General features: G+C 36.3%; 3 protein-coding genes and 1 pseudogene across 3 annotated transcripts; 2 read left to right on the top strand and 2 right to left on the bottom strand.

Moving 5' to 3' along the window:
• Positions 1–1720: 1720 nt before the first annotated feature.
• Positions 1721–3388, bottom strand: LOC132182980 (senescence-specific cysteine protease SAG39-like; annotated as a pseudogene).
• A 15063-nt stretch (positions 3389–18451) lies between these two features.
• Positions 18452–19920, bottom strand: LOC132182529 (senescence-specific cysteine protease SAG39-like). The gene is made up of 2 exons (XM_059595799.1): positions 19497–19920; positions 18452–19014 (listed from the first exon to the last, which is right to left on the bottom strand). Exons 1-2 carry the CDS (start codon positions 19918–19920, stop codon positions 18452–18454), a joined length of 987 nt encoding a protein of 328 aa, XP_059451782.1.
• A 2048-nt stretch (positions 19921–21968) lies between these two features.
• On the top strand, positions 21969–24752 carry LOC132182530 (proline-rich receptor-like protein kinase PERK12). Its single transcript, XM_059595801.1, has 3 exons — positions 21969–22082; positions 22349–23053; positions 24565–24752. Exons 1-3 carry the CDS (start codon positions 22007–22009, stop codon positions 24597–24599), a joined length of 816 nt encoding a protein of 271 aa, XP_059451784.1. The 5' UTR covers positions 21969–22006; the 3' UTR covers positions 24600–24752.
• A 9704-nt stretch (positions 24753–34456) lies between these two features.
• Positions 34457–35280, top strand: LOC132182897 (36.4 kDa proline-rich protein-like). Its single transcript, XM_059596264.1, has one exon. The coding sequence runs from the start codon at positions 34509–34511 to the stop codon at positions 35124–35126; it is 618 nt and encodes a 205-aa protein (XP_059452247.1). The 5' UTR covers positions 34457–34508; the 3' UTR covers positions 35127–35280.
• Positions 35281–51999: the final 16719 nt, after the last annotated feature.

Here is a 51999-nt window from a genome sequence, read left to right as displayed (position 1 = left end):
AATATTTTTCTGACGCTCCAACATCTAAAACGTCAGAATTTTCTGACGTGTCTGAACAGACACGTCAGAAAATTCTGACGTGTTACTATTCACACGTCAGGAAAAATTTTTCTGACGTTTTATATATAACACGACAGAAAATTGCTGAGGTGGCAAAAAAATTACACTGTAGCACACGTCAGAAAACCCCTTTTTTTTTTTGTAGTGCATGCTTATTTTTTAGCTATAAAATTATTCTATATTTTATTTTTAAAATTGAAATGAATATTATTTGAGAATAGGGTTGATGAATGATGAGTATGCTCTTATTTTTTAGCTATAAAATTATTCTATGTTTGATTTTTAAAATTGAAATGAAGATTACTTGAGAATGGGAAGAAAATTTGAAGATGGAAGAAGATAAGGAAGTGACCCCAGCAAAGTAAAAGGTGAATGGTTGGAAGCAAGAGATGAGGAGAGTTGTGAAGATGAGATGGAGAAGGAAGAGGAGAAGGATAAAGGACTATGACGGAAATGACAAGCATCACAGCCAACATATATCATCCAAGGCCTAAAAAAGCACGATAGGTCATGTAATCATCACATCCAAACCTCTGCATATCACATATTTGTGAGAGGAATGCTTTTTATTTATTTATTTATTTTATTATTATTTTCTATTCTGTGAGAGGAATGTTGGATATAACAGTTTCATAATATAATTTGTGTACTTGTAGATCTAGTAAAGATGATTCCTTATTATCTATCTATCTATTTATTTATTTATTTTTTTCTTGAGGGTGCCAAGCCAGTTTATTATCATTAGTAAATTGCTTTTGATCAACATAAGATATCAAGCATATGTTAGATTGAGCCTTTGATAATTTCATCTGAAAATTAATTGGTGTATAGTGAAAAAAGTTCAAATCTTTTATAATATTTGAAATCGAACCCTATAAAACATGTTCTAATTAGAGCCATTCACCTGCGAAGAGCGACACTATTACACATCAACCGCATCTATTAAGAAGAATAGAGCATTCAAACTTGAAATAGAATATCGATTACAAAGGTAAAAGGTACAAATAGCTCCATTAACTAGTGCATTGCTAGAAGTAAAATGTGCAAATAACTCCAAATAATCCTCTTCTCTAATAGAAGTTTCACACTTTAATACTAGCTGCATGTAGATTGTGTCAGTGTTTTAAGTGGGTGTCACAATCTCCAGGTCGTCAAACTTTAATTTTAAATTAAAAAACTAAATTGAAAAAGGCAATGTTCTAAACTCAGTTGTCAGTGCAGCCCACCTGTGTCGGATGTTTATTTTTCTTCACTTGAAACTGAGGCACGTGGGATGATCGTGGCCACATGTCAATTTGAACCACAAGATATGGGACTATATATATATATATAATAATAATAATAAAGAAGGCAATAAAGAAATTTGTTGGAGTACATTTAAGCCAAGGAAGCATATGGATCTACGCCCTCTCAAGGTATATAAAAGTGAGAGACTATGTATGAGGTATTCAAATACTGCTATTTTCCATTGTTTTTGTATGTAATGAGTTTCTTACAAGTCATGCAACTCGGATATAAACATGACTAATTTTACGTTCTCAATATTTCTAGTATGAGAAATACACAAGTTCCTTTCGATGATTAGGATCTCATATCAATCAAGACAGAAAAGGAAGGAACATGATAAACAGGCAAACATATAATATTATATTTATGAACTTCATGCAGTGGGGTAAGAGGCTTCCATAGCTATCCCACATATGCCTTCCTTTGCATCAACATCTCTTTGCATCCGTATATACCCATCTTCTCCCCATTGTATGCCCCATGAGTTCTTCACCAGCCAGTATTTAGTCCCATCGGCATTAGTCCCATACCCAACAGCGGTAACACCATGGTCCAACTCAATGCCACAAGCACCCGTAAAGGCACCGCCTGAATAGAATTGAAAGTCTGATTGAAAGCATCAATGGCAACAGAGACTGGCTGGTGTGCAACATCCTTGAGAAGAGCATCTTCACTGTTGGTAGGCACATCTTCAAACCCGTTTATCTTGGCCACATGGCTAGCTTCTTTGTTCGTGTTGCAGGTTCCGTCAATACCATTGTAGGGGTAGCTAGCTTCTGATGCGAGGCCGTGGTTTTGTTGGATGAATTTGAAGGCGTCGTCCATCAAGCCTCCTTCACACCCTTGGTCCACGTTGCTAGTGTCACAATCAACTAGCTCTTGCTCGGATAAAGAGATTAATTCACCGGTTGTTAGCATGGTAATACCTTCCGTTGCTGCTACTACTGAAAATGCCCAGCAACAACCTATAGTTTGACCAATAAGAGTTAGAAGACACCTCGGTTCTATATTGGAAAAATGAGTAGCACATATTGATGGTGAACTGTTCATTAAAACATGAATATTAAGTACCACATTACTTACTTAGTATGTGGAATTAGGCTTTGTAAGAGTAGTAGTAGCAACTTCCTTAGAACATATTCTCTTTCCTAAATATAGGGATTTTTTTTTTTTTTTTAAAAAAAATACACAAAATGTCACATGTGGCATCTTCTCTATTATTTCTTTAAACTTTGGGAAAGCTACAGTGCTACCTAATGCATTGTGAAGCACTTTAGCTTGCCTATCAATTATTTTAACACAAAATATTTTTCTCTCCTATTTTGCCATTCATTAGGGATTGTGTTGGAATTTTATAAAAAATGTGAGGGTAGATAGAGAACTTGTATTTTATAAAAAAATAATATTTTATTGGTATAGAGGACTATTGTGAAGTGTATTTGGATAGGAAAACAAGAAGTAATTTTGTTTCCTAAATTTAAGAAAAATCATAAGGTAGTGCTCAGTGATTTTAAAGAAATTCTAAATTGACCAATCATTTTATAGTGATAGCGCAAATATGGTAGTGTTTCTTCCTACATGGTTACAACGTTTGTCTAGCCAGTAGTGTTTGATAAAAGAATTTGATACTTAACCACATTGTCCTTGGTCCTTGACGGGTGTCATGGCTCCTTTCTTTCTCCAGTCCACAGTAGATGGCACTGCGGTGGCATTTTCATATTTGAAAGAGAAAATGGGCCTTGAATCTATTCCAAGAGGCTTTGAACTCTTCATTTGTGAGATCTGCAAATTGGTTAATACTTAGCTTGTAAGCTTTGTTTGCATCTCTGTCGAAAGATTCAATGAATGCCACATTTTCCTCAAATATCTTGTAGCGTTGCTGGTTCTCGTTGATGTCCTTGTACACACGTCCGTAGCGAGGCATCCATTCCTCATGGCTCTCACGCATTGATGCATCTTGGAGGGTGCGAGCTGCTGCTTGAGAGGCCAAAGCTACCAATATTGTGACGATCAGAACCAAACAAAAGTTAGGGAACCCCATGGAAAGGTAGTGGCTAAATTGATCAGCTACTATTTGATAAATTGAGTGAATGAGTAGCACTCCAGCTCCACATATCTTTTATAGGGGGAATTAATCCTCCTGGAATTGGACATCATCTTGCCTGAGAAAATGATCTGATTTGGACCCATAAAATAATTTAGTTTGATTACTATTATGGGTTTTTGAGTTTCTTCTATATATGTGCATTTTGGTCAACATTTACATGTGTGAAATCTTAGATTTGGTTCGTGTCTTTTTGTATTTGGGGCTATCACATCAAACCAAACCAAAATGGTCTCACCGTAACGTTTGTTTCATTAATTCATTCATCTGCGGAAAAAGATGTGTTAATTAAGATCATGCAACGTTGCGTAAACGAAGTTTGATTCTCCAAAAGCATGAAGTATTAACGTTTGTTTCATTCATCTATGATTTTCGCTATTTATTTTGTCTGTTTTTCTTTCTTTTGGTTTGTCGAAGTATTTTTGGTTTAATCCATTCTCGGCCTCATCCGATCGAAGATTGGATTTTATAGATTCTTGAACTTCACATGTGATGTGCGGTCCAAATCTTGTTGGGCTAGTTCGTTTATTCTCCTTTATTGGGCCTGCAAATTGAGATGAATAAACACAAGATAAATCTCATATTGGTCGAAGCAGGACTACCCACTATGGTACACTCGAAGCTGTCCGAATCTTTGTTGTATTTTGATTAGAGAATAACTTATATAGGGAAGCTGTACAAAAGTGAGTTTTGTGCAACCAATTAAAAGGTGACACTTAAAGCTTTTTTATTTTTTATTTTTTTATTTTTTATTTTAAAAAAAGCCTAATTACACCCGAGTATAAATAAAAATTAACTGTTTTTTCTTAAAAAAAAAAAACAAAAAAACAAAATTGAAGGGGTGGCTGGCTAGCCACCCCTCCCTCACTTGGGGTGGCCGGCCGCCAACCCCATAGCCTGGGGGTGGCGGCGAGCGGCCACCCCTTCAATTTTGTTTTTTTTTTTTCAAAAAAAAAAAAAAAATTATTTTATTAGAGTATAATCTGGTGTGATTGAGTTTTTGTTTCAAGTATAAATTTGAAAAAAATTGGCTGATGTGTCAGCTTCTTATTGGTGGCATAAAAGGTGATTTTTGTACAACAGGTGCACCCAAGTCGCTCTTTTCTGATTACTCTATCAATATGAAATACTCGATTAATGGTTTTTCATCCTTTTTCCCTCAATTTCTTGTAAGAATCTTAGTTTGAGAAAAGTTATAATTCTATTGTTGTTTGTTTTGGCAAACTTACTATGCCATCAAGCATCAGTTGGCGGTATCTACAGAGAAAGTTATTTCAACCGCGCTACACTTTTACTCAGAATTATTGATGAACGATAAGATGTGAAATTTAAAAGAGTATCATTCACATTATTGTTGTCATCATTGAAATAGTGGGAAGTGCACCTAGAACTAAGAGGAAGTTACTTTATTATTATATTTTGGCCTAAAAAAGGGAGAAAACACAGGACGGTACCAAAATTGTAATGGAGTGCAACCGATATAGAGTGGTTCATCATCATGTTTGCTAAGCTGAGTGCAACTAAAAGTTAATCAATATGCCAAAATCAGGTCCACAACAATGGATAATGCCATAAGCCTAAAGGTTGGATCGAACAACCCTAGCTAACATATATACAAGGTGTAATAGTATGCATGGAAAGAAAGTTTTCTTAAATTCAATTTTACAAAGATGAATTTTAAAAGTTTCCTTCCAATGTCAAGTAAAAGTTTTCATGAAAACGTTTGAATGAAAAATTGCTTTCAACCAACCGATTTTAAATTAGTTGGAGAATATTGAGTACTGAAATTTTTTGCTTATTTGTTTTGTTTCTATATATTTTTCAGGTTCAGGAGGAACGCAGTAGGAGGCCGAAAAACAAGTTAAATGGGGGGAATAAGTTAGGGCCTGCCAAGTTTTAAGTTTAAGGAAAATTGTGTCTAGCTTAAGCACTTGCAAGAATTTAGGATATTCATGTACAGATAAAACCGTCAAACACGAGTATGGAGATTTTAGGACACCACCTACACAGATTTTTTTTTTTTTTTTTAATTGAATAAGAAAAGCATTACTGGGAAGGATCTTCCTACTTTTGATCCGAACGGAACAAGAAGTAAGTGATCGTTAAAACAAAAATGGGGTGGGCTCTCTAACAACAGACCAAAATAAAAAAAAAACTAAAACAGCGCATAAATAAATACAATAATTAGGAAATGAGTCAAACAAGTGTCCTGATCTTCTCAATGGGCCGCATAAGGCAGTTACAGAAGCAAAAGGGCCATAGATTAAGGCAAGCCTATCTGAACCACCATTCGGTTACAAAAGTCCCCGCTAGAGGATCAAAACACCAAAGACCAAGGAGACATCAACCCACAAAATCAACATGAAGCAAAAAAGAACAAAAAGAGCTGCAAAATACATGGAAAATAAAAAAAGTAGGAAAAAAAACCCATTGAACGGCAGTTGGAACAGAGGACAAGGCGGATGGAGGCTGACGGGAGAGCTTCTGGCAGTAGCTCAAAGAACACGTAGCGGCACGTGTGATTCACGCGCAGGCGTGTGTGATCCATGCTCAGACGTGTGAGATACATGCACAGGCGCGTGATGACCATGCGGCTGCGTGTGGTGGCTAGAACAGGGTGATGAAGACTTCGACATGAAGATGGGAGGATGGGGAAGACCTTGGTGGGACGCGTCGGAGCATTGGAGGAATGAAGGCTGATAGATCTGGCTAGGAGAATTCCAGAGCTGAGAACCACCATAGAACTGACAACGGTGAGACTGCAGCGGGTGGAACGCAGCCAAAGGGGGCCAACTAGGCAGCGTGGAGTGGACCAAAGAAGGTAGAACAGCAACACCACTGCTCAAGGGAAAAAAAAAAAAAAAAAAAAAAAGGAAGAAAAAAAGAAGAACCGACGATAGAGGGGGAGAGGGAAATGACTGCTCTAGGCAGAGGGGAAGAGGGGAGGAAGCATAAAGCAAAGTCTCTCTCTTGTCCCCCGGAAAGAACTGCACAGAGGAGGAGGGAATGTCTAACTGAGGAGGTGGAAAATGCAAAAAAGGAAAGAGAACTATTAGGAGAGTGAGAAGAGAGCATTTTTGGTGCTTATGTTGGCATACCACTTACACAGATTGAAAGACAACTACTACCAAGAAACCTCCTAAAGCCATAAGAAACACACACATAAACAACACCATAAAAAACAATATTGTTAACATTACGAGTAATACTAGGGACCATCTTTTTATCCTCCCAAATTGATGTAGCTTTTTAAATTATCATTGGATTTGTGATGGATTACTATTCAATTTTGATTCAATGGTGCTTTTAAAAGCCACATCAACTTTGAGTTGAAAAAGAGATGGTTCCTAACATTATCCTAAAATTAATATGACCCGTATAAATAGAATTCCCATATGAGATCAAATGTCCAAGTTGAATCGTTTGAAAGACAAACTCATAGATGATCTTACCCACAATGTGTTCTACAAATACTAAATAGCTTCGTTCTTTCAATCTCTTCTCTCTCTAAATTTCTCTCTACTAAATTAATTTGAGCATGATCTATTTTGCCCCTACTTTAAACTATAACTCCTTCAGGTTAAAAGACGTAACCATTAACCGCACTAACTGTTAACCTCCTTTGAAGGCATTAAGAAAACCCACTAACTGCTAGGCAATTACGGTTAGCGATTTCAAGTTTTGAAAAAACCGATAATCACTAACCGTCTATATATATATATATATATATATATATATATATATACATGGAAAGACGTTGTTTTTGTGCTTAAATATATATAAAAATGTATAAAAATCTAGAAATGATATCGTATGTAACAGGGTGAAACGACGTTGTTTTTGTTTCTATTTTTAATTTTTTTTTTCTTTTCAAAAGCGGTTAGCGGTTATTATGGTTATTAACCACCAATTAACCACCTAGCTAGGCGGTTAGTGAAATCTATTAACCGCCTAGGCGGTTGCAATTAATGGTTTTAGCCAATGATCGCTAATTATAACCGCATTTTCACCCCTAATAACTCCGGTCTCCTATTGTTGAGGTATCTCTTCTGTTGGCTTTGGAGGTGGCCAAACCATGCCTTTGGCTTTAGAGCTCTCCACCACCCATTTTGCCAAAGGGGGTGGCCGATTTGATTCTCTCATTTTTCGGCTTTTTTTTTTTTTTTTTGTTTAAAAATATAGAATTTTATCTTTATTTTATTAATGGTATTTTCATTGTTATAGAGAAATTGACAATTTTTTAGTAGGTTGGAAGGACATTATCCCAATTGAAAGTTTGAGAAAAAGATTGTGGATTAGGTGACAGTGTGAACTTTAGCTATTCTTTTTACTTTCTTGTTTTGGTTTTCACTTTAGCTATTCTTTTTTCTTTTTTCTTTTTCTTTTTTTAATTAATCTCTCGGGGGTGTGATACATAGTGTTCGATGGCCAACAAAGACAAGGAAGAAAACAAAGCAAGAACACCAACAAGCTTCAACCATGTAGACACAGGACTTAAGTCTAGCTAGATTTCTTTGTCAATCAATTGCGTTTGTACCTTTATTCCATTTACACCTTTGTTTGATTTTCTCGTTATTTCCAAATCCCTGATTATTGCACTTCGCCAATTTATTGTTTAAAAATTGTTCTCTTTCAAATTTGTTAGGTTAAGTTTTGGCACATTCGGTTTGCATGTAAGTTGTTGAAAATGAAGCATCTCAGCATGTCCAGAAAGTTGATTCTAGAAGGCCCTGTTCGGACCGCTAGAAGCCAGGTCGGACACAATATCCAGAAAACTCAATTTGAAAGGCCTGTCCAGACCGTCAGAAGCCGGGTCTGGACACAAAATCCAGCAAGCTTATTTTGATGTGCAGGTCCAGGCTGCCAGAAGCTGGGTTCGAACCCCATTTCCAGCAAACTAATTTTGAAAGGTAGGTCCGGATCGCCAGAAGCTGGGTCCTGACCCAAGTTCCAGAAAGCTGCATTTGAGAGTCAGGTCCGGACCGTCAGAAGCTGGGTCCGGACCTAATTTCCAGCAAGTCCATTTGATATGGCTTGTCCAGACATAATACTTGGATGTTCAGACACCACGAGGTTACGCATATGTAACCCTAGCCATGTCCGGACACCCACTTATCCCTGTCCGGACATGGCTGCTGAATTGTTATTTTATTCTCTATTTAAACAAATTGTTTTGCCCATGATATGTACGTATTTTGGAGAGCAAAATTAGAGAGCTTAGAGAGAGAGATATTGTTCTAGTTTATTTGAGAAAATATTAAATACGTGAAGCCAATCGGAGTTCCAGTGAAAGGAAATCTTTTAGAAGAATTGTGCTAGATGTTCTGGAAATGGCTACTGAGGTAGAAGTCAAATGGGTCACTTGTCGTGTGCAAGGAAGAGTCAAAGGTTTTGTAACTCTTCTTGTATTCCTTATTCTTCTTATAGTAGATTGATTTCCTGGGTTTGGCTACCCCGGAGAAGTTTTATATTTAGAGAGTTTTCTAAATGGTTTCTTCTTCATAACCAAATATCTGTATTCTTGAATGTTCATTTCATATTTGTATTTTGTTGAATATTATTTGTTAGGTTAGATCAGACATAATCTTTGTGAAACACCTATACATTTGAATAGGTGTCATTTGGAGTCATGTTTAGAATTTTGAATTTGTATCAGAGCAAGTTTACTCTGTGAAGGAATTTTTTCCTGAGTGTGATCCGAGACTCCATATTAAATGTCTCTTACTGTTGCTCCTAATTCCCTTCCCGTTTTTGACGAAACAAATTATACACTTTGGAAAATTCGTATGAGAGCATACTTTAAATCCATTAATGTTTGGCATATTGTTGAATCTGGATGGACACGTCCAGACAAAGCAATAGCTGAATGGACAACAGAGGAAAAGAATAATGCTACTGCAAATGACAAAGCTATAAATGCTATTTACATCTCTGTTTCAAATGAGAAATTTTCAAGAATTTCTAGATGTGAGATAGCTAAGGAAGCTTGGGAAACTTTAGAAATCACATATGAAGGAACTAAGGTTGTTAAAACTTCAAAAATTCAAATGTTGGTTTCTCAGTTTGAGGAGATTAGAATGCAGGAAGATGAAACTTTTGATGAATTCGATTCAAAGCTTAGTGCCATTAGAACCTCTACCATTAATTTGGGAAAGAAAATGGATGATGCTAAAGTGGTGAAAAAAATCTTAAGATCTTTACCTGAGAGGTTTATACCCCAAATTGCAGCTATACAACAGAGCAAGGACTTAGATACTATGAGAGTCGAAGAACCTGTAGGTTCCCTTCAGACTTTTGAGCTAATTCTACCCAAAGTCAAAAAAACTAAAAACATTGCTCTTAAAGCAAAAAATGTTAAAGTCAATTCTTGTGGTTCGTCTGATGAGGATTTTAGGGATGATGAAGAATTTGCCCTGTTTGCTAAAAAATTTAGAAAATTCTTTAGACCCGTGAATGGAAAGTTTAAAAATCAAGACTCAAAGGTTCCTGTGAAACCTAGAGGTGAAGTTAGAAGTAATCCACGAGAAAACTTAGAGACTGATAAGAAGGATAAGTTTACTAGTGGACGCAAATGTCATGAATGTGGGGGTCGGGGTCATATTCGAATTGAATGTGCTAATCTGAAAAAATCCAAAGGTAAAGCTTTTAATGTCACTCAGAGTGATGAGTCGGATGATGAGAAATCCGAAGAAGAAGGTGAAGGAGGAGTGAATTATTTAGCTTTTACTACTTCTGATGATAATGATTATAAGACTATTAACTCACCTCATATGCTAAACAAATCTGAAATTGAATCTGATGATGAGGTGGATTTACAAACTGCTTATAATAATTTGTTTGTGGAATGTGATAAATTGAAACAAGCTGAATAGGAGAAATCTAAAAAATCTGAAAGTTTAAATGAAAGAGAGGTTAATGAAATCTATGGATGAATGTTTAGCTATTCGAAATACCTTGACTTCTGAAGACCTCATGCTGATTGCTAAAGTTAAATCTCTGGAAAAGGACTTGAATGATTTAAATGATGACTTAAAGAAATTTTCTAGTGATAAATTGAATCAAATGTTAGGAAATCAGAAACATTATAGGACTGGATTGGGTTTTAATAAACATGTTGATTCATCTTCTTCAAATGTTGCTACCACTTCTAAGATCATGTTTGTGAAACCTAAAATGAAAGATGAGGTAATTGAGAACTCATGTTTTCCTAAAGAAAGCTCAGAAGATGTGACCAAAAAGAATAAAAAATTCAAGGTTTTGGTAAGGACTAACTTCAATTCTAAGTTTATCCCTACTTGTTTTCACTGTGGTGTCAAAGGTCATACTCGACCAAATTGTTTTCAAATTAGGGCTAAACAACCATGGTCTCAGCAGAATATCCCTAGACTAGATGAACCTGGAATTGGGAATCAACTAAAAGTTTTAACTGCTCAAGTGAATCTTATTAGTGAGAAGTTAGCAGCTTTGTCTAATTCTGTTGATATGAAAGATATGTCTAATTTGAGTGACAATCATGAGAAAACACCTTTTCAAAAGGAACAGGTCTGGGTTAAAAAGAAAGATCATCTATGCTTAGTTGCCCACACTGCCTTAAGTGTGCTGAACTCATGTTTGTGGTTTCTGGATAGTGGTTGTTCCAAACATATGACAGGTGATAAGTCTTTATTCAAAGAGCTTAAAGAAGGCAAAGGAGGTGGAAGCATCACTTATGGAGATGGTAGCAAATCGAAGGTGATTGGTCAAGGAATTGTGGAAATTTTCGATGCTCCTACTCCACAGGAAGTGCTGTATGTTGAAGGACTCCAGGCAAATTTATTAAGCATCAGTTAGTTTTGTGATTATGATCTAGTGGTCCAGTTTTCTAAGAAAGAATACAGCATCTTTGATTCTCAAAGGAAATGGTTGATGGGAGGAGAGCGCACTGTTGACAACTGCTATTGTCTCTCTTCAACTTCTCAGATAAAATGCAATAAGGCAACCCTCTACACTGGAGAATTGTGGCATCAACGGCTGGGACATCTAAATTTTCATGATCTGGTTAGAGTCTCAAAAACAGAAGCCATAGCTGATTTACCCAAGATTCATCAGGCTGATAAAGGAAAGTGTGGGCCATGTCAATTGGGAAAACAAACTAGAACTTCACACAAAAAGACTTCAGGTATTTCTACCTCTAGAAACTTAGAGCTTCTTCACATGGATCTCATGGGACCTACACGGACAGCGAGCATGGGAGGCAAGAAATACATTATGGTGGTGGTAGATGACTTCTCTCGTTATACATGGGTAATTCTGTTAAGAGAGAAATCTGAAGCTTTTGAACAAGCTCAGATCTTGTTCAATAAGATGCAAAATGAACAAAACTGTCTCATCAAGCGAATCCATAGTGATCATGGCAGAGAATTCGAAAATTCCAGATTTGAAGATTTTTGTGCTCAATAAGGGATCAAACAAGAATTTTCATCTCCCATAACTCCTCAACAAAATGGGGTAGTCGAACTGAAAAATAGAGTCATACAGGAAATGGCTAGAGTCATGATACATGCTAAAAATTTGGCACAACATTTTTGGAGAGAAGCAGTCCATACGGCATATCATATTGTAAATCGAGTTTTTCTCAGACTAACAACTTCCAAGACACCGTATGAGCTATGGCGAGGCAAGAAGCCCATTGTCAAATATTTTTGAATGTTCAGAAGTACGTGCTACATTCTTCGTGACAGGGAGAACTTGGGGAAGTTTGATGCCAAGAGTGACGAAGGAATTTTTCTTGGGTATTTCACTACAAGTCGAGCTGGTCGAGTGTATAACACAAGGACCAAGTCAGTAATGGAATCAGTCAATGTTGTCATCGATGATGAAACTACCAAGGATCACCTTGCAAAAGAAGAACCGCAGGTTAAGGGGGAGCAAATTGATATCTCTGATATGACTCATGAACCTCCTAGTCTGAATGTTTCACCAGTCCATACATCAATATCTTCAGCTATAGAAGACATGACTCCCTCACTAGTTCCAAACATGGTTTCTCATGTACCATCCTCCAGAGTCAAACTTAATCACCTTAGAGAAAATTTGCTGGGAAATGTTAATGAAGGTTTACGACTGCTATGCACGATGAACTCAATCAGTTTGTTCGGAATGATGTATGGAATTTGGTCCCACGACCAAAAGATCAAAATATCATTGGCACTAAATGGATATTCAAGAATAAATCCGATGAGCATGGTATAGTGGTAAGAAACAAGGCTCAATTGGTCACTTAAGGATACACTCAAGTTGAAGGAGTGGACTTTGATGAGACATTTGCACCGGTAGCCATATTGGAATCTATTAGAATTTTGTTAAGAATCTCATGCCATCTTCAGATAAAATTGTATCAGATGGACGTCAAGAGTGCTTTTCTTAATGGCATTCTTTAAGAAGAAGTATATGTAGCTCAGCCAAAAGGGTTTCAGGATCCAACGTATCCTGAACATGTTTACAAGTTGAAAAAGACACTTTATGAATTGAAACAAGCTCCGAGAGCTTGGTATGAACATCTGACAACATATCTTCTTGCACATGGGTTCATCCGAGGACAAGCTGACTGTACCTTGTTCATCCATAGGAAAGACAGTCAACTACTCATTGTCCAAATTTATGTCGATGACATTATTTTTGGCTCTACGGTCGACTCACATGCTCATCACTTTTCTACAGAAATGAAACAAGAATTCGAAATGAGTATGATTGGTGAATTGACTTACTTTCTAAGTTTTCAAGTTCAACAATCCAACAAAGGCATCTTTGTGTCTCAACCAAAGTATGCCAAAGATCTTGTGAAGAGATTCGGGTTGGATGGATAAAGTCATGCTCGCACACCCATGAGTACGAGTGTTAAGCTAAGTGCAGATGTGGCTGGGAAATCCGTTGACCAAACCTTATACAGAAGCATGATAGACTGTCTACTTTACCTTACAGCTAGTCGACCAGATATATCTTTCAGTGTCGGTGTATGTGCTCGATTCCAAGCTAATCCGAAGGAATCTCATCTGACAGCAGTTAAACGGATCCTCAGGTATGTAAATGGCACTATCAATTTTGGGATTTATTTTTCTAGTAACACAAATCTTGAACTTGCAGGATATTCTGATGCTGACTAGGCCGGTAATGCGGATGATCGAAAGAGTACATCTGGCGGATGTTTTTATGTGGGTACAAACTTGGTCGCCTGGATGAGTAAGAAACAAAACTCCATTTCTCTTTCTACTACTGAGGCCGAATATATAGCTGCCGGGAGCTGTTGCACACAACTAATCTGGATGAAGCAACTTCTTGCAGACTATGGATTTGCTCAAGGAAAGATGATTGTCTACTGTGACAATACTAGTGCCATTAACATCTCGAAGAATCCAGTCCAACATTCAAGTATGAAACACATTGACATTCGTCATCATTTCATCCGTGACTTGGTGGAGACCCAGGCGGTATCTCTTGAATTTATTCCTACTGAACATCAATTAGCTGACCTGTTTATAAAACCCCTAGATGGATCTAGGTTTGAGTATCTCAGGAATGCTATTGGTGTATGCGATTTCTCATGATCGTATACATAGAACATGCCTAGAAATTAAGCATATTGATATTTTTCTATAGCTATTCTAGGGCATTTTTGTTTGTTTTTGTTTGTTTTGTTTGTTTTGTTTTGTTTTTCTTTTCTTTGATTCTGTTATTTTTGGGATATTTGTTTATTTGTTTGATAATCAGTTTCTCATGTATTGGTTTCAAATGAATATGTTACATATGAGTGGGGTCAATCAGTCTGCACTTTACATCTAATGCCTCATATGTTTTATGATCTACCTTGTTCTTCTGAAGACTGTTGAAGAAGTAAGAGTCAGTTTTTCTCATGTTCGAAGTTGTGCACTATTTGCGCCCATTAAGTTTGTATTTTTCATATGTGTTTGAGAATTCGGATCAAACATTTTTTTTGGAAGATAGGTAGTGTCATTTCTATCCACTTGACCAACTCGTTAGTTGAACTTAGATCCTAAAAATTCCGACATTTTCTTCAATAAAAAAAAAAAGGGCATAAAATATGCTCAAATGACTTCGTTTTGCTTCTATATGTCCCTATAGAAAGAATCAGTGATCACATCATTGCAGAAATAGATGGTTACTAAAGAACATGGTGAAAAGCGAATGATTAGTCTCAGGGGGAGTGTATCGGATGAGGGATTCTAAGTCCTAACATTATAAGGTTTGACTGTGGCTTGAATCAGACTGTTTGTCTTTCATTTGATAAATGTCTGTCTAGATTTACCTTCCACTAATGAAATCTTATTTAATGGGAGTTTTTTTTTTTTTTTTTTTTTTCACACACTACACCATCGCACGAGTTTTTCTGCGTTCTTGCTTCATGGCTAAATTCACAGAAAAAGGATGATTTCTGCATATGATACATTTATGGTGTGTGTAGTTGTTGATCACTCCGAATTGTTAAGATATTCATAAAGACATGCATAGGTTATTGGATATCTATACAAGTGGTGTTTTAATTTTTTTTTTTTTTTTTTAAAAAAAAGGGCGTTTATTGTTTATTTTGTTTTAATATTAAGGGGGAGGATGTCCGAACACAGCACTTACCTGTCCGGACACGCCTGTCGTGTTTTTTAAAAAACCTGAAATCCTTTCTTTTTCACATTTCCTTTTTTTTTTCTTTCTCGGCCGAAGCATTTCTTCCCTAAAATTTTTTTTTTTGTGTTATTTTTTTTCTTTTCTTTTTCTTTCTATGTGATTCCATCTTTTCAACTTAAAGGATCAAGACTCACTCAACCAAGGTATGTTTTCTTCCTTTCTTTTTTCAATTTTGGTTTCAAATCCAATTCTAGAATGTGAACGTTTGGGTTCCAAAGTGTCATTCCAAATTGCTTGATTGCTTGATAATTTTTTTTCTCTCACATAAGTGTAGCACAATCCATAAACTTTGATGTATTTAGGAATGATTCTTCATTTTGACATGTGTTTTCCATGCCTACATTTTTTATGCATACAATTTGTTTGATAAATTGCCTCAAAGATTCCGGTTTGAAATTGTGCCACATTTCTTTCATTACATTGCTCTAGTTCTATGTTATTGGGCTTTAGATGTTGATTGGGATGTCCCTAGGCAAGGTATTTTCAATATTCATGAATTCTTTTCATCATGTTATATTCAATATCTTAATGCCTATCACCTGTTCGATAGAATGTCTAAATGAAATATTTTTGCATCTATTTTCATTTTTCCTGGTGAAATAAGTTATGTTTGTTGTGTTCAACATTTATAATCTGTTTCTGGTGCTTATATTTCATTTGTGGGATAACATGGGATCACATGTTTCATATCAAATTTTTTTTTTCAAAATAATTTCTTCCAGTGATTTGTGCTATTATTTTGCCATTTACTTCCTTCTTTGGGGTGTGAATACAGAAAATGGTGGATCCAATTTCGGAATCCACACTAAGGAGGAAGCGCGCTCGAGAAGAAAAATCAATCTTACAAGACAAGATTTTGACATGCAACATTGTGATTGAGCGTGGAGTGGAGCAAAATGATCTTAGAGTTGATCCGTTTCGGTTCATTCATGAAATATTCCAGGCCAATCAATGGACCTTTTGTTCGTTCCTGTTAATGCATACACTCGGTTAGTTCGGGAATTCTACTACAACATCGAAGATACTGACTTGGTTGGTCCCCCATCATTCAAGACCAAGGTCTCCGGGAAAACTCTCAATATCACTCCTGAGTTGATAAGTGAAGTTACTGGGATTCCATTGACGAATGAGAAGCCGCTTCCATTTCTGGATGACGATCCACAACCAACAAAAGCTGAAATCATGGCAATTCTCAATCCGAGTAGGGAGCTTGTATGGGACGAAGACAAGAACAAAATTCCCATTGGTTATGTGCGAGCTCTAGAGAGGTTGTTAACATGGATAGTGCTACAAAATATTTGGCCAATATCTCGGAATAGTCATGTGACCATTGAACGAGCAATGATGATCTATGGCATCATTCACCATGTTGAGTTCTGCTTATGTACTCATACAGTGTTGACCATGATTGAGCTTCATGAAGATCACTCTATTGCCTTACCATATGGCGGCCTTATCACAAAGATCTTGCAAGCCACTTTGCCAAAAATTGTTGCAAATGAACATGTGGAATCTCCTGAAGGTTATTTTGGCAAAGCAATAGTGATGAAGTCAAATGCCCAACTTCATGGGCTTCCCGCTGCAGCTGATCATGCTCCTCCAATCATTCAAGATCCTCCAGCTGCATCCTCCTCAGAATCATCAGATATTCCAAGTCAATTAAATAAAGTAATTGACTTACTTCAAGCTCAAGGCCAAAGCATTGAAGCTATCAACACCCGCCTGACGACTTTGGAGAAAGATGTGAAGTATATCATGGACAGTTTTTGGCAAGAATAATCTTCATTTCTGTTTGCTTTGCTTGCTTTTTGGCAAGAATACTCTTTTCGGTTTCTTGTGTCTACTTATTTAAGATTTAATGGGTTGTTGTCTTTTTGTTTAAACTTTAGAATTTCATTTTTTTGTGTGCTTCCTTTTGTCCTTCAGAGACAAAAAGGGGGAGTTGATTTTGATGTGTCATTTTCATGTACAAATTATTTTTGTCCCCGAATGGCCAAAGAGGGAGTTTGTTAGGTTAAGTTTTGGCACATTCGGTTTGCATATAAGTTGTTGAAAATGAAGCATCTCAGCATGTCCAGAAAGTTGATTCTAGAAGGCCCTGTCCGGACCGCCAGAAGCCAGGTCCGGACCCAATATCCAGAAAACTCAATTTGAAGGGCCTATCCAGACAGTTAGAAGCCTGGTCCGGACACAAAATCCAGCAAGCTTATTTTGATGTGCAGGTCCGGACCACCAGAAGCTGGGTCCGAACCCCATTTCTAGCAAACTGATTTTGAAAGGTAGGTCCGGACCGCCAGAAGCTGGGTCTGGACCCAAGTTTCAGAAAGCTGGATTTGAGAGTCAGGTTCAGACCGTCAGAAGCTGGGTCTGGACCCAATTTCTAGCAAGTCCATTTTATATGGCCTGTCCGGACACAATACTTGGATGTCCGGACACCACGAGGTTACGCATATGTAACCCTAGCCATGTCTGGACACCCACTTATCCCTGTCCGGACATGGCTGCTGAATTGTTATTTTATTCTCTATTTAAACAAACTGTTTTGCCCATGATATTTATGTATTTTGGAGAACAAAATTAGAGAGAAAGACATTGTTCTAGTTTATTTGAGAAAAGATTAAATACGTGAAGCCAATCGGAGTTCCAGTGAAAGGAAATCTTTTAGAAGAATCGTGCCAGATGTTCTGGAAAGGGCTACTGAGGTAGAAGTCAAGTGGGTCACTTGTCGTGTGCAAGGAAGAGTCAAAGGTTTTGTAATTCTTTTTGTATTCCTTATTCTTCTTTTAGTGGATTGATTTCCTGGGTTTGCTGCCCCGAAGAGGTTTTACATTTAGATAGTTCTCTAAATGGTTTCCTCTTCGTAACTAAATATCTGTGTTCTTGACTGTTCATTTCATATCTGTAGTTGGTTGAATATTATTTGTAGGTTAGATCTTATTCTGCATAATCTTTGTGAAACACCTATACATTTGAATAGGTGTCATTTGGAGTCGTGTTTAGAATTTTCAAAATTGCTACATGACTCTAAAGGGAATATAAAAGTGAAAGAATTTGCATGAAGTTTCAAATACTACGACTTTTCATTGTTTTTGTAATGAGTTTTTTACAAGTCATGGAGCTAGTCCAGCAGCTCGAATATAAACATGACTAATTTGACATTCTCAATATTTCTAGTATGAGAAACAAACAAGTTCCTTTCACGATCATATCAATCAAGATTGAGAACGGAGGAACATGAGAAACAAGCATATATTACATATTAAATGTAACAATTTGTTCTGATTTTTGAATTTCTTCATGTAGTGGGGTAAGACGCTTCCATAGCTATCCCACAGAGGCCTTCATTTGCATCAACATCTCTTTGCATCCGTATATACCCTTCTTCCCCCATTGTGTGCCCCATGAGTTCTTCACCAGCCAGTATTTAGTCCCATCGCTAGTAGTCCCATACCCAACAGCAGTAACACCATGGTCCAACTCAGTGCCACATGTACCCGTAAAGACACCGCCTGAATAGAATTGAAAGTCAGACCCTGAAGCATCAATGGCAACAGAAACCGGCTGGTGTGCAACAACCTTGAGAAGAGCCTCTTCACTGTTGGTAGGCACATCTTCAAACCCGTTTATCTTGGCCACATGACTGGCTTCTTTGTTGGTGTTGCAGGTTCCGTCAACACCGTTGTAGGGGTAGCTAGCTTCTGATGCGAGACCATGGTTTTGTTGGATGAATTTGAAGGCATCGTCCATTAGGCCCCCTTCACAGCCTTGGTCCACGCCGCTAGTGTCACAATCAACCAGCTCTTGCTCGGATAAAGAGACTAATTCACCAGTTGTTAGCTTGGTAATACCTCCAGTTGCTGCTACTGCTGAAAATGCCCAACAACAACCTATAGTTTGACAAATAAGAGTTAGGAGACACTCTAGTCCTATATTGGAAAGATGAATGGCCCACATAAACAATTGATAGGTTATAAAAACACTGATAGGTAACAAGTCCCACATTGCTAATTTACTAGGTAAAATTAAGCTCTATAAGTGATTGTACAAAAATTCAAATTGATTAGTCCCATATAAGTGATTGTTATTTTTTTGTAATATATGCCACATAATTTAGGGGTGGCAATTCATGTTCATGTGTTGAGTCATATCAAGGCATGAGTATAAGACTATATAAGTCAACTCCAAATCCAACCTATTTAATTAAGTGGATCACACTCTTCAATCTTAACATTTTTCATTCGTATTGGTTTCGCGACCCATGTAAAAAATTCTTGACCCTAGTGCAAATATAGCTAGTATTTTTTCTTGTATCGTTAAAACATTTGTCTAGCCAGTAGTATCCGACAAAAAAGAATATGATACAGCTTACCGCATTGTCCTTGGTCCTTGACCGGTGTCACGGCTCCTTTCTTTCTCCAGTCCATAGTAGATGGCACTGCGGTGGCATTTTCATATTTGAAGGAAATGGTCTTTGTGGAACAAATATGCCCCTTGAATCTATTCCGTGAGGCGTTGAACTCTTCATTTGTGAGATCTGCAAATTGGTTAACACTTAGCTTGTAAGGTTTGTTTGCATCTCTGTTAGAAGATTCAATGAGTACCACATTTTCCTCAAATATCTTGTAGCGTTTCTGGTTCTCGTTAATGTCCTTGTACACACGTCCATAGCGAGCCATCCATTCCTCATGCCTCTCACGCATTGGTGCTTCTTGGAGGGTGCGAGCTGCTGCTTGAGAGGCCAAAGCTACCGATATTGTGAGGAGCAGAACCAAACAAAAGTTAGGGAACCCCATGGAAACGTAGTGGCTTAATTGATCAGATACTATTTGATAAATTGGTTGAATGAGTAGCACACCAACTACACGTATCTTTATAGAGGGAATCCTCCTGGAATTGGACATCATCGTGGCTGAGAAAATGGTCTGATTTGGACCCATAAAATAATATAGTTTGATTACTGTAATGTGCATTTTGGTCAGCATTTGCATGTCTGAAATCTATGATTTGGTCCGTGTCTTTTCTTCCTTTTGTATTTGGGGCTATCACATCAAACCAAACCAAAATGGTCTCACCGTAACGTTTGTTTCATTCATCTACGGAAAAAGTAGGTTGTATTAATTAATTTATATCATGCAACGCCGTGTAATTAAACGATATGTTTGATTCTCCGAAAGCATTACAAATTAACGTTTGTTTCATTCGTCTTTTGATTTGGCTACCTATTTTGCTTGATTTTGTTTCTGTTGGTTTTTCAAAGAATTCACAGCCTCATCCTATCAAAGCTTGGATTTTGTAGATTCTTGACCTTCACTTGGGAAGTCCGAATCTTGTTGGGCTAGATTAGCCCATTTGTTCATTCTCATTTATTGGGCCTGAACATGAGAGAAATAAATAGTAGATGAATCTCATATTGGTTAAGTATTAAGTAATTGGATGTAGATTTATCTAAGTCGAGCTGGACTACCCACTAAGCTTAAGCATATCAAGGATACCCCTTTGTACACACTACCCATTGCTTCCAACCATTGAATGGTTCAGTGTAGAGAGGTTCGGTGCTACAACATTTTGTGAAGTTTGTTGTGTTGAGGTGCAACAGTGTCACTCTACTCATTTGAATTACTCTTAAAACATGCCTTACGGGGTGTGATTTCGAATGCTATAAAAGAATATGGCTTCTCTTACTGTACACTAATTAGTTTTTAGATGAGATGGTCAAAGGCCCGATCTAACAAATGGTATCAGAGTCAGAGTTATGGGTTCAAGTCGCGGGAGTATTCTATTAAGGGAAGGATTTTTTAGGTATAACAATGCCACTCTGCTCACTTGAACGGCTCTTAGAACATGCCTTGCGGGGTTCGATTTTGAATACCATAAAAGAATTTAACTTCCCTCACTGGACACCAATTAATTTTTAGACGAGATAGTCAAAGACCTGATCCAACACACTATACCTTATTATTTGTGGAGGTGAACCTACAAAAAGATCATTGTTGAAACCTGCCCAAAAGAACGACCTGTGGGAGTGGGGTGCAAAGTCAACTTGCATCCCCCAAACGATCAAACTATTATTGGATGAAATTATTTGAGGATAAAATTCGAGACCACATTGACTATTTGGTCTTTGTTATTGGATATTCAATTCATATAGCAAGCAAAAGTGGGGAAAAAAAAAAAAGAAGTTCCTTAGTTGTTCTGTTCATTACTAGGGGCTGTTTTCTGAGTGACTTTATGGAACAGAGCATGAGCTTTTTAACATTAATACTTGGTCTTGTCTTTTGTTCAAATATGTGTAAGTCCATAGTCTGAAACATTAATAAGCTTCATATTCAACCATCACAGATTCACAGAAACCTAAATAAACTGATTTCTCTAAATGAACTCTTCATACTTATCATGCAATGGTATTTTCCCATTTTAGAGATTTGATTGTTGATTATGCCATTATGCATAAAAGGAGGAATTTTTGAAGCCCATATGTTGCGATTGCTGTATAAATTGTTGAGCTAAGCTATAGCTTGTCATATAATTCCTGCTTTGAGTGGAAAACAAGTAAAGTGCAGGAAACTCCATTTTTCTCCTCCTCCAAGCAAGAATATATTCTAAACAAAATTGAAGGAGAACTAGATATTCATTTGTAAACCTCTCTACTGTCTCACACCTTTATCCTCTTCGCATATTTAGTCTTGCAAATCTGATACAATGTGACAGTATAAAGCAGTGACAAAGGAATCATCTTTACTTTCTCTAGCTTCATCATTTCACTTCTTAGCATTCTTCTTTTCCTATTTAGCAGCCTATATTAATCCCCAAGTGCTTTTATCGAGAGGGTGAAGTTGTAGTTGTTTTGGGTTGGATTAGAATTGGCTTCATTTTCATTCCATGGCTTGCCTGAGTCTCAGCATTTTGATGCTCTACATCTCCATCTACTCCACTGCCACCCTCTTCACTCTATGCGGTAAGCAATTTTTTTTTTTTTTTTTCACCGGGGTATTCAGGGCTTCGCCCCGATTATCTTTGAAACACCATGTAAAGTGTTCTTTTTACACGGGTTGAGTAAAATTTGGACATTCACTGTCGGCACGACCCTAAGAAATTGTTTGGACCCAAAGAAAGTCGATTTTTAGACTTGGTGCTTCATAAAGCACCAAGTGACTTACCATTCGAGCTATCCCCTTAAATGTCTAATCCTACTCTACATGTTTATGATTTGTTATTTTGCAGAGGCAAGAAGGGATGCACAAATGATGAAATTCTCAGATGCTCAACTCTATGATGTAAGCTCTCCCTTCGCTCTACCACCCTTTGAATCAATAGCACCAGCCTCCTGGCCTGGAAACACTCCTCCATTTAGTGTATTTCCACCAATAACCCCACAACCACCTTCCTCAACCATACAATCTCCTATAGGCTATGCACAATCACCCAGCCCATCGCCGCAAATACCCGATTTTCCTTTCCAAAGCCCACCAATCATACCCATTAACATGCCGAGCCCACCTACGCATTCCCCGGTCCCAAATCCACCCCAATACGAGCGCAGCCCACCTAGTAGCTTTCCCAGTCCACCTAATCATGGGCCTAGCCCACCCAATATAAATTTTCCTCCAAGCCCGCCAATTTTTTTGCCCCCTGTAGTTTTCCCACCACCATCAGGACCACCAGCCCCAGCTAATAAGAAGCCAGAACATGCTATGTGGTGCGTTGCAAAGCCATCAGTGCCGGACCCAATAATTCAGCAAGCCATGGACTATGCCTGCGGGACAGGGGCGGACTGCAAATTGATCCAGCCTGATGGGCCGTGTTACAAACCCAACGCTTTGTTAGCCCATGCTTCATATGCCTTCAACAGCTACTGGCAGAACACAAAGGCCGGCGGAGGCACTTGTGATTTTGGAGGGACTGCCATGCTTGTCTCGGTGGATCCAAGTAAGTCCCATCATCATGCATTCTGGGACGACTCATTGGTTAGTCCCATTAGGCGGCCGTCTAAGGCTCAATAATATAATTAGATTTTATTTGAAAGAAATTTTTTTTAAAAAAAAAATTAAGGCCCAATTATGGTACAATGGTTGGTCGATGTTGTTTAATTAAAGAAGCAACATGTTTGGAAAATTTATGAGCAAGAAGCAATAAAAATATAAACTAAAAATTAAAATTAGTATTTAAATATTAGAAAAACTTCTTCCTTAAATTTGCCCATCATATTAGAGTTAGAGTGCTTTCTAATTCATTTGAACATGATAATATTCAGTTAATTATATTTAAGAGATATTTTTATCTTTTTAAAAAGTGAAAAGATAAAAATATTCTTAAAATATAACTAACTCTATACTCTCTATCTCATTTGAACGGGAAAGAATTTTGTTTGGCCTTGTTAGGCCTCTAAACGTTTGGAGCTGCATTCATTGAATAAAGAAAGGAAGTTAAAAAGAAAAACAAAAAAGGTAAAGAAAGTCAAGATTGTGGGGCATACACCACCGACAAATGCCATTTTTGGATTGATAGCTTGTGGTACAAAGATACGTTAATTTGTTTTTATTTTTTTCTTTCATTGGATACACTAGTATCTACTCTTGTCACTTGTCATTTTCCAATAGCTATCTAAGAAACTCTACCATATGGGCTGTCATACTCTTCTAAATTGTCACCAAATGGCCTCCTTCTTGTATTGTGTACTGGTGAGATCAAGTTCCATTTGGATGGATAACACTGCATTAATTTGCTCTCTTCTGACAACCCTTTTGTTCTTCTGCTTCATCACAATTAGAATCATATGCATATGTTCTATTGCTGGATGCAGCCATTCATTTTTATCGAGCTAGTCAAAATAACATTTTGAGTAGCCCAGAACATTGAAATGAGAGCAAAACAAATTATATCCGGCTCAACAATTTAGAGAAACATTTGGTGAGCTGCTAACCGTGCTCACCAAATGCAAAAACAAAGCATTTTTTGATCTATAACATTCTTTCCCCTCTCAATAAAAGAATAAAGAAATATTTGAAAAAAAAGAATATTCAAATGTAGTAGTGAAAAGTTGACGGCTAAAATAAAGAGCCGGAAGTATGCGGTTCGAAAAAATGAATAGCTAAAATAAGAAGAAAAAAAAAGGGGGGGGGGGTGGTTTATAATTAAAGTAGAGAGTAAATTAACCGAACCAGATGTGAATGCTAGTAATATCTTATTTATCGTCCAACACAATACTGACAAAATATATATATTTTTTTGTTGGTACCAATAGAGCAATATTGCTCTTCACATTTATTTTATAAGTGAAATGTTTTAAGTGCTTTTTTTTTAGTGACTAATATAGAGAGTTACTTAAAATATATCACGTCAACCGAGTGTAAAGAGTAACATTACTCTGACCGATAAGATAGGCATGCTTTCATGTAATTGTTGACACTAATAATTCATTGTATGATATATTTTGGCAGGTTTTGATGAATGCCATTTCATCTGCAATGACTGAGGAAAGAGCAGTGGGGACATTACTTCATTTTACAGACAAAATGTTTTCGTCTTTCACGAATTTTGCAAATTAAGAGGCTGCTAAGACTTTGGCTACATCCGACCGATTTGTATGACTAGGAATTTGGCAATGGAGTTCTTGCAATATATATATAAATAAATAAAATTTGTCTCCTTATTCTTTTTTTTTTTTTTTTTTTTTAATGCATGGAATATACCCTTTCCATATATACCCCTTTGAAATTCTTGAAATAGAGTAAGTGTTTATCAGTGCCTTTTTTATTCCTCTTATGTATGTCTCTGTTTGTGCCAATGTTTCTCTCCTCAAATTGTACCTTGTATTGGTGCAATCCACTCCAACTTCTAGGTCTAATGTGAAAACGGAAAAGAAAAGAAGAAAACAACTTAATCAAATGAATAGAGAAATTATATATGATTCGACAGGGAAGATAAGGAGAAAACTTGCTAACGGAGGCAAAGATATTCAACGGTAAAAGGATTTTTTATTCTGAGCCAAAGTTACACTTAATTTTAATGGAGGTTAAATCTAATTTTTAAGCCTAACAGTACATGTATATTTAATGTAATAAAAAAATAAAATCAAGGCCATAGCTCCCCTTGATCTATATGTAATATTTTAGTCTGTGACCGTAGCTATTTTCCACATATATATCCCACAGCCAAAGAGCTCTTACAATCTTTTAATTTTACTTCTGAAAATGAGTAGAAAAGACAATATGCTTGATATATCTTTATTTTTGGGAACATAGTTGGTAGTGACGATTTAGTTGAAGTAATACTTGCTGATAAAAAATTTAGAAGCCAAATGAATATGCTTAATTTAGCTCAATAGAACTTTTATATATATTAAGTTGTATTTGAATGCTCATATGAGTGATCATTCCTAAACTGTTCATATTCATATTTGAAAGATACTATAATTCTAATACTCATCTAATAATACTGATGTAGCAATCTCAACCAATTCTTGGATTAACTCTGTTAAATAAAAGAAATAACATATAAATTTAATGTAGAAGAAGACAAGCTAAAGAACTATATATGAATACTCTACATATTTTTACGACTGCAGTTATTTAAATATAATTTTATTATTAACACATTTTTCTAAAAAAAAAACTACAAATTATATTTAAGAAAAAACAACTGCAAAGAAAAATAATAAGTACTATTCCTTTAAAGCTACACAAACTTTTACTCTCACACACTCTCAAGCAGACATTCAACTATTAATAGACCAAGGAGGGCCATGGCCACGTTTTTAATTTTTTTTATTTAGAATTTCTTTTATTATACATATATATATATATATATATATATAAGCTTAAAAATTACGTTTGGCCCTATCAAAAATAGGTTTGACCTTTCATTCGTACTTTAGCTCCTCTTTATAAAAAAATCTTGATTCTGTTCTAGAAACGGAGCAAGAGGGGGACTGGCATGGACCATGCCCCCTCCCAATTGTCTTTGAATCTATCCTTTCGAAGCTTGGCCTAAAAGACTTTGCCAGTTGGCCTTATAAGGCGGACATGAAACTCAGAATTTGTAAAATTAGAAGCCAGAAGCTCCATGAAAACGTTCAAAGTGACGGTGGAGGGGATAAAAAACAAAAAAACCCACCCATATCTTCAACCCTATGCACCCACCGTATCAAGTAGCTCTCTATATTTTCCATCACAGAACCCACCAAAATAAAAAAACCCCCAAACCAGCCTTAGTTTCCCATTTCATTTTCAAGAGAGAGAGCAATTGTCCTTAGATGACTTCTACAACAAGACAATTCCCTATATAGGACTTCATCCGTATAGTATTCATATATTAATTTCGCTCTCTTATCATGTATATAATTAGGCATGTCAAAACTAGAGCTTATATACTATTTTTGTACTAATTTTTAATCAATTTTTTTAATGATATTTTTGAGTTTTTTTTTCTAATTGATTTTAATCTTGATATTTGGATGGTCAACATTTTACTTATCAGTTGCCAATGGTTATACTATTTAGTAAATTGTTATACGACTATTAAATAATTGCGAAGACATAATGTGCTTGTAAAAATTAGTTTTTGAATCAACAATGACTTGTAAGAAGAAAAAATTAAGAGATGATTTTCACTACCATGTTTTGGCCTCCCTATCTTAACATATTTCTTAGGAGAAAAAATGTAAAATCAATCATAGTAGTTTACCTAATTTATAATTAGCTTCCAATCATACCAAAATAAACTCAGAGGTTCCTAAGATGTATGCCAAAAAAATAATTTACTCACTACAGTCAAATTTCATCAATTGACTTAATAGATTGAGTTAGTATGACACTGATTTAAATAGGACACGTGTTACATTTTTATTGGCTAAGACATGTCACACTGTTGAAATTTGATTAGTTGGTTAGTTGACAAAATTTGACTGTAGTGAGTAAATTATTTTTTGGGGATACCTTAGTAACTTTTGTATTCATTTTGATACCAATTAAATGGAGCTAATTGCAAATCAGGTAACTTATATTGACTGATTTTTCATTTTATCCTATTTCTTATTCATGTTTTGACCCCTTTCCATATAAATTTTTCCAAGACCTTCACTAACATTTGTATCAAATTTGAAACCAATATTTTACCAACTTATACCCTCTTAACTATTTAAGAGGATTTTTTATTCTGAGGTGCCAAAGTTACACTTAATTTTAATGGAGGTTAAATCTAATTTTTAAGCCTACAAGTACATGTATATTTAATGTAATAAAAAAAATAAAATCAAGGCCATAGCTCCCCTTGATCTGTATATAATTTAGTCTGTGACTGTAGCTATTTTCCACGTACATATATATATATAGAACTTTTGATATATATATATATATTAAGTGTATTTGAATGCTCATACGAGTGATCATCCCTAAGCTATACAAACTTTTACTCTCACACACTCTCAATCCGACATTCAACTATTAATAGACCAAGAATGGCCATGGCCCAGTTTTCAATTTTTTTATTTAGAATTTCGTTTATATATATATATATATATATATAAGCTTAAAAATTATGTTTGGCTCTATCAAAAATAAGTTTGACCTTTCATTCGAACTTTAGCTCTTCAATATAACAAATCTTGATTCCATTCTAGAAACGGAGCAAGAAGGGGACTGGCATGGACCATGCTCCCTCCCAATTGTCTCTGAATCTATCCGTTAAAAGCTTGGCCCTAAAAGACTTGGCCAGTTGGCCTTATAAGGCACTCATGAAACTCTGAATTTGCAAAATTAGAAGCCAGAAGCTCCATGAAATCGTTCAAAGTGACGGTGGAGGGGACAAAAAACAAAAAGCTAGACCACCCATATCTTCAACCCTATGCACCCACCCTATCAAGTAGCTCTCTATATTTTCCATCACAGAACCCACCAAAATAAAAAAAACCCCCAAACCAGCTTTAGTTTCCCATTTCATTTTCAAGAGAGAGAGCAATTGTCCTTAGATGACTTCTACAACAAGACAATTCCATATATAGGGCTTCATCCGTATAGTATTCATATATTAATTTAGCTCTCTTATCATGTATATAATTAGGCATGTCAAAACTAGAGCTCATAAACTATTTTTGTTCTAATTTTTAATCAATTTTTTTATGATATATATATATTTTTTTCTAATTGATTTTAATCTTGATATTAGGATGGTCAGCATTTTACTTATCAATTGCCAACGGTTATACTATTTAGTGAATTGTTATACGACTATTAAATAATTGCGATAACATAATGTGCGGCTAAAAATTAGTTTTTGAATCAAGAATAACTTGTAAGAAGAAAAAATTAAGAGATGATTTTCACTACCATGTTTTGGCCTCCCTATCTTAACATATTTCTTAGGAAAAAAATGTAAAATTAGTCATAGTAGTTTACCTAATTTATACTTAGCTTCCTATCGTACCAAAAATGAACTCAGAGGTTCCTAACATGTATGCCAAAAAAATAATTTCCTTACTACAGTCAAATTTCGTCAATTGACTTAAAAGATTCAGTTAGTATGACACTGACTTAAATAGGACATGTGTTACATTTTTATTGGCTAAGACATGTCACACTATTGAAATTTGTTTAGTTAGTTGACAAAATTTCACTGTAATGAGTAAATTATTTTTTTAACATACCTCAATGACTTTTGTATTTATTTTGATACCAAATGAAGCTAATTGCAAATCAAGTAAACTATAGTGACTGATTTTTCATTTTATCCTATTTCTTATTCATGTTTTGACCCCTTTCGATATAAATTTTTCCAAGACCTTCACTAACATTTGTATCAAATTTTAAACTAATATTTTACAAACTTATACCCTCTTAACTGTTAATTACTCAGCGAAAGGTAAAATAATAAACTTCTCACGGAAGGTAGAGTAGTACTAGAAAAAAATTTAAATCTTGTTCCATAACTCAATACAAATACACTATAGCTCTTAATTCTCATAAAACAATAAAATTTCATAAATGTGTCTAAATCATGGTTATAGCTTAAACTACTTATAGCCTTCAATTTTCAACTCATACTTATTTCCATACACTATCAAACCAATCATAGTTCTACTTAGTGTCATAGTTACACCCCCTCCCCCAAAAGGGCCGGTCACACACCCTAACCCTATGAAGGGCTGGTCGACCTACCCCAACCCTATTTTTGGGCTGTTAACTACCCGCTTGAGGGTTAGGGGGTGGTCGAACACGTCAAGGGATAGTTCGGCTACCCGTCAACTTCTATTAATTCTTTTTGTTTTTTCATTATTTTTTTACTTATGTGGCTAAATGAAATTGTTTTTTTTTTTAATGAATGGTCTGAATTTTTTGAATTGCAAGTGATAGTACCCGTTTGAAACCTAATCCTAAAATAGGGCTTTTATTTCTTCTCTTTTTTTTAAAAAAAAAGTGAAAATTCTGGTGACCCTCGATCGACCTTTAGTCCAAATCCACAGTTGGCCATGTGTGAGTCCAACACTTTTTTTTTTTTTTTAATTAAAAAAAAAAACATGGGCATTTTAACAAAAAAAAAATGTAATATTAAAAGAGGTTAAAACATGAGATATCAACATTTCAAATTTTTAAACTTTGAGGTTGTTATACTTAGGTAGGTATAAATGAAGTTTTTCCAGAAACTTACTATTTAATGGATGATATTTAATGAAGCCAGGAAAAAGACACTAAGAAATAAGAGTGTACGTGACTGCCTAATATTTAAGGGTTATCCTACTCAATAGTCAATACGATGAACTTGAATATTTATATTGAGATAGCTAGTTGCTAATTAAATAAGCTTTTGTTTTGTTCCACTTTGGCACCAACACATTGATCGGTTTATGGAACCTGTAATTTGGGTAATTAATTTTGGGGTCTTTATCATTATTTTTTTTAACATTTTTTTTTAAAAAATTTTTATATAACAGTCAAATTTAGTAAAATGCTCCTTCAGTACGATGCCAAGGATACAATTTGGAATCTTCATATATAATTCAAATACTATCTATGACACACAATAGCATCTCATACTATTACAAGACAATATCTTTGAATATCATCAACCCATCATTCAGATCTGCAGCAAATTCTAACGAATCACGTCTATAGCCTCTGCCCTGTCATTTGATTTTCGGGTTTTTTCATCTCCGCTACAAGTACATTTTCAAACGCAATCCCCTTTACTGTCTCTACCATAGTAACAATTTTTCTATATGTCTGAAAACTCCTCTGCATCAATCAATGATTTACTCCAGAAAAGAACCAGAAGAAAAGAAAAGACAAACCGGAAACCCAATACAGTTACTCTTAAGGATTCGTATAAACAAAACTTTAGAAAATGACTAAACCTTTACTGTTTACCTCATAGATTGTTACTGAAATCAAATCTAGAGAGAAGACAAACAAACCAAAAAACAAAATACTAAGAAACAGAAAATACATGAGAAAATAAAATAAAAACAAAACCCACAGAAAGCAAAACATCGGCAAACGGTAGGGCGGGAGGTGGTCGGTGGGGAAGCGCGTATCATGTTGATCTGGAGTAGGAAAATAGATCTATCTTTGAAAGATTTTGAGTTGAGAACCTTGACAGATTCGGCGAGAAACACAATAGAGATGGTGGAAAATCAGTGTTGACTATGGTGAAGGGTTTGATATGTGGGATAGGGACTCAAAAGAGGCGGATAATGCTTCCGATGAAGCAAAGTAGGGCCTCAATAGAGGTGGATAGAAAGACTTCCAAAGAGGCGAGAAATGGAGGGGGAGGAAGGAGGAAGGGAGTAGAAGGGACCCATGGCGTCTCAGATCTCACTCCTCTCCCTGACATCTAGAGAGAACAAACCCTAATGCATGTGGCCGGCCAGTGTCTCTTGGACGTGGCCGTTGCACATCTAATTTTGGGTTTTTCTTATGTATAGGGATTTATAGTAATTAATTGTTCAAATTATTAGGATCAAATTGTTAACCATGTTACTAATAAATTAGGCAGTTAATTGTTATAGATCTTTATCTTAAGAAGAAATATATAATGAATAATGCTAAAAATTATATTTTTATTTTACAATTATTCTCACAATATTGTCCGTCATTGTTAAAATAAAAATGTTATATACAATATTTTTGTGTCATAACTATCCTACAATGACTGATATAAGAGTTTGTTGGAATTGTTACGTTGACATTGTAAAATAAAATTGTAATTTTCATTGTTCTTGTTAAAAAGAAAAGTATTTAAGAGTTGCTGTAAAATAATATATATTACGATTTTTTTATTAAATGATATAGTTGCCATAGAAGTGGCCGACACCTTTCAATTCAGCGAAAGATGCAACCAGCCTTGGCGATCCATGAAATCTGAGTGGTTTTGTCCTTTTTCTTTTCTTTTATTATTATTATTATTATTATTTTTTATTTTTTATTTTTTTTTGAGTGATTGAGAGTGTTTTGGATAATTGCTTAATGAAAAAGGACAATAGAAGAGGATCCATATTTTTACGAGCACAATTGATTTTTTTCTTTTTTTTTCTTTAGGAAATGTCAAGAAAAAATGAGTAGGGGGAGAAATGCATTTCAGAGTTAAATAATAAAAAATGGTTTATAAGGGTAACTCATAAAAGTATCTTATTCAGATAATTACTGAATAAAAGAGGACATATAGTAGTTATAATCTCATCTATTGTTAGAAATTGCACCATAAATCCCAATTGTTTTTATGTTAACATTAAAATATTTGTAATGAATATAAGTTAAATTATATGAGCATATAGTATATAAATATCTTTATATGCTTATTACAAAGTTCATCATATATATTGTGCATGTGAAATGCCTTAGGATTACATTGAATATAGCTATGGGTGTAAGTACGAGATTATCACACAAGCTTAGTCCATAATCCTTGTAGTCTTAAAGTTAAAAAGTTTGCAATCGGTAATGGAACTATGCATTCCATTTAAGAAAGATTGTTACACATCAAATCGCGGCGATTTACAATAATCAAATGAAGCAGGAGACTTTGGGTTGATGTGTAGGTGTTATGCATTAAACAGACCGACCAAGGAACTGTCTTTCCACAAAATATTTTCTACAGGGAAAGACAATAACGCTTAAAGACTACTTATAATTTCAATTCTAAATCCTGAGATAATTGTTGACTCATATGTAAAATGGAGATTGTTTTGATACACCAAGGGTGAAAACTAGAGTACAGTCAATAATTTCAGTGTGTTAGGAAATCACATGTAGTAATGTGGGAAAACGTTTCTTAAGAGGGAATCCAAATTCTTTGTCAAGGAATAGAGTAACAATAAATTTTCTCTTGAGATAGATTTTATAGATATATTATTCTTAGTCTCTGGCTAGAGCATTTTGGTCGGCATACCAAAATAATATACACATGATAAAGATATCACAAATATGAAAATAATGTAAAATTAGTGACTCAAGTAAGAGAATAAGCTCTCAAATCAATTCATTAGTTCCCATCATATTAATTCTTCAAAAAAATTATCAGAATTAATTGTTTTTGAGTTAATTCTAGAAGAACAAAGTTTAAGATTTGAAAAGTCAAGTAAGAGTCCACAAACTCTCTTGGTTATTGTGGGTCATTGCTGAGAAGATCTAAAAGCCTCGTTATCCCTAAGATCTCTTGTGTTCTTGGAAGAAGAAGAATCAAAAGTTTTTGCCCAAAGCCAAGAGTGACCCTTTTTTCTCTAAGTGTTCTTTATTTTGTTATTTTATTTAAAGGAAAAAAATATAATTTAGCCCCTCAAACTATCGGTCATTTTCATTTTAGCCTCCTAATATTGAAAAAAGTGATAAAATAGCCCCTTAAACTACCAACCAGTTGCAATTTGGTCACTATATTAGTTATTACCGTCAAATAGGATGAAAAATTCATACCACGTCGTTTTAAAAATGTTAAGTTACTAAAATGTCCTTTTGAGAAAAAAATCAAATTCATTACGTTGGCGATGAGGTGGCTGACCCACAACCCAAGTCTGTTTGATTTCCATAACCTCTGTTAGGTATCCTCCATGGACTCTCTGGTTGTGATTTTAGTGGGTTACTAGCAGTTGGCGTTATTGATTTTAGGTGTTGATTCTGGGTTTATTAATAATTTCAATGTGTTTCTGTTAAATTTCTCATTTCTGGATGCGAGGACGTTATGGCCGAATATTGAGAGAGAGACCCACGAACCCAAGAGAAAAGAAACAGAGTGAATTTATTGAAAATTTGTATCTGAGCCAAACCAACCATATCGCCTCCGGCTCCACGAACTCGGTCCTCCATGCCGGTACCGGACCAATAAAATCCCCTCTTATGTATCAAAGTATTTAAGCACGAACTAAATGAAACAAGCATGAATTGCCTTCCTTTTTGAAAAGAGATCTGCATATTATCAGCACCGAATATTCATCTGTGGATCATTTCTATTTCATTTTCCTTCCAACCAAATACCAACATGAGAAGCAGTCAGAGAGCTTTGTTTACTCTCTTTGCCTTGATTTGTTTGCTTACCCTGATGTGCTGTTTACTATCATTCAAGCAAGAGATGAGAGTTCATCCAAGAGACAGAAATCAACCAAGGAGGCTGCTACTTTCTATCACCTCCTTTTCTTCAAATTACTCAAACCAGTTAGGCGAAGGCATGGAAGACCCCAAGAAATCTGTTGAGACAAGCCTGCGGAAGGCGCCACCAAGCAAGTCAAATCCTTCCCAGAACAAGTAATCTCGACAGGTCTGTGTAGGGATCTCAACAACAAAGAGAAATCAAATTCCATTCTCTTTCCACATTTTTGCAGTTTCTTTACTTCTACTGTTTGATAGGTAGGAGAATTGGATCTCTATATCAATTTTAATTAATTTTAGTTTTTTAATTAATTTGATTTTTTTTTTCAAAATGTATTTTAGTAGCTTAACCTTGCCAAAACAACATAGTATTGAAATTTTTTTTGATCTTATTTGACTGTAATGACTAACAAAGTGGCCAAATTACAACTAGTTGGTAGTTTTTGGGGCTAAATTATATTTTTCCTTTATTTAAATAGCAATTTTGGCTTGGGAATTATTTTTTTTTGGCCGCGTAAACAAGTTTTTGCAAACCAATTCCCAATATCTATCTCCAATTCTTTGACGGCTATATATCTTCATTTTTTTTTTTTTTTTTGTTTCTACGCAATATTAAGATAAATTAAATGGGTAAAAAGAGAAATGACACTAAATTGAATACAGAAACAAAAAGTTGCAGGACCCACAAAAGGACCCATATCCGGGCAATTGGGGACTGGGCAATTGATTGTTGTGCGGCTTGTGCCTATAAAAGAAGGGTAAAGCATGATATGAGAGTACTTCATTCACTGAATACTTGGTGAAATAACATAAAGATGGGGAAGCAAGCTCTCTCTTATCTGTTATTCCTACTAAACTTGGCCACTTTGCTTATCACTTCTCTTGCTTTATCCAACTGCCCTCCCTGTCATCCTTTGCCACCCCACGGTGGCCATCCACCACATGTTAAGCCACCCACTCCTGTGAAACCACCCTATCCGCCTCATATTTCTCCACCCAAACCACCAATTGTGAAACCTCCCACTGCACACCCACCACCTAATGTGCCTCACCCATCACCTCCTTATGTGCCCCACCCATCACCACCTTATGTGCCCAACCCACCAGTCGTGCCGTCACCTAGACCTCCACAGTCACCGCCTGTCGTGCCATCACCAACTCCACCGGCAGGAAACACGTGCTCCATTGACACTCTCAAGCTAGGCGCGTGCGTGGACTTGTTGGGTGGCCTTGTGCACGTAGGGATTGGCGGCAGTGCAAAGGACACGTGCTGCCCCGTGCTGCAAGGACTGGCGGACTTAGACGCTGCCGTTTGCCTTTGCACCACCATTAAGGCTAAGCTTCTGAATATCAACATCATCGTCCCAATTGCTCTTCAGCTTCTCGTTGACTGTGGCAAGACTCCGCCGGAGGGGTTCAAATGCCCCGTCTAGAAAACAGCTTCGTTTTACTCTTTTTATAGCTATTGCATGCACTTCTTGTTTTGCAGGACGTACGTCACTTTGTAACTGAATAAAAAGTGTATCATCAAATCGATATACTTCAAGAATTTCGAGTTTAAGAAGTCTATAAATTTCGTTTAGCTAACGAGAATCTCTCTTTCTTTTTCTTTTTATTGGCATTATAAAGCAATAAGTGATTTGGCTTGAATATAAATATAACATATTAAAGTACGTTACTAATAGAAACTAAATGTCTTGCAACAAATATGAATCCTACATTTTTGGGAATTTTATGAGCAAGAAGCAATAAAAATTATTTTTATATAAAAATAGAAACTAAAAATTTTAAAAAGAAATCTCAAAACGTTTGGAGCTGCATTCATTGAATAAAGAAAGGGAGTAAAAAAAACAAAAAATGTAAAGAAAGTCAAGATTGTGGGGGCATTCACCACCGGACAAATGCCATTTTTGGATGGATATATATAGCTTGTCACTACAAGAATTTAGGTTTTAGGGGCGACTCCGAGTGGACCCTAAAAATCCTAAAGTCGACGCTGTTGACAACAGTGTCGACTTTTGGACTCTAAAGGTGCTGACGCTAATAGTCTGACCCTAATGATCAACTGTGTGATTATCAGCGTCCACTTAAAGTCGACCCTAATGATCACTTTTAGCGTCGACAAAGTAGACGCTAAAAGCCGAAATGTTTTGACCCTAAAGCTGATGTAAACGGAAGGCATAGTCGACGCTAATGGTCAACCATTAGCGTCCACTCAAAGTGGACGCTAATAGTCAACCATTAGCGTCCACAAAGAGGACCCTAATGGTCCTAAAAATTTTTTTAAAAAAAATTAACTATCAGCGTCCAAATGAAAGTGGACGCTGATAGTTAACCATTAGTGTCCACAAAGTAGACCCTAATGGTCCAAAAAAATTAACTATCAGCATTCAAACGAAAGTGGACGCTGATAGTTAACCATTAGCGTCCACAAAGTGGACCCTAATGGTCCTAAAAAATTTTATAAAAAAAAATAACTATCAGCGTCCAAACGAAAGTGGACGCTGATAGTTAACCATTAGCGTCCACAAAGTGGACCCCAATGGTCCTAAAAAATAAAATTAAAAATTAAAAAAATTAACTATCAGCGTCCAAACGAAAGTGGACGGTGATAGTTAACCATTAGCGTCCACAAAGTGGACCCTAATGGTCCTAAAAATTAAAAAAAAAAAAAAAAAAAAATTAACTATCAGCGTCCAAACGAAAGTGGATGCTGATAGTTAACCATTAGAGTCCACAAAATGGACCCTAATGGTCATAAAAATTTTTTTAAAAAATAATAATAACTATCAGCGTCCAAACGAAAGTGAACCCTGATAGTTAACCATCAGCGTCCACAAAGTGGACCCTAATGGTCCTAAAAAATAAAAAATAAAAATTATCTACGCTCAATCGCACACGATGTGCGATCGATCGCAGGACCAGTAGGTTTTCGACCTTTTGCGCTCGAACGCACATTGGGCATGCGCTCAATCGCGAAACCAGTAGGTTTTTGGCCTTTTGCGATCGATCGCACGTCGAGTGCGATCGATCGCAGAACCAGTAGGTTTTTATCTATTAATCAAGAGTAAAAATATTGTACTGCAGTTATATCCATAAACAAAATTCTTCATTACCAATTTATCAGCAAGAAAGATAATATATATACAATCAAAACACAATAGGGAAAATAAAAAAGGAATAACTAAACACGCACCTGGAAAAGAAGAGACCTTTGCTTCGTCTCTGGATCAAACTGCTTTGTTACCCGGTACCTAGGCCTTCCGATTTTGACTGCAAGTATAGCGAATGGACATTTACGCATGATTCAAGAATTACAAGATTGCTAAAATTATCAACGGAATACTTCTCTTAAAGGGTCTGATTGAAAACGAAAAAGGAAAATAAAGACCAACAAAATCAGCAAGAATAATAACCACAAAATCAAAGATGCAAGACATTCAGGTTCTTAAGAGTATAGCAACCGGGATCACCACAGACCTACCTAGCTATTATAACGTAAACTCTTACATTTGAACTTTTCCTTGTTTTGGGGATAATGCTAAAGTTGAAACCATTCTAGTCCACAAGACACACAACCCATACTTTGGAAACTATGATATACACTATTTAACACTTATCCAACACTCAAAATGACATTTTAACTTTAGGCAAGGACTCATAATGTCATATGTTTTAACTCTAATCCTGACAAGTCATTTTGGTAGTACTTCCAGAAGCTCCTTTCTTCTAAATCTTCTTTATTTGAGATATTTGTAAGCTTGGAGGCTTGTATTGTTTAGACATCACCTTGTCTTTCCCAAATGAAGCCAAGACATATATCATTTCCTTCTCCCTCAATTATTTCATTCTCATGTTACATTTCAAAAACGATCTGCAGGTACATTATGCATGATAATCAATCCATCGTTATAAACTTTGAACTGGTACCCACCATTTAATTAAGGAAACACCTGAAGAAGGTTCGTTCTACTAAAAATGAACTTATCCCATTACTGAAGGCAATAGCTCTGACCCAAATGCCCACTCAAGTTTCTTTCTCACAGAATAACTCAGACAAAACCACCTACAAACACACAAAGATGTGATCTTGCTCAGAGGCAAACAAACTATCAACCAGTAGAAGAAATCAATTATCTTCGTTACAATTTTGCACACTACATGTTTGACGAAATCAGACTTTGGGGACAAACATAACATAACATAGTTTGTTTTGCCACACAACAAATCACAACTCCTAGTAAAAGAAAAAGCACAAAGCAGTAGTATCTATGGGGTCGAAAAAGAGACCAAGAGAAAATGGAAAGAGAAAAAAAAAAAAAGCGAAAATTCAGATTCTCCATTATTTTGTTGAGAATGTAAAAGGAAAAAAATGGTGATTTTTGAATTTTATATGATGTTATACCTCTTTATCCTATAATTATGAAAATGATATAATATAAAGGCCAAACATATGATGAATAATGGCTTAAAACTACAAAACGACACCTATCATTGGAAACACAAGCCGAAACCACAAATACTGGCAAAGTTTAAAAGTTTAACACCTTTTGGAGAAGACTACTATGCATTAACACTACTTCACCACTTCAAACAACAATCTTCAAACTAATCTAAATGCCCACAAGAAACATAACTCAAAAGGACTAACCTCATCAAAATCATCAAAAATATGTGAGAACTGCCCCATGAACCAATCCTGCCAAGGAAGAAAACTATTAAATATATGTTTTACAATCCATGGCTAGCAAAATTCCAGAACCCAAAATAAAGTACTTATCTGCATCCTCTTCCTTGCCAATTCATCCTCATAAGCAATTTGAGTAATCTACCACAATGAACCAATATATAATATCAAAGACAATGAGAATGAAACCCAATATGATAGAGAAAAAGATACTAAAAATGTGTTTCTTCATGAAACATATTAAAGTGAGAACCTGCTTGGGTGGTTTAACTTTCTTGTACTCCTGTCATCCTGCATACACTTAAAAAGAAAATTTAGAAAGATATTATTACTCTCTTACATTGTTTACTCAAAGTTCTTTAACCTTGATAAACATGTCAAGGGAGATTTACTAACTCAAAAGTTGTTGAACCAAAAATTTTGCGAATATCTTAACATAATATAAACCAAATAAAAAGTACCAACAAATATACATTACCAAACAGATCACTATCAACAAATACTCAAATGCACAGTAGCAAATAGAAAGTACCAACAACTATCCAAATACATAGTATCAAGAAATATATCCCAACTAGATGGTATCAAAAAGTACATCCTAAATAAATGGTTATTCCAAAGCTCCCTCAATTGTTGGCTTGACTTGATTCACCTCCAATCAAGCTCCCTCCAGACCTAAGAATAATAGAAGTTCATATAATGATCAATAAGCTTTTTAACGATTACGTAGTATGTGTGTTTTTGTAAAATTAATGCATAGGTAAAGTTTCACTAACCCTCCAATACATGACATTAAGAACTCAACAGTGGCTTTCAATTTGTTCGTTTCCTCAGCGTTGGCTTGCAGATTCTCCCTGTACTGATGAAGTTCGATTCTAGTCTGTTGAAGCTCGCATTGAGTATCTTTTTGTCTTTTCCTACACTCATCATGGTTGTCGAAGTAGGCGAACGCTTGAGATGAAGTACTTAAAGGGGTAGGAATAAGACCGCATCCCATTCCTCTAACGTCCCCAGATCGTCGGCCCCCTAGCACTTGTGTGACTATTTCTTGCATTCGGTCCTCCACACTTGTTCCCTTCACATTGCCTTCCTCTAAGGCCTCACTGGTTGTTAATTCTTGCATCTGAAGCTACACAAGTCATAGTTGGCCTTAGTTTAATATATACTTCATGCAAGTTTACTATTCATGTTCTTCACTAATCAACTTAATGATCGGAGCGTAAACATTTACTTACATATAGACTTTTGCATTTGTCGTTCACAAATTCTTTATCCTTTTTTCTTGTATGGGTAGCCTCATATAGTTTAACAGGATTGCGCTTCACTTTTGTTTCTTGTTCCTACACATAATACATATAATCAAAGTTTATACTAAATAATGTTACTTTCATTAAATTATGCTACGAGATACTTACCCTTTTGTAAATAACGTTGACAAATGAACAAGTCCCAGCTATGTGCTTTGTTTCCAATTTGCTTCTGTTTTTTATATTTCGTTCAGACTTTTTCTATGAAGTTTGGAGAAAAAAAAAAAAAAAAACATAATTATTCATAAAATGTCTTCAAGTGCATGCAAATTATATCAATCTGAATTTTCTAATCAGTATAATAATATATATTTACCTTCCATTTATCGTCATCAAATGAGTCACATATTAGGTTCCACTATTCAGGACCATACCCTGCTGGCACTTGTTCCCTCCCAATAGCCTTAGCCTTGGCAATCCCCTCATCATCGTCTTTATGAATGCCTTCAAAATATTTCTTGTAGTGGTCCCTATACAAGTTCGAACAAAGCCTAGCATATGCATGACGCAATTTATGTTCAACAGCTTTGATGTGCTCGTATCGTTCCATATTCAGTGCGAAGTTTGACTGATACATAATAGATAAGAAAACAATAGTAAAAAATGTGTCACATTATTTTTTCATATGAAACATATTCTTAAACATTACATTGATATTCATACCTGAACATGGAATAGTAACTTGCTCTTTTCCTCAGTTGGGACCTTTTTCCATTCACCGTGATGGAGTTCACACATGTTACGAATAATCTCCCCAATCTTGCTTGCAAACCATGCTGCATTCTCACCTACAGCTGCCCGGTGTCTATTTGGGATGTTTAGCACTAAAGGACCATTCTTAAGTACGTGGTCACTCAACTTCTTACAATAGGTCTTACCCCTTACACTTCTGACAGACGTGGTAGCTGTTACGCAAAACATAGTAACGTAGTAAGTTATATTTGGAAAAGTATAGTGTCAAATGTCTATAACAAACCAAAATAATATAAAAATAACATTTCATAAACATATAATTCATGAACTTACAAGATGCAGTAGGGGCGACTCCCTGTGAATCCAATCCTGCCACTGAGTGAATAGGATTATTAGACTCGTGCGAAGGATGCCCATCCACTGACTCGAGGAGGAGGGGGGGCGAGGGTGACATTTGCATATTTGTATCACCAAACCCAGAATTGGGAGTCGAGCTCTCATGCTCGTCAATAAGGCTCCGACCTTGACCATGGCCCCGGCCTCGTGCTGCTGGAACACGTTTACGTCCTGTTGTTGTCATTGTTATGATCAATCTGTTAACAACTGAAAAACCAAAAAATTATATTAGTCAAATTATAACTATTTAGCATGTTCAAGATTTTTGACAAACATATAATAATCATGCTAGTAAAAAAAAAAAAAAACACCACAATATATATATATATATATATATATAGAGAGAGAGAGAGAGAGAGAGAGAGAGAGCGAGAGAGAGAGAGAGAAAGAGAGCATCAACTTCATTAAATATGCTAATACACTTTGTACTTACACCAAATGTGAGCTTATGTTCAACGCATTTCATCATCAGATTCATATTCAGAATCTGTATCACTGTTACTTGAAGATGATTGTTCGTGTTCAGAGTCCTCTTTGTGTTCAGAGTCTATATCGTTGTCGCTAGATAACTCCTCTTCCTCATCAAAGTTTGTATTATGGTCCTCGTCCGGCAAGTTATCGTTGGCAAACATGCTTGCATCAAGTTGAATATATAATTCATCAATTGCTATTGTCGCATCATCTCTACGTAATCGAGTGGAGGCTTCAACATTTGCTTCATCAACAAAGACCATATTACCCCCAACACATTCACCTTCCTGGTATACGTCATCACTGAGTCTATGGTCATCTTCTGTATTATCTCCCTTTTGTACTGTTGGAATATCATAGATGTCTCTATTGATCCACTTTGGCACCACTTTCCAATTACCATCCAATTTGGGATCATCCAAGTAAAACACTTGCAAAGCTTGACATGCTAAGATGAACGGGTCAGATTCACACCATTTACGAGAAGTATTCACAATCGTAAAGCCTTGGTCCATTCGTACTCCTGTTGCACTCCCAGTGTCCCACCAATTGCACTCAAACAAGTACACAAGATTTTGGCCAGGGTAACGTAACTCTAGAATATTTTTTAACTCACCATAATACTCTGTTATTGAGGTTTTGTCCTCACCTGAAACAGAAACACCACTGTTCTGGGTAGTACGAGTTTCTGCACATTCTTTCATGTGGTACCTAACCCCATTCATGATGCAACCTCTATACGATCTAACATGATGATCAGGCCCACATGCAAGATCATATAATTGTTTTGAGCCATTGTCTGCAGTACGCCCACTATTATATAAACGTTTATGGAACCAACGTTCAAAGTTAGCCTCATGCTTTTTATCAATGTCACGGTCGCCTTCTCTTTTGATCATATTATAATGTTCACTGCATGAAAAATAAACGTATTGGTAAATGATCATCAACCCTATAATTATAACATGTTGTAACAGGTAAAACACAAAGACCATTACTAAACTTACTCCAAATATGAGGCCGTTTCGTTACAGTTGGTAAGCACATACCATTGTGCCCTACCAAAATCATTAGCATTCAGTGTTACTAATTTAGCTGCTCCTAACGGCCGAACTCGTTGGGAGAACACATCCAAGCGCTGGCTCATTTCTACAACATCAATGTTAACATTTCTCCGTTCATGGTTCCATCTTGTCTCAATCCCTCGAAGATACCTGGAACAGAAGGTCAAGCTCTCCTCAGCTAGGTAACACTCGACAATAGACCCCTCTGGACACGCTTTGTTACGCGTCCACTTCTTATATCTTCCAAGTTCTCTTTCGAACGGATACATCCAACGGTTTTGTACGGGACTGGCAAGCTCGGCCTCCCGAGGTAAATGAAGTGCTAGATGGATCATAACATCAAAAAAAGCTGGCGGAAATATTTTTTCCATTTTGTATAAAATTATTACAATGTCGACTTTCATTTGTTTCAGGATATCAACTTTCAACGTCCGTGCACATAACTGCGTAAAAAAGGTACTGAACTCGGTCAATGTTGTTCGTATTTCCGACGTAGAGAAATTTTGAATTGCAACAGGAAGCAAGCGCTGTAAGAAGACATGACAATCGTGGCTTTTCATACTCGAAATTTTACCAGGAAGCTTGTTCACACATCGACCAATGTTAGATGCATACCCGTCAGGAAATTTAACACCTTTCAACCACTCACATAAACTCTTCTTCTCATCTCTTGTCAAGGTGTACTTCACAAGTGGCATCCTATAAGTTTCACCATTTGGCTGCACATGCAATTCTTGCGTATACCCATCAACTGTAAATCTCTCCGTGCCTTGACTGTGTCCTTGGTCTTTCCATCAATATTCATCAACGTATCTAAGATACTTTCACATATGTTCATCTCAATATGTATTACATTTAAATTGTGGCGTAGTTTCAAGCTTGACCTGTAAGGCAATTCAAAGAAAATACTTCTCTTCTTCCAATTCAACACAACATATGTGTACTTTCTCTTTCTCCCGCTTGTTTTTCCAAATTGTAAACCCTCAGCATCCCTTAGTTGTTTCAACAATTGACTTGCAGACAATTCTTTATGTTCCAATCTATGCTTCTCTGTACCATCAAACAAATTTCCTCTTTTGCGCCATGGATACTCTTAAGGAAGCCACCGACAATGACACATGAAGCACACCTTATGCCCATACTTCAAATACCTGAACGATGTATCCTTATTACATACTGGACATGCAAGATTTCCATTTGTAGACCACCCAGATAATTTTCCATATGCGGAAAAATCATTTATAGTCCATAGTAATGTCGCATGCAATTGAAATGTCTCTTTCTTTGATGCATCGTACACGCGTATGCCTTCATTTCATAAATCTTTCAAGTCATCAACCAATGGCCGCAAATATACATCAATATTCTTTCTAGGATCTGAAGGCCCTGGGATAATAAGGGGCAACATTAAATTTGGACTCTTCATACACATCCACGGAGGAAGATTGTACACCGTTAACATTACTGCCCATATGCTATATGTTGTACTCATATTACCATATGTGTTGAAACCATCACTTGCTAAACCAAGTCGCACGTTGCGGGAATCACTTGCAAACTTCTCATGTCTTTTATCAAACTCTTTCCATACAATAGAATCGGCGGGGTGTCTGAGAGTATTGCCATCATCTTCTCGACCTTCTTTGTGCCATTGCATTTCCTTGGCCATTTCTTTTGTCATAAACAACCGTTGTAACCTTGATTTTATTGGAAAATACCGTAAGACCTTTTGAGGAATATTACTTTTTTCTGCCTTTGCCATCAATCCATCTTGAATTGTTGCACTTTGGGCATACCATTTTGTCTGCATGTTCTTTCCAAAAAAGCAAACAACCATTCTTGCATGCGTGTATCTTATCGTAACCAAATCCCACGTGTCGCCTAAACTGTATTGCTTCTCTATACGAGCGTGGCAATGTCTCTCCATCTGGGAGGGCCGTCTTTATCAAGTCAATCATCATATCAAACGCCTTGTTACTCATGTTGCAGAACGCCTTTATATGAAGCATCTTCAGTACAAAAGCAATTTGTGTAAATTTCTTGCAACCTGGATAAAGTTCTCGTAAACCATCTTCCCAAAATCGGTAGAAGGAGCTTGTTTGTTCGTGATCATTAGTTGTGGGGCCCTGTGAAGTAGAGGATTCTTCGATGTTAGCATCAACAAATGTCCCCATACATACATCGTCTAACAATTCTTCAATTGCATCAACCTCCTCCATCATTTCACTTGTAAGTGTGTGCATGTTTGTAGAAGTGTTTACCTAAAATGATCTTCTTCCCCGTGAAATATCCATCGAGTGTATGTCGGAGTAAATCTATTCATATACAAGTGACCCTTCACTTCGCTAATATGAGAATAATATCGATTTTCACAATCACGGCATGGACACTTTGTCATATCACGTGAATCAACTGATTTAACTGCCATTCCCATGAAGTCTTCCACACCTTTTTGAAATCGATGTGAACATCGAGTACTTTCCCGCATCCAACTCCTATCCATATTAATGTCCCTATTAGAGGTTATTCGTTACGTACATGTACGACACAAGGGATTAGAAGATCAGATTCTTAAGAATTAATAGAATTAAACGGGAGGTCTGTTCTCAAATATTGATGCTAGCTCAATGCCATGTTAACTAACAAAATATTCTAGAAGTGGGTTAGTAGTTTAGAACAAATTTCTATTTGTAATTTATTTACTAGTTTAGCTCAATGACAATTTTACATTTTTTAGCATTGTTGTTAGCTTTGATATTTATTATAGAATGTTGTCTTGCTTCAAGTTTACTGTGCTGCTTTCTTATTGAACTTAAATAAAACAGACAATACAATCATGTACCATACCAACTTTGATAACATAAATTGATATGAACTAGAAAATTAATAACATAATCCTAATAAAAGAATAAGACTTAAAACTAATCAAAAAGTAATAATAAGAGACGAAGCAAGGTTTAATACAACCACAAGAGAAGAAAAGAGGTTTAATGCAACCACAAGAGAAGAAGGAAGAGATGCAGTAGGAATACAAGTCTTTAGACGATCACGTGTGCGATCGATCGCACTACCAAAAACATTTGCCTTGTAGTGAGTGCGATCGACCGCACTACCAGGGGCTTCAGTACGTAGTGCGATCGATCGCACCACCCGAAAGATTTTACTTGTAGTGAGTGCGATCGATCGCACTATTATGGGCTTCAGTATGTAGTGCAATCGATCGCACCACCAGAAAGATTTTACTTGTAGTGAGTGAGATCGATCGCACTATCAAGGGCTTTAGTACGTAGTGCGATCAATCGCACCACCAGAAAGATTTTACTTGTAGTGAGTGCGATCGATCGCACTATCAGGGGCTTAACTTCAGTATGTATTGCGATCGATCGCAGTACCAGAAACATTTGCCTTGATAATGCATGCGATCGATCGCACTACCAGGGGATTCACGAACATTCATCAGCAGTATGCTTAACAAAACTTCAAAGCAAAAGATTTACTTTATCTTGATGAAAAGCAAAAGATAAAAACCTCCAGTATAGAGTAACACCTACTAAACCAACATTGTATGTCCCAATTCCAAATCTATATTTGACAAAATGCTAACTTCACAATTCTATCAAGACCACCTCATCAGATTCATCCTCTTGTGTGATGGCTCAATGATGCAGGACAACTCTAAACGTTCCAAAGTATAGCACACTAAAAGTATAGCACACTAACATATAGGTTTTGCTTATAAAAAAAAAAAAAAAAAAAAAGGTTTACTGGTGAGGGGAGATTGTTAGTTGATGGAATTGGGACTAGAAATTAGGGTTTTGAAGCTCTTTTATCTAGACACTCTGGCCAAATTAGTCACAGTGAATTCCTGATAATCTGCCTGAGAGAACCACAACCATTTTTCTAAGGCCCTAAAAAACACTTAACTGTAGCCCTGGAATAAGTTTTTTCACAGATCATTGACCAAAGCCAACTAGAAGTAGCCAAAACAGATCAAAACCATTGGCAAGTTTGATGCTACAGTAACATGAAACACACCAAGTCTATAGTAACTAAACCTATTCTTATTCTCAAGATAGGAACTGTAGATATAAGAAGACTAACAAAAAAAAAAAAAAATCTCAGAATAGCAAAGTCCCAAAGAACGGTTACAGACACTATCTTCTTGTTGGGGCCCATAGGCCTAAGCTCAGAGGCTCATGTCACTATGTGTATTTTGCAGCCTCTCACCCACATATTGACACACCAAGCCAAAAGAATAATCTGACTATTCTTACATTAAGCAAAAGTAGAGAATGCATTCTAGATTCCATAAACAAATATGACTAAAGATAATTGTCACTGATGCCCCAAGTATTGCAGGGTTTCGAAAGGAGGGCTGACAACCCAATTGGTGGTTCGATCAAAGCAAAGGCACTAAAAAAGAATTCATGATAGAACCAACTTGAACTTCAAAGATCAAAAGAGTAGAGTTATAAAATCTACAAAATCTTAAGATACACACAAGCTTAAAAGCTATCCCAGCCAATAACCTGTTTTTATTCTCTTTTTAAGTTCTAATGATTTGCTAGAGAATAAAACCATAGCCACAAAGACTAAGGCCTCAACATGACTATAGCAAATATTACTAGCTTCCCTTTTTGTTTTTCTATGGAGAGGCTAACATTCCAACCAACAGCCTAGATTATGATTTAATATTCCATACACCAAGAAGGGCAGCAGCGCAGCAAAGACAGTTACATATCATGTGAATTGTAATTTGAGCTCATATATTTTAAAACATCTAATTAAGCATAGAAAATGTAAGGCTACTTAAATCTAAAACTAAAATTACAAGAAAGAGAGGGAGAGAGAGACTCAACTTTTACAAGATACAGTTAAAATGCAAAACTGTCATGGTTCAGGACTGCCCATGCCACAAGCATAATCCACACCTAAAGTGTGATATTACAAATACTTTTAAGACGCAAACATTTAAGTTAGGCATTTTCGTTAAACCTCAACTCAAGGCCTGTCCAAAGCTCAAAACTGACACTAGTCTTAAGACCAAGCAAAAGAAAAAAAAAAACTCAAATAGGAAGAAATTTCATATAAATTAAGATGCCTCGTCTAATTGAAACTCTACTACCAATATTTAGATTCATGGAATTGCATATTAACATAACAGTATTCGAAAACCCTGCACCCAATTGGATTTTCTCCAGAGACAGTATGACAAGAAAATGAAGAGCAAAATTGAATAAATTTACACCCAACAGAAGCTTGAAATGATGAAATATTAGCCTCCTACTATGTTTGAAAATATCCCAATACTCAAAATCACAGGAAACAGTATAGAAACCACAAAAATCAACCATTTTAGATGCAAAAATGCAACCCATGAACAGCAGATGCAAAATAGAAAGAGAAGAAGAGAGGAGAAAGAGGAGAAACTCATTTAAGGTTTTCAAGGGTTTAGGAGAAACTCATACCAGAGAGAGGTAAGCCGGAGAGAAAGCTACAGGAGAGCGTTAAGTGTGCCGGAGTGAGAGCAGGCAGAGAGAGGTGGGCCGGAAAGAGAGCTGCCGGAGAGAGAAACTTGCACCGGAGTACTGAGTGAGAGAGAGAGCGATCGAAAGAGAGAGAGTGAGAGTGAGAGTGAGAGTGAGATGAGCTGCAGCTGGTCGTGGGATTTGGTGAAAAAATCACCTCCGAAAATTTGAGCACCTGCCAGTTTTTAATAGATGGCGGCAAATTATTTTGTGCAACTCAATTAGTGGCTACTTGTGGCATTTTTTTTTTTTTAAAAAAATAATAATAAATGAGAAAAATATAAAAAAACCCTCCAAATAAATGAGAAAAATATAAAAAAACATGAAGCAATTTGTAATTTATGCCAACTACAGTGACTAATTATTTACTATTTATTCCAAAAAAACATTTTCTTCTTTTGCTTTTATTCGCCCATTGATTTTCTTCTATTTTTTTTAAAATTGTTTCGTTGTTTTTTTCAATTATTTTATTATTTATTTGTTAAAATAATAGGGGTATTATAGGAATATTAAAAATAAGTGCATTTTTATGCAATTTGGTTGTTCGGGATGCTACTTTAGTATCTTTTGAATATTGGGGGGTTATATTGCAAACGACTGGCACTTTTGGTAGCTTTTTTATATTTTTCCAAAAAAAAATTATATATATACTACCAATTTTTTAATTTTTATTTATTTATTTATTTGTAATTTTTCTCTTATAATATGTTTTTATTATTATAATATTAACTAAAAATTTGCGTTTAATAAATTTTTATGATAAAGATCATTAAGTTGATATTTATCTTATAATTAGTTATAAAATAATACAAAATCCAAAGATAATATAAGATCAATATAACTAAGGCACTAAGATAATATAAAAAGCTAACAGTTCAATTGAATGTTCGATTGAACCTTCAATTGTATCCAGTTTGATCTATCAATTGATTATACCACAGTTAATCGAACTAATTCATTAGGATCGCTCGGATGTTTGATCGAACATTTAATCCTATCACGATCAATCGGACATTTGATTCTATCACGATCAATCGAACTAATTCATTATGATCGATTAAATGTTTGATCGAACGATTGATCCTATCGCGATCAATTGAACTAATTCATTAGGATCGATCGGATGTTTGATCGATCATTTAATCATATCACGATCAATCAAACTAATTCATTATGATCGATCGGATGTTTGATCGAACATTTGATCCCATTACGATCGATCAGACTAATATGTAATAGTATCGATCGGAATTGATTTTATCAAATGTTTGATTGAACCTTCAATCATGTCAAGTTTTATTGATTGTATCCCGATCAATTTAAGTAATGCACTAATATAATATAAAATGCTTAGACTTCAATTCAATGTTCGATCGAACATTTAATTTGTTTGAATTTTGTTCGATCATTTGATCTTATCACGATCGATCGAACGAATGCACTAGGTAGGACCAATCGGATGTCTGATCAAACATTCAATTTTAATTGTTTCAATCATTTGATCATTCCATAGTCAATCGAACTAATTCATTATGATTGATTGGATATTTGATCAAACCTTCAATTTCAATTGTTTCAATCATTTTATCTTATCACGATCAATCGAACTAATTCATTATGATTGATCGTATATTCAATCAAACCTTCAATTTCAATTGTTTCAAGTTTGATCGATCATTTGATCCTATCATGATCGATTGAACAAATGTACTATGATCAAACAGATGTTTGAACGAACCTTTAATTTCAATTGTTTCAATTTTGATTATCACTTGATCCTATCATTTGATTGTATCACTATCAAAGTTGTTGTACATTATGCAACAAAAATTCAAAAAATAAAAATAATATATATATATTAAATTTTGTTTCTACGATCGATCGCATACTTGTTGCGATCGATTGCAGTAATGGAATTTTGGCTTTGAAGATTCTGTTATTGCGATCGAACGCACCTTGGGTGTGCTCGATCGCAGTAATCGAATTTACACCTTTGAACATTCTGTTACTGAGATCGATCGCAGTAATCGAATTTATACCTTTGAACATTCTGTTACTGCGATCGATCGCATCTTGGGTGCGATCGATCGCAGTAATCGAATTTATACCTTTGAACATTCTGTTACTGCAATCGATCGCATCTTGGGTGCGATCAAGCGCAGTTACAGAAACAACACGCACACTGCTGTCAAAATGTGATAGATCGCACTATGTGTGCGATCGAGCGCACTCGAATAGCACACCACGTGACCTATTTTAGGTCACTTTCCCCCTACACCCCACATATTTTTCTTCTCCAAGCACCCACCTCCGGCACTCCTCCACCGTTTTTCACCACTCCTCCACTCCTCCACCGTTTTTCACCACCTCTACCACACAGCCACCACACGGTTCTCTTCTCCGGCAATCATACCAGGTACTTTTCACCACCTCTACTTTACACCCCGTTCCCCATTCCCATCAACACCCCAGCCATGATCACTTCCGCAACTTTTTTTTTTTTTTCTCATATTTCTGCAATTGTGGGTGTTCATCCACCCACATTGCTTTGTTGTGGTTGGATTTTGGTGTTTTTGCAGGGGGTTTTGAGCGGAGTTGCGTTGTTTTGCAATTTTGGCTATCTCTAGTGCACACCAGGTGTTTGACAAAAGTCCCAATCAAGCTCATCATGCCAAGAACTCGAGCTTCGTCCTCACGAGGGTCCGATACTTGAGCCATTTCTCCCCTGCCCACTTTTGAGGAGTGGGAGCTGCTAGTTGAGACCACCTTCGCCATTCGCGAAGACCTTCAAAATCTTGAGGCTACTCAATGGGCGGTCGCCGAGTTCAAGCGACGGGGGCTCAAAAAGTTTTTCAAGCCGGTCACCCCACTGCTTACAGAAAATTGGTGATCGAGTTTTATGCCCACCTGTCTCATGACTGCAACAGGCTGGCAGCCCTCTCTTCCAAAGTGCAAGGCAAAGCTATTGACGTAACATGGGCCGACTTTGCTGCTGCCCTTCAATGCAATGCTAAGCACCCTCCAGAAGCCGCACAACTTGCTGAGCAACCGGCCAGATTCTACTTGGCAGAAATCATTGAGGACATGTGTGAAGGGATATATGCCGATGCCCACCATAATGCTGGCAGTCGATCCAAGCTACCTCAACGGCTTTGGTTTGTGGACTCCGTATTACACCGTAATGCTTTTCCCTTGGGGCACAAAACTCAGAGGCGGGATCAATTTCTTCAAGCATTCTATGCCTTCCATAAAGGTGCTTGGTACTCCATTCTCGACATAATTTGGAACCAAATTCACAAATTTTGGAATGGGGTGCACGTTGGAGGAGCAGAGTCCACACATTCATGGGCGTTGCCTTTCCCATACTTAATCTCCTACATCCTTCGGAAGAAAGGTGTCAATGGTACCGCAGCTGATGAGCCAGTCACTACTACTCCCATATTTGGCATTCGCCAATGGAACAAGAGTCTCTCCCACATGCCCCGGGTAGCTCCAGCACCAGCAGCTGGTGCGGAAGAGTATGAGGCCGAGCCGATGGCCGAAGATGAACCTGTAGTTGATTCAGCGGCAGCTGAGGAGGAGGCCCCGGCAATTTTTCGTGAAGCACGAAACTGCTCACTTAGTGAAGAAATAGCGGGCCTTCGGAGAGAGTTGGCTGGCCAAAGAAAGGAGGCTCGGGAAAATAAAGAATTGATGGACAAACGCCTAGGCGCCTTAGAAGAATTGATGCAGTCCATTGTCAACCGGTTGCCACCACCATCTGCAGGAGCATCATCTTCTAGACAACTGTAAGGAGGGACTATCGTCTGGCTGAAGACATTAAACTTAGCGCTCATGGGAGGCACCCCATAGTTTACCCTTTTTATTTTGTTTAGTATGTTTTAAGTTAATCTTTTTATTTGTCTTTAGTTTTGTTTCTTTTGACTTGCTTTTGTGTTTTCTTATGGGAATGACCCCATATTTGCACATGTGGTTGGTTTTTGAATTGCAAGGTATCAATATATTTTCACTTAAAACTGAGATGAATTATTTTACGGTTTAGATTTTATTTTGTTATATTTGACAGTGTAAAATCTTTCCATAAGGTATCAATATATTCATCATATAATATATATACACTATTAGATCTGTAAAATGAAATGGGAATTAACTCTTCAAAT

This window comes from Corylus avellana, chromosome ca5 (genome assembly GCF_901000735.1).
Source record: "Corylus avellana chromosome ca5, CavTom2PMs-1.0".
Taxonomy (NCBI): domain Eukaryota; kingdom Viridiplantae; phylum Streptophyta; class Magnoliopsida; order Fagales; family Betulaceae; genus Corylus; species Corylus avellana.
Note: the sequence above shows the minus strand (reverse complement) of the source record. Positions and strands in the feature narration are given on the sequence as shown.

Excerpts from the sequence above, each read along its gene's own strand:
- LOC132182897 (XM_059596264.1), top strand. The coding sequence starts at position 34,509 with ATGGGGAAGCAAGCTCTCTCTTATCTGTTATTCCTACTAAACTTGGCC.
- LOC132182530 (XM_059595801.1), top strand. The coding sequence starts at position 22,007 with ATGGCTTGCCTGAGTCTCAGCATTTTGATGCTCTACATCTCCATCTAC. Across the intron at positions 22,083-22,348 it reads CACCCTCTTCACTCTATGCG|AGGCAAGAAGGGATGCACAA; the intron begins GTAAGCAATTTT and ends GTTATTTTGCAG. Across the intron at positions 23,054-24,564 it reads GCTTGTCTCGGTGGATCCAA|GTTTTGATGAATGCCATTTC; the intron begins GTAAGTCCCATC and ends ATATTTTGGCAG.
- LOC132182529 (XM_059595799.1), bottom strand. The coding sequence starts at position 19,920 with ATGGGGTTCCCTAACTTTTGTTTGGTTCTGCTCCTCACAATATCGGTA. Across the intron at positions 19,015-19,496 it reads CAAGGACCAAGGACAATGCG|GTTGTTGTTGGGCATTTTCA; the intron begins GTAAGCTGTATC and ends GTCAAACTATAG.